Source organism: Saccostrea cucullata, unplaced genomic scaffold, assembly GCF_032062105.1.
Source record: "Saccostrea cucullata isolate Sc308-1 unplaced genomic scaffold, CSIRO_AGI_Scuc_v1 ctg2297, whole genome shotgun sequence".
Classification (NCBI taxonomy): Eukaryota; Metazoa; Mollusca; class Bivalvia; order Ostreida; family Ostreidae; genus Saccostrea; species Saccostrea cuccullata.
In genome coordinates this window covers 92,017-164,105 of record NW_026923228.1, presented here as the reverse complement: position 1 = coordinate 164,105, position 72,089 = coordinate 92,017, and the positions used below count along the sequence as shown (strand labels likewise).

Here is a 72,089-nt window from a genome sequence, read left to right as displayed (position 1 = left end):
TTTCAGGGATTATAGATCATGATATTCCCCTTCCAGGACGCGACCTTTCGTTCGTCGTCAGTACTTCCGGTCGTTACGACAAGCGAATTAAGAAAATAGTATTTTCTAACTTTTTTGTTTTTTAATATTTTTTATTGATTTTTGGAATGATAACAGAGACCCTTTGATTGATGCTTACTATATAAGTTGTTTGGATATTGGTTAATCAGAACTCTAGATATTAATATTTGAAAATCTGAAGCGGGACCAAGATGGCGGCTGTCTCTGTCAACTCCGCCATTTCGCGAGTAGGGGTTTATGGAGGCAGCTGAGCGTTTGATTAAATCATTCTGACATAAGGATACATGAAATGTACAAAAACTACTTGGACTTTCACGTAGAAGTACGCTGCAATTCAGTGTAAATCTTAAAATTTAATTTCCGTTTCACTGCTTTAGTGTAACTGGGCTAGATACGTGTGTACAATGTGTTAAATATACTTTCTTAATGTCGAAATAAAATAAAGGCGATAAGAAGTTGTTTTATTTAATATTTAATTTCATTGAAGCTATCACACCTATTTGATAGATCAGCCCAAAGGAAAGGCACGAATATTTACTCGTGGTGTTTGGCGCGAGATTATGAATAGTGGCCCGCCTTTTATGATTCTTAGACAGGTGTTACAGGTGTACTGTATACACAAATATATTTAGAGTATTATTCAAAATTTATTAGTTTTTCAAGAAACGTATCCACTGTGTTTCCCATGCACACTTGTGTCATATTAAACTAATACAAGAGACAGAAATAAGAAAACCCTTTTTAAATAAGATCGTCTAATGGAGTTTATATTAACATTCTTTTCTCAATAATCTGACTCAAGTTATTGAACATAAATGGTACCTGATACATTGACGTAGGGTGAATCATGTTTTTCGGCGAACCATTTCAACCTTTTTGTGAAAGTGTAACTAATCGGCAAAGTTCACTTTGGGGATAAACGAGAAATTAAAAAAAAGTTTAAAATTATTAATAGTCACTTCACACCTATTTAATAGATCAGTCCAAAGAAAAGGCGCGAAGATTTAGTCGTGGCGTTTGGTGCCTTCTATAATTTTTAGACAGGTGAACTGTTGCAAAAGTATAGACAAGTACATTTAGAGCAGAACTCCCAATAGCGAAAGAAATAAAGCGCCACGACTTACTCGTGACGTTATGCGGGAAATTGTGAATGGCCTGCACATGGGCGTCGGGAGCAAATTGAAAGGGGGGGGGCTAATCGAAAGTGATTCGTAGTTCTTAGACAGGTGAAGAAGTATATACATGTACATTTAGAGCTGTGGACTCAACAGCGTAATTTAAGCGCGTTTGGAATAAAGAGGAAAAAAAGCGCGTTGAATTTTCACGCTGGCGACATGGGTTCAATCCTTTTTGTGACCAATTTTTTTTATCACTTTTTCAGCTCGATTTTAGGTTTTTTTCTTAAATCGGACGGAAGACCTCTCGTTGCTTGCAACGAGATCGTTTCTAGTTATTATTATTATTCTTTTTATTATTTTTTTTCCAAAATTTTGTGCACGCGATTTCTCGAAGACTACTGGATGGAATTACATGAAATTTTCAGAAACGATGTGTCGTAACATGAACTTGATCTATCTGAGCGATTTTTTGAAAATTCTTATCTGGTGCCAAGTTACGGGACATTTCCTGATTTTAAAATGACATTTTGTCTTCGGTTAATCTCAAGAACGGTAAAAGATATCAATGTGAAACTTTCAGGGATTATAGATCGTGATAGATACTAACCAGGACGCGACCTTTCGTTCGTCGTCAATACTTCCTGTCGTTAGGAGATGCGAATTGAAAAAAGCGTATTTTCTAACTTTTTTGTTTTCCAATATTTTTTATTTATTTTTGGAATATTAATAGAGACCATTCTATTGATGCTTACTATATAAGTTGTTTGATTATTGGTTAATCTGAACTCTAGATATTAATATTTGAAAATCTGAATCGGGTCCAAGATGGCGGCTGCCTCTGTCAACTCCGCCATTTCGCGAGTAGGGGTTTATGGAGGCAGCTGAGCGTTTGATTAAACGATTCTGACATAAGGATATATGAAATGTAAAAAACTACTTGGACTCTCACGTAGTAGTGAAATGGTTGGAGGAGTTACGTCCCGTTACTTGTTTATATTATAATAGCTAATCAATAAAAATATTGTAATTAATTGGTCAATTGACAAAAGAATTATACAAGTATTATTGATAAATGATGTTCTGTTAGAAAATAATAATAGTGTTGCCAAAAGAAAGACAGTCTGTTGTATTTTATCAATATGATATCTGATAACTTATGATCATTGATTAATTTGAGGTACAAGGGGGCAGTGCAGCCAACTGGCTTGTGTCTTCACTTTGGTACAGAAACCAATTGGTGTAACGATCAAATCGGATTGTGCAAAGTTGCTGTAGTTAGTGACTAGCTAAAATACAGTTGTGTGACGTTAGCTATAGGTTTCTCATTAGGACAGAGAAGCTTTTACAAAGTTAAATCATATTATGTAAGTATATTGTAGCCACTTGGCTAGAGTTATAATATGGCAACTTGGTAAGCAGTAAGACACCAGGCAGGTGTTAAAGGCTAAATCAAGAGGCACCAGGCAGGTGGCTGTTGACTTATATAGTCAGTTATATAGTGAGGCAATTGTCATATGGCACCAGGCAGATGCCGGTATTAACTGAAGATATATAATTGTACAAAGCACTTAGGTCATTTGATTTAAAGACACCAGGCAGGTGTCATATTATTATCTGTATATATTGCATTCAATCGTTTCCCCAGTAAAACTCGGTAATCTGAGCACGGACCTACTGACCGCTCAGGTCCGACACGTTACAGCAGAACGTTGCAATTGAGTGTCAATCTTAAAACTTAATTTCCGTTTCATTGCTTTAGTGTAACTGGGCTAGATACGATATGTAATGTGTATAATGTGTTACATATACTTTCTTAACGTCGAAATAAAAAAAAAAGGCGCTAAGAATGTTTTATTTTTAAAATTTAATTGAAGCTATCATACCTATTTAATAGATCAATCCAAGGAAAAGGCGCGAACATTTACTCGTGGCGTTTGGCACGAAATTATGAATGTTTTTTTTTTTATAATTCTTAGACAGGTGAACTGTTGCAAAAGTATACACAAGTATATTTAGAGCAGTACTCCCAATAGCTTAATGGTTAGCGCGTTGGGGATAACAAAATATCTTTAAAAAAAGCGCATTCACTTTGGCGCAGGTGTATAATGATGGACCTCCTCCTTGTGACCAAAATTTTGAATCTCTTTTCAGCTCGATTTTACGTGGGTTTCTTTTCCTAAAGTGGACGGAAGACCTCTCGTTGCTCGCAACGAGATCGTATTTAGTTATTATTATTTTTTTTTTTTACAAATTGTGCTCATTGTTGCATAGGGTAAGATAATATATATATTCATTTGGTCAAATTTTCGTGGTTTTAGGGAAAAAATCTGGTTCGAGGGGAATTTGATTCAATGGCTGAAGATGCATTGCATACTTAGTAGTAATATGTCTGAAAAATCAAATTTCGTGGTTTAGGGTGGACTTAAATTATGTTTACTTTCATCCCCCACGAAAATAAATGATTTCACAATCAGACAATTCATTAAATTCTCTCTCTCTCTCTCTGCATATGTAAAACAAAAAGCATTTTAAAGAACAAAAAAGAAGAGTTCATTGAAGAAAGATTTTTGTGTGAGATATTTTTTTATTTCCTTTCACATGATATTTATATCAGCATGAATTGGTATGAATAATAAAGAGTTAATTTTCAAAAAAAAAAACAAAAAAAAAACTAATTAATCTTAATCAATCAAAATACACAAAAGGGGCACTAATTAAAATTCTGAAGTCAATGCCAATGGCATATCTATAAAAAGCACGTGAATATTATTTCCTTGACAAAACAACATGATATTTATCATTTTTCTTTGCACATCAGGATGTTTTACTGTAAATGCAAAAATAATGAAGCTGGGTGATGTTGTTCAAGGTAAGAATTAGTCCATAATGGAATTTTAAGAAGTAATACATAAGTTTTTTTAGTCTTTACACCTTTCTGTGAAAAAAATGCATTTAGTCTAAGAATAATTAGCGTTCTAACATGCCGTGTATGGTCTGTGTAACAATTAACAATTCTAATATAATTTGTTGGTTTAGAATTTTAGTCAATTATTTTATATTTCTAAATTGCAAGAACTTAACCTAAAATTAAATATTTTAGCTAAAAAAAATTTTTGTTTCAAACTTCCGTACACATTTGAAAACTTTAATTTTTCAGTATTTTAATTTAAATATTCAATGTTTAAATTTCTGAAAATGATCTTCTTTAGAACTCTTTTTTTAAATCACTTATTTTTTAAGCCATCTTATGTTCATAGGCTTAACAATGTAAAATCATGTACTTTTTTGTCTTTTAACCTTTTAACGTTTGCTTCAAATAGGTAAATTTCACCTTTGAAATAATCAAATTTTAGAATAACATTTCGTACATTTTGAGCTTTAGAAATCTTCTTGAAATATCCCAAATTAAAACTACCAAACAATCCTAAATTCAATTTCTCAAGCCTGATTTCCTTTTATAAAGACGGCCGATATAAATTGATATCTTATAAAGTTTAAATAACTGGAAAAGATTTTCATGGAAGGAAAGTAGCGCTAATCAATTCGTTCGAAGCCAATGTGATATTCTCATCTTTTATTTTAAAGGCACAAGGACTATTTTTAAAATTAAAATTTCCCTAAAATGTTTCAATGAAGTTTGCCTCAAAGAAATTTCACATATGGCCCCCAAAACCCGTGTAGCTGCGAAATGGTCTACAAAACGGGTGCACTGACGAGTCCTGGATTTTGTAAGCTACATACTTTGAGGACAAAGTTTTGTAATTCCCCTCTTAAATCTATCTATGGAGTGTTCCATGAGATGATCTTCATCATGTACAGTTCCAACTTTAAAACAAAAAAGAAGGCGAATAAGCGCGAAAAGTGTTATTTGCGAAACGAAGCCCTCTGAATCGTTTGAATATCGATGGTTGAAAATCTAGCAGAATATATAAACAATGCTCCATACTTTTTCCCTTTTTCTTAATTTGAAGAGTAGAAAGAAAACAAAGATACAATCACTAGTTGAAACAACGCAGATGTGTAAAAAACACTCAGATATTCCTACTTGACTACATCAGAGATAAAGGTTACGTTTTATTAGGCAAGATGACGTAATCTTGGGACACAAGTTTTCTTAATATTGGTATTTGATCATATTTGCAAGTTTCTTTTCATGTTTCGTAGTTTGATAACATCTCTAAATATTACTTGAGCACTTCTTGGCCTCAGATACTCTATTTTCTTTATTCAATATTTAATAATAGTTAACATGAAAGCGGACTGATAGTACATTAATTATGGGCATTAAGGACGTGCGCTTTTTGCTAGAACTCTTTCAAGAGCGTTAGCACCTACGTTTGTGCATATTTCTGGAATACGCGTTCTCGGGTTCACGGTCGGGCATTCTGGAAAAAAAAATTTCACGGTCTATGTAAACAAGTTTAGCTTTTAAAAAAAGCTTAGAGAGTCAGCCAGTGGATTTTTCTTCTCTATGATAATGTTTTAAAGAATCATAGAGAACTGAAAAAAATGCCTTCAACAAATTATTAATCAGTAGCAGAGATGGGCACTAAAATTAAAAATTTTTAAAAAAATTTTTTCTGCATAGGAACAGAAGCGTTTGTGCATGCAGATTCTTGCATTTTTTGTCTCAAAATCAAAAGAACGGAAAGTATGTATAAACATTTAAGTTCCAAGTTCCAATTCACGTAACATAATTCAAAGAATTTATAAACCTACAATCCCATTACATGTATCAGATCTATAAGATTTTAGGGGGAGGGGGATATATTGACATTATGCCATTTTTAACAAAACGGAGCCCAATAAGCTACACTATCATCCTTGTTTGAGTTTATCATGCCGCCGGTTGAATCACTCTTGGCTTGGTGTTTAGTCCCTGCGATATACTTAAACAGCCAAACTGAACCTTCGTTTGAGAATACAAATAAAGGATTGTTGAAATACATAGTACTTTTTCTAGTACATTTTAGAATTAAAAAAAAACATTTATTGTTCATTCAAACAGGTAACATGTAAGCTTTGGCGGTATATCAAAAGCTTTTTTTAGTTTATTAAAGCTGAACACTCTTCATAAATAGGCATAGGTCGCCATATTTCTCGTTGTCCAACGCTCTCCCCACAACCCATATAAGGAGAAGATCGCTTATCAGTTCAATGTATTTTGCTGTAGAGATCCGACGAGTGTAGACGTACATCTTACACAGCCGTGTAACTCGGTCGAGATGAAATTATCAAATTTAACGTATTTTTTCCACTAAAGGACAATAGTATCATGAAAAATACAGGTCAATACATTATATACAAGTAGAAAATGCACATAAAAACAAGGAAAGAACGCTATAAATCTAAGATCACGCAAGGAGTACTATACGTCGGACACGAGTTTCGAATGTGCAACCGAGTGTAACGAAATCGGACGGTTTATATACCCGTCTGACAGTGGGCGCACTTGTTTCAGACAGCCGGGCGATGACCCGGTTCACTTTTATCACATGGCATATTGACCCGGTTAGTGTCGCTGAAACGAGTGAAAAATAAGCCGGATTGGCTGGTATTGGTGCTGTTGCTGTAAAAAAAATTATCAAAATTATCTGAACGCACGAGAACAACGATTTAGTGGATATATTTCGTTTTAATATATACTAGTTCCATTCAATGTACAATTTGTGAATTTGGAGCATAGAGGGTCTCGTTACCCACAGAACTGAAAAGCAGCTATAAAATTTATTGAAAAAAAAATTGTCGTGCAAATGTAAACAAATATGTTGTAAAAGTCTCTTATTATCCCAGTAGAGTTTGTTTATTGACACCGAGACTACGACAAATGATAAAAAATGAATGTTTCACCATCAAGAACATTTCTACCTCCGTGTTCCGCCATATTGCTTTACATTTGGCCGCTCGAAATTTTTCGGGCGATCCGGGCTACTTTCTGACCGCCCGGCGGCTTATATATATTTGAAACAAGTGACTTGCCCGGTTCCGGAATAATAACCGGCTTGACCCGGCTTATGAAACAAGTGCGCCTAGTGCCTATTTATGAAACGTGTTCAGCTTTAACCATCGTCATTTGACTTACTAGTAACTAGCTGAAATTTGGCTTGAATTTTTTTCATATAAAGTAGAATTGAAGGAAAGCAAACATTACTAAGACATACAAATTCATTTATCAGACCTGTTATAATGTAATAAAACTATTAATTCATAAATATGATTGCCACAATCTAGATTATCAGGTCGTAGTTTATGAAAAACAAGCCAATTTACGGATAAAAAAAAACATGCGCAGATGGGGGGGGGGGGGGGGGTCCAGGACAGGGCCATAGGGAGTATGGTTTATGCCATTTAATTGCAAAAACTCAAAAGCTTCTTGAGATATTGACTGGAGATCAAAGTTTTACACAGAGTCACACAGGATTATGCATTCATGACATTTACGTTTGAACCTCAAAATACACAGGGGTATTCCTTACGCCATAATGATATATGGTCATAGGGAGTTGTGGTATAAAATTTCATTGCAAAAGCTCAATGGCTTATAGAGATATCGCGCGAAAACAAGTGTTTAAACAGACAGAATTTCTGAATTAATTACCTTGACCTTTGACCTCAAAATCAAGCTCGGGTCTTCTAATGGCCATATAAGGTGTAAACAGTTGTGTAAAATTTCACTGCAAAAGCTCAAACACTTAACGCATTATTGCGGGGAAGTGAAAGTGTTACAGATAGACAGAACTATCGATGGACGGACAGACAGACTGAAATTGATATTCTCTAGTTTAAGCGGGGAGGGGGGGGGGGGGCAACAAACGAGCAAGCTTAGCCAGTTGTGTTTTCTTTCCGAAGTATCTGTTGTATGACTTAACAAGTCTGTCCGCTATTTTAGCATCGGGATCGAAATGATTTGTAGTGAAAACGAAAGTAAAAGCAGTAAAAACTGAAAAGCTTAAAATATGTAATAAAGCAAAGTTTGTGCTGTAGATTTAAATACACAAGTATAAAATACCTTCAATATATTTTATAAAAGAGCTTTAATTTACGCGTCAAACACTAAATTCATCCAACAGTAGCAAATGTATGCTTCGCTGCGTAGAACACATGATCAGGTGCGAACCAGTTAAATTGCTGCGAACCAGTAAACTGTTTGAAACCTTCTATACAAAAATAAGCATCGGGAAATTCCTTTTTGAGTTAAATTTACAGATTACTTTGGTGTTTAATAGGGATTTGTTGGTTTATAATCTATATTGATTTTACTGAAATAAAATTAGCAGGAGTGATTTACTGCAGAACCATTCCCAGAATTCCAGGTCACGCAAGCGCATTGGAAGTTCTTCGTACCATAACTAGTCAGCCCGCGGGCTGACTAAAAATACTGTAGATAGACTGTACGATAACGATTTCGTTGTGTAATTGAATAAAACTGGCCTTCTTTGTTTGATTCTGAAGTCTGTTTATTTAATGTGTACCTTGAAATCACCAATTTTCGTGGAAGTTGAATTTGCGTTGTTTTCGAGGTATGGGGAGACCCATGAATTCAAGACCGCCACGAACTGTAAAATTTTATATGCAGTATTACTCAACACCACCATCAAATTCCCACATATCAATATATTTTTCTCAAACCTCGAAAATTTGCACCGACGAAAATATGTGATTTTTCAGTAACTTACACTTTAAAGTTAATAACACACAACAAAAACTTGGGTCATGAAATGCCAAGATTCTAGACATCTAGCTTGCCAGTAATACAAGCTTGTCAACCTCATAAAAAATCTTTTATTTTCTCCTTTTCAAAGTTTGTTGACAAGACACGATAAGCGATTGATACAATGCAGTTCCACACTAACATAATTTTAATTCTATAAAATATACTTCACAAAAAATTATAACTCTATTTTTCAGACTCCAGCCTCGTTAAACATTAAACAAAACTGCAAAATAAACCAGTCTTTCACAAACCTTCCTTTCTGTTTAAAAATTGCTTCGGTGCTAGCTCGCCTATCTAAGCTAAACTTGAATTAGCTATTCCAGCTTTGTTTGACTGTTGACTCTTTCTACAGAGACATATTTCATTGTAGAAAATACTGAACCCACTTCTGTTGAACGTTCAAATATAAACTGTATGGACAACGGGCCACTTGTGTTTCGAGGCGGCGATCCAACGTCTTTTTTCGGTTCATTATGTCTCCCTCCACCAGGAAAAGTAAAACAATGTGCCATTTTCGGTAAGTCCAAATAAAATTTCAAACGAACAAAAAAAAAATCGAATAGATAGAAGTAGAAAAATATAAACCTGATTCCATCTTAGACACAACTTTTCATATACTGAAAATAGAAATATGCATATTTCCCGATATTCAGTTTAAAACTTATAATACGACTTATTTTGCATTTTCAATATTATTTTATTCTTCTTCAAGACGCTGGTGCATTTGAAGCGTTTGTTTGCCCACAGAAAAGCTATTTCAATGGGATCAACTCTGACGCGGGACAGAGAAGGGTTATTTGCTGTTCTGGTTCGTACATGTAGCTTCTAAAAGCTTCCTTTAATTGGTGAAGATAATTGCATCTTTTAAGAGGAGGTTAAATATCATAGCATTCTTGTTTTATCTACAGCGTATCTTTTTTTTAATTTATGCATTTCATGCAGCTTTATATGCAATCTGTATTTCAAATTTTAAAAGAAATTAAATGCTTTTTTCTCTATTTATATAGTGTTTGGAATTTCCTACACTGACAATGAATGTAAAATATGGTTCCGAACGACAGAAAACTTTGTATCACCATTTGGTCCAGGATATTTAGTTACAGGAAGAATGCCAGTTTCAGACGGGTTGGTATAGCATCTATTCCGGTTAATGATAACCCAAGTGATAATCATTATTATTATTGATATTAAGATTATGAAGAATTTTAAAGTTTGAATACATGTACATGAAGTATAATTTTTTTCGTTTTCAGAATGGGAGGTATTCGTGGTTTCGTCATAAGGGAATGCCCATACAGAAAAAGTCATATGTTCAACTATCCAGAAAATATCTACTATGTTTCAAAATAAAGATGTCTAGATTTTTTTTCCGTTTGCATTATACTGGAACTAAGTTCCGATTCTCAGGTTCGATCTTTAGTTGTACAATGTTAGTAGACGTTTAGCAGGTCGAGACCACTAGATTTTCTGACATCAGCATAAATTTGAATGTAAAATAGCTATCTGTTTACTTTACCTACTGCTGAATGAGCCGCTATGCATTGTAGGTTACTACACATACCCCGCTTTGTTGAAAATAAGGGCATCTTGAAATGTCCCGTTGGAAACTTATTTTCAATTCTTTTTTTTGAGATTTGAGAAAGAAATATTTAAAATAATGTATAATCTTTCATTTCTGTGCTCACATTTACAAAATTTGCTTTATGAAGCCTTAAATCAACTTATTACATCAGCCTAAACCATTGTTCAAAGAGGCGTTGGTGCTTTCGTCTGATCGTGTCGATAAAACATTGATTTTTTTTTCACGTGATTAACGTGTACTTAGTTTTAGCAAGTAATTTATAGGTCCTTGGTTTTAGACAGCAGAAAAAGGTGTGCAGTTTTTATTTAGCCCCTCATTATTATCAGAAAGTGTTTTATGTACATGCAAACGTCAAAGCGTTTGTACGGTATTCGAAGCAACTATTAATCATCTAAAACAACTCCAATATTAAATGTGAGCATGGAGCTATGTCTTTAGAATATAATTTCAATTTCGGTCTTATAAAGTGATAAAGGAGCTCTACAGTTTTTCCAGTGACGAGTTAAATATTGTGCAGTAAACCGACGAAAACCACGTGTCGCCATTGAATCGTAAACACGTAGTAGACTGTCATGCTTGGGACTCATTCACTTGATTGGAGAACGTGTGTGACGAAGACATCGTCACGTGTTGAAAATTGCCTTCCATATAAGGTAGTTGTCTCGACCTGTTTAGCAAACTCAGTGATCACGAATAGTATCTTTGCCCATGGGCGTTAAAACGTGTATTAAAAATTGCAGTTCGAGAATGAAGCTAAGACTTAACTTTTGCATTTTGTTTACTAAAAAGGATACCATAAGTACAAAAAAAAAAACAACAAAAAAAACAAAAAAACAAAAAAAAAAAAACAAATCCTGAATGAATATAATGAAAATATTCCTTTTTTTATAACCCCCGCTTTGAAAGTGATAGTGTATATAGTGATTCGGATGTCTGTCCGTCCGTCCGTCAATATCTGTCTGTACGATACGTCTATTCGTCTGTTACACTCTGGAATACCTATCTCTTATCTGCAACTCCTCTTATATCACTGAATGAAATCTATGTAACATAGTGTAGTGCTATTTTGCACCGCCGACTTTACCTTTTTATCTGACACATATTCTGGGTTTCCTATAGAAAAAAAGGATACTGCCCTTATATTCATATGTAAGGGTGGGGTATCATTTAATGAACTCAGTGCTCATAGTACCAAATTCAAATTAGCCAGAAAAATTTAATCCTTTAATAATCAATCTCTTTGTTTGATCTTGATCCAAGCATTTTGCCATATCTTTTTGTGGGGGTGCATGACAGATGGTCAGTTTCACAGCTTATATATTTTGTATAGATTAAGTTCCAAGTGATGAAAAATTGATTTCAAAAAATGAACAAAAAATTAACATATTTGCTATCGAGAGTTTTACATTAACTATGCAGAATCCATTAGGTTTTACCCTGTGCAAAAACTATTATATCGAAAAGAGACGAATTATTTTTTTCTTTTAAGATTCGCTTTGAATAATAATCAGAGTGATATTCATTAAGGGATTTTTTATCATTTATTCTTTTAAATTTAGTAATTTGTTTTAGCAATCTTTCAAATTATCATGACTTCCATTTAGATATTTATCGATTACATGTAAAAGAACATTGAATAGCCCATGTTTTTTATTCCTTATTGCTTTCCTTTCATCCTGGAAGAATATTTTTTTTACACATACTTTTCCTCCTTCCTTTGTTTGACTGCCATACATGTACGTATTCACCATTTTAGAAAGCGCTTGATTTGAATTATAAAACAAATACTATGTTAATCTCTCCATTTTAAACAATACCGGTCTTAAATATAAGATACAAGAAGGGATTGGATTTATTTAGTCAATTTGAGTTTTCAATTGTTTGTATGCTATAATTTCATTCAGTATTTTCTCAAACAGATTTATGTTACTCTTTCGATTGAGGAAGCTCTTTTATCTTTTTTCTGCATTAAGAGTAGTTGCGTGTTTAAGTCTTAAAGCAACCTGTTACTAATAATGCAGTGTATGAAATGCACAGTAAATCGATATACTTATAGAGTAGAAACATCATTTCTCTGAACTTTTTAGTTTTGAAATAAAACTGCCAATGCATTTTTGTTTATTTTAATTTTTTCAGAGTCGGATTCTTGTCTTTGTTAAAATGTCTTTTTTTAATAAAAAAAAACTACTAACAGGAATTCTCTCTTTTAATCTAGCAGTTAATCATAGCAATTTTTTTAGTTTGGAAATCTAATTGTCAAGGCACATGTGTTTTTATTGTGACAAGACCTTGCAGTGCGTATAAATATGTTTGATCTTAGACTTTAACCCATTTTTAAAGAACTTTAACCTTGGTCATACCTTTTGAACAGTAACAACTATAGCTTTCATATTTCACGGGTGTATTCCTTGTTACAAATCTTTCCTTTGGGGTATAAAGAACTTCGACATTTTGACCTTGACAATCGGAGTTTGAATTGTAGTTAATCAAAATTCTCACTATATTCAAAGTATATGTATATTTAATAGGAATTTCCACATTATGTATTAATATATGCACCCGTATTCCACATATTTCATAATACTAATTAAATACTGATTAATTACTCAGAGACATATTCAAATATATGATCTAGATGAGAACATGAACAAGCCCAGTATTTACTAGTAAACTACTATGTCTGACTCACTGCATGGCACAGAAAAACTCTTAATATATTTTTTAATTATTTGATTATATTGACATAATAAACAAACTTCATTTAGCTTATTATCTTAATCCAATTCATATTCAATATGTGTATATCTTAGTTGATTCGATACGCAAGAGCATGCTCTACGTATGAACAATTTCTAAAACGAGGTAAATTATTGACAAGCAAGTTGATGAAACAAAAATATCAGCAGTCTCGTTTAAAGTCATCATTTCGTAAATTCTATGGTCGATACAATGACCTTGTAAGCAAATACAATTTATCATTGAGTCAAATGCTGACTGACGTTTTTCATACCAATTGTTAGTCCATTATTTATACATTGAATTGATACCGGATTTTTCCGTTATTTCACGATTATGACAATGATCACACGGCGGGTGTGACCGGTCAGCAGGGATGCTCACTCCTCCATGGCACTTGATCCCACCTCTGATGTTTCGGAGGTACGTGTTTGCTCTGCTCCTATTTTGTATTGTTTTATAGACTTTGATATTGAATACTGTTCGTTATCTTCATATCTTTCCATAGTTAAAAACTATAATTTAATTACTGAAAAAAATGATATTCTGTCAAAGTGGAAAAAATATCATTTTTTTTATTCTTTCACAGAATGACCAAAAATCAGGAGTGCAGCTACATTCTCATTTAAGAATGACTTCAATGCACAGTTGGTTTCTTTTTCATTATAAATGATAAAATGACAAAATGACAAATCAAAAGTGATATATAAATTTCGTATCCAGGCGATGAATGTATATTGCTGCATAACTAAGGGAGGTTGACGATTGAAAAATTAAAGTCGTCACGTTTATCATAGACTCTGTGGTATCTTTTATCTCAAGTTCACCAGGATATACATATGGTATTGCTATCAGATCTAAATCTTGAGTTGAAGGTCACGAGTGTTTTCTCTTACTCTAAAACGCTTTCACTGCTTTAATGAAAAAGACGTAGTTTTGAATATTTTTTATCATAAAATCGTTGCTAGCAAGAAGTTTGTTTTGAACAAAATATGAACGTTAGTTGACAAAAGTTTCTTTCTAATTTCTAAATGAAGACTCTATAAAGATTTCATTCATGAAAAAAAATATTCTGGGGATTTTCTTAGCAATTCCTAAAATGTATGTACTTGCAAAATATTTACAAACGCCTTTGGTTAATAAGAAAGATAAATAATCGTTTTAAACCACCGTCCTTCCTTTCGGATCTTACATGATAATGACAACACTCTTCGTTGTATGCATATTGCTATGTGTGCTATAGAATCCCCAACAGACTCTGTCGATAAGTATTAGAGAAATAGCAAAGTTTGTAAAGGATATGGAAATAAGAGGTATAGCGAATGAATGAATATATACAGGACGCGAGAAAGATATTTAGCTCCTTTATACTAAACAAAGTTAATTTAAGGTGTGATACCTACTTTATATGTGTCTTTGATGAAAATGCAGTTTTATGATTATTTTCTTCAAATTAAAAGCAGAAACTATCACTTTCTATGCGCGTTTATCGAAAGATCAGGAAAACATTGGCAGTTATACCACTGTTACCTTTGAATTAATTTTATAACATTCCGGAAATACCTACAACGCTTCCACTGGAAGTTTTTGGCAACACAAATTGTATACAGTGGACACTCTGCTGATGACAACACTATCAATTTATTCTGACCAAAAAGGAAGACAATTAAAGAATGAACATGGCATAAGACGCATCAATCAAGGCTAATAATACCCCTGGACACCTTCCCTCTAGTGCTATGAATGATTTTATGTAGTTGAAAGTTACTACAATTTCTTTATGACCTTAGGCTTTTGAAAGGAAAAAAAGATATTTGTCCTCTGGCAAAACAGAAATCAAAACTATATCTTAATAACACGTATTATATCCCCATCTCTTTTTGACACAATTCTTCATAATCGATAAAGCACATCTACATTTTAAAGTCCTACTTTGGTTAAAATGACAGGGTAAAAATTTCTCAAGTTTCATTTTAATGATAGTAAGTATGCGTATATATATATATATATACAGTAATTGAAGACATGTTGTTTTGGGGCTTTTGATAAAAAAAAGATAGATAGAATGTAAGTATTTTATAAATAATATGATTATTCCATATATTGCATGTGTATACTAAATCAATTTAGAAATTACTTAGTAAAATTATATCCTTCATATAGATGCGTTTCCTTTCTATTTTGTATTTTAAACAGGGTTTTCGCACTGAAGGAGGTAGTTCTTATGATTGCGATTATACTAAGAGCAAAGGATTTGCAAAAGAAAACACACAAGATTTCATTAGTAAATACACCAAGTACAATGCAGTATGCAAAAGAATGGGGTATAAAAACAAAGATTGCAATAGAGAAGAAAAAGGTAGTCATGATTAAATTACAGTTTCAGAGTAATATCTTTTACATTAAGTCTTTATTGTTGTGCAAAAATGTATTTTCTTAATATAAGAGAATTTATTATGATTTCTGCTTTCGTTCGAAACAGGGATAATTGCTTTTCACGCTAGAATATCGACACCCCAGCAGAACCTTGGCAATTATGCCATTAATGATAGTTGTCTTCGGAAAAGTAACCTTAAATTCTGGAAACGCCTATGACCCTTCGACAAGTAAATTTAAGGCGCCTGGGGATGGTATTTACTCCTTCACATGGACAATTCTGACAAAATTAGCATCAGTGTTTAACACGGAGATCGTTCTCCATGGAAATTTAATTGGTTACAATCACGCTGATGGCAAATCAGGCAGCTCTATCCATGGAAGTGCATCATCAACAGCTTTAATAAAAATGAAGAAAAATGACAAAGTCTGGATAAGAACAAATGGTGGAAATGGAAAGTATACTTACTCCGACTGGTCTTCTTTTTCTGGACATAAATTGTAATGATTAGTTACATTAAAACGATGGCTAAATGATTAATAACCTACTTTGTGCTGGTAATTTGAAACATTTTGATTAAATCATTATTGATTTATGTTGGTTATGTTTTCTTACTAATATGTTCCTGATTGAGTTGCTTTAAAGAAAGAAATAATGAATTTTAATCCAAAGTTTTGGGCATGACCGGTCTTAAGGGGATGCTTTACTTCAATTTTGTATCTTATTTGATGGACTTTTGAGCTAAAACGTTGTTCGTTACCTCTATATACTCAGTAATTCATCAAACTCCGAATTACACTGAGCCCTACCCCATTCCGGAATCGCAGACATTGACAATATCAACAATATCAGATGAAATGCACTGGCAAACTGTTTATTACCATAGATTCTTTCGATAATTTATCTATACAGCCATTTACTTTAAAGGACACTTGCCTTTATCTGAATCTCCGTAAAAAAACGTCAAACCGTTTCTCATCGAGTGGAAATGTTGAATCACCCCCATGAAACGGTATGTATTTATCTCTGGTAGAAAACAAAAGAGGAGTTTATTCAAAACTTTCATTTCAGTGTTAAAATTATTGCTGTTGATAAATAAAATTTGTTTATATATTTTCTATAAAAACACCACGATATTTTTCCGATGCTTCTATTTAGAAAGCAGATTTTTTGGTTATCAAAAACTCTGCTCGGAATCAGCATAAACTGGTTCATGGGGTGATTCAATTTTTTTGTAAGACATACTTGTATGATCAAGAGATATTGCTTAAGTCGTTTTTCGAATTTATTTAAACTCCTAAACAACAACAACAACAACAAAAAAAAAAATCGGCAGGGTCGATTGTTGGTGACCTAAGCGCCTTACTTGTCGCTCTCCAACTGCCAAGTATTCTCACATGACAATTAGTAAAGATATAAAGGAATATCATATATAAAAAACAGGTTTAATGAAAGAGAGAAAAACAAATAGATAATTATAAATTAATGGCTTAATCAAATAAACAAAATGTCGCTTTAATTGTTTAGATGAAATTCACTCAATGGCATTGCAGGGGCGGAGGAGTTATGTCCTTGCGGGTACATTTCACACGGTGATAGTTGCCGCTGCCTTCAAATGAACACCTATTCGTGTTCCAAGATTGTGTACAAATTTGGGACCTGGCACTTTTCACCTCTGCATAAGACCTAAAACCTGGATTAACACAGTTGTTAAACCTCACAAACTACAACCAGCTGCCACTAGGACCGTGTAACACCATTTGTATATTTTGGAGATTCTCTATCTGTCCTGTGAAACATCGTAAGAGCTATTTGTATGTCCTTATCTTTGTTTCGAATTTTATGAGTCATTTGTTTATAAAAACGTCGAAAACACACTACATGTAAATCAACTTTTCAGTTGAAAATCGTTTTGAAAATCAGTTATATAAAATCATATTTAAATTTTATAACTTGCAATTTTTTTTTATATTTTATTACATTGTATTAGTTTAGTAAAAAAAGAGTTGTTATAAAACAGTAAATACGATTTATTTTACTGTGATGCAGGACCCCCTTAAAAACTTACGAATTTTCAACTTTATACATAACTATTCCCCACGATAAATTAAAGTCCTCGTTTTCTCCAAAATCTTATACGTGAAAAGAAGAAGCCTTCAACTCGATATTTAGATCTACCGACGACGTGTTGTAAATTAACAATGGTCATTTCCATTTTTATGTTGATACGATATATCCTGGTGAGTTTGAGATAAAAGATACCACATAGTCTGATGCATCTAATTCATATTTGGAGAGGTCAATTTAAGTTTTTGGAACTTGTGTCCAATCCCTTTGACATGTCAATAAAATATGTTCAAAACAATATTTTGATATTTTACTTGAAAAAAGACGTTTTTTGTTATCTAACAACCAAACTCTATGATAAACGTGATGAATTAAACTTTTCAATCGTCAATTTCCCTTACTAATATGCAGTAATATACCTTCACCACCTGCGTACGGGCCCGGGGTTTATATCTCGCAGTTGTTTCGGTAGGCAAGAGCATGCTCTACGTATAAACAATTTCTTGGAGGTAAATTATTGACAAAAAATTGATGAAACAAAAATATTAGCAGTCTTATTTAAAGTCATCATTTCGTTAGTTGAATGGTCGATGCAGTGACTTTGTCAGAAATACAACTTATCATTAAGTCAAATGCTGTCTGACATTATTCATATTAAATGTCAGTCCAATATATATACAGGACGTTAATTCCCGTTATTTTCTGGTCATGACAAAGAGCACACGGTATGTTTGACCGGTCGGTAGGGGATGCTAACTCTGCGATTGCACCTGATCCCATCTCTGATGTTTTTGAGGTCCGTGTTTGCTCTGCTCCTATTTTGCATTGTTTTATGGAATTTTGAGCTTGAATACTGATCGTTATCTTTATGTAATTCATTGTTTTAAAAGTGTTGCTTGTGAATTTGTTGCCCGAATAACAGTAAAAGATTCCGAATACCGTAAATATTTTAAGAGATATACATGTAGAAGGAGTTTTAAATATTTATTTGATAAAGTTGATGTGACACATCGGCAACGGAAGGTCACACTTCCATAGCACATGATCCCAACTCTGATTTTTGGTGGGCTGTATTTACTCTGCTCCAATTTTGCAATGTTTAAAAGCTTTTTGAGCTTGAATACTGTTCGTTATATCCATATATTTCATTGGTCTACTAGATCAAAGAAGTCGGTTCACTTTATGCATAAAATGGCCCTGTTGATATACCAATTAATTGATCAACACTTGATTTTCTATTTGAAGCATTAAAATAAAATAGAGACTTGGTGCTTTCATTTCCTATTTAAAAAATTCTTCTAAAAGTCCAGGTCTAGGAGAACTGGGTTTATGAAATTGCAATGTTTTTGAATTTTTAGGTAAACAAGTATAATAATTATTGAGTACTTTCAGTGAAGAAAAAAAATATCAGCGCACTCTCTGATCTAAACAATAAAACATGTCCATTAATCCTCAGAAACAGTTCTATCATTTACTAGTTGCATATTTTAGATCAGAGGTTGCGCTCTATATTAAATATCAAAAATTAGCTTTAAAAATTGGCCGTTTTTGTAGATTTTTTCAGAATATGAGGAAATGACGCATTTCGTGACGTCATAATGCATTGACTAGCCAGAAAATGACGTCATTTTTATACATACGCAGTCACCAAAGATCTAAGTGATATTTAATGCATTGTTAACTAAAACTATGCAGTTTCAGTTTTTCAGAAATTCACAGGGCCAAAAAAGGCAAAAGTGAACCTTGTTCTTTCCAAGTAAATCTAAAGTAATAGTTACTTTCCATTTAAACAGTTAATACAGGGTAAGGACACTCTACCTCTTTGTGTCTGTTCACATGTAAAAAAACATTCCACACTTCATATACTGATACAGAATGGAGAGAATTATTCAAGTGCATCAACACATTCTTACCTTGATTTTTCCTTTGGCATTGTATTCATTTTTGAATAATTAGTGATTACCTTAATTTAAAAGAAACTGTTAAAATGTCTTAATATTCCATCAAATCTTACGTGCTAGTATGCATTGATAAAAGCTGTTCAACTGCATCTACATCTTTTTAACATTAGCCCTTCATTTGATCTTGACCTTATTTATCTTTAATGGTATTAAGCTTCGTTTGAAAGATAGTTTTATCAAACTTTAAATGTTTATTGATATTGATGAACGTTGTTCAATGCTTCTACTTCTACATGCGTATCAATTCAAATATTTATGTGAGATATTTAATTACATCGTATTTTGTTGGTTTTTTTTTTTACGTTGACCTAATCTTTCATTTGATCTTTGCCTCATTTTTCTTAATTTTCTTTTTCTTGCTCAAGGAAATTATTCTCGATATGTTTCATGCAAACTTATGTACTAATACATTATAATTTGAGAATTTATATCAAATTTCTTAATTTTTGTTTTGTTCTTACCTTGACCTTACTATTTATTGGGATTAAATTCAGTTTTAAAGAAACTTTGCAAGGTATAGTCATCAAGCTCCCTACTCTAATACATATTTTAGTCTTGTATTACCAATGAATCATGGTCGGGGTATTCAAGTCCTATTGACTTTTCTATTTTTATATTTACATCCACTGAATACTTTCTCCTTTATTTCTAAAGAAAAATCATTGTCGTTTATCAGCCAGTAAACAACACTTAGCATGTCGCTTCCACAGATTTCCTAGTCAGTCGTTCTTCCATCAATGAAATGTTTGATGACAAACATGTACAGAAATAAAAAGAGGATATTCAATGATTTGTAGTTGAATATGGAATTTTTTTCACGAGTGGGACAGGATTTTTGATATTTTCACGAGTGCGAAAACTACAAAACATTGAATTTTCTGTTTATTACATTTTTTAAAAAAAATCTGTGATTTTTCCTTTGCTCTGTCTTTTTGTAATACAGTTATAGGCTACATGACGTCATATTTGAGCGGTTGAGATGTCATAGCTAAGTAAGGTGAAAACACTGTAAACATGGATTTGGCAACATATTTTTAGTAAATTTGACAGTTTTATTCGCTGTCAAAATGGTTTATTTATTTCCATCTATCTTATATTAGGTCAAGGAAGATTTTTTTTACAACAATCTTCGGTATGGGAAAAGAAATCGAGAGTTTTCCCGCACTTCTGATATTCGTCACACTGTGACAGGATATCTTTTTTATTCAATGAATAAATTACAGTATTTCACGGGTAAAAATGTAATAAACATAAACAATTTCTTTTGTATGAAAATTAACGTTGCATCTATTGTAAAATAAACATATAACCTAGTAGACTTGCCGCACCGACCGGAAGATAAGGGCACTCTGAGGCTTACATGTATTTTCATTTTAAGGCTGTACATGTATTTCCTTTCTCGTTACGGTATTGTCGACCCATCTCAGATCATTGACAATATTTGTCTAAAAAAGGACCCAAATATACACAATTATGAATTAAGGTTTTCGAGTTTGGGTAGTTACAGTATTTTTCTTTCTATTATCATTTGGTTTTCAAGAATTTTTCATTTGATTATAATTTTTTTCTTTCTGGCTGACCTATCAGCTAGAAAAATGATATTTCCATCAGATTTTCTGTTTTGAAATGTGTATATTTGTTTGTAATACGTCGTTAAAAGACATCGTTTAAAGATATGCTTCTCCGATTGCTACTCCAATGAAAGCAGAATGTTAAAATAGATGAAAATCTTTACATTACAATTTTAGCTAATTCAAAGTTCATATAGTTCACCTTGCATGTATTATCAATTGCATCATCATACGTCGTTAGTTTCGCACAGCTACAAAATGAGGCACTTATATATAATAATTCAAATAAGAAATGACTTGAGATAATTGTAAAATCGTAAAAAATATATATATTTTTTACTCCGGTAAAAGGTACTAAAACTGACATTATGGTTAAGATTAATAATACATATATGTAATATTCATTATCAAGAGTTGAATTTACAAGACACACTAAGAGATTTTTAAAACATTAGTTGGAACTCATTGAGAATTAACAGGAATGAAAGCTCCTCAAAGTTTTGCTATAATTCGTCATGAATTGCATTAGATCGTCCTTTTTCAATGACTTTCCTTAATAAATCTGTGGCATCGGGTTTAAGATTTTCTCCTTCTGTTACGGGAGTGTCCAGAATAACATATTTTTTGGTGACAGTATCAAATCTGGACCATTTTGGAAGGCCTTCTGAGTTTGGATCACTAGAATTAAAGGAAGATATGGATTAAAAATTATTTAAATATCCTTGAAACAATTTGGAATTGCCAATAAAATTGAAACATTAAAAAGAAATTTGAAAAACAAATAAGAATGTAGGCTAAGGCATAGACTTCTATTACAGTAAAAAGCATGCAAAACTTTCTTTTTCGGGAGCTTCGAAAAATTGGTACATATACATACCCATACTTGGCGAAATTAGTCCAATACTTAACGACGTCTTTAGACAGCTTCTCTACGGACGCTAAGTCTTGTTTTTTCAGTGTCTCCTCTGGGACATGATCTGAGGTCACGTTAAACATTAAATGCAGTTCTTCGCCATGTCCAGCTCCACTATACCATTCTGGTAATTCTGGGATGAACGGAAAAGGAGATGGTTTTGTGACTAAGTATTGGTATGTTTTAGCTTTATCATTGTTTTTTGCATGGATTTCTAGCATAATGTTGCTGGGTACGATGAACGATGCATCGCCATTGAAGTCGGTCACTCTCATACTCTGCTCATTAACACCCTCAGAAGTAGTGTAAAACTCGCATATTTCCTTCGTTAGTTCCGGAATATTACCTGTAGCTGTATTAACAAACGTTGGTGCTAACATTTCACATAAAACGCTTACTGGAACCCGTTCTGATACATTAAAATTGAAGTGATTTTGAGTCTCTTCGGATAACATTAGAGGCAGAGAATTTCCTTCTGCATCCAGAGTTCCTGATATGTAATCGATACTTCGGAAAAAGCGATAAATCTCGTCGTCCCAAGACTTTGGATAAGCCAAATTTTCTTTGATCAATTCACCATCAACTGTTGGAACCAAACTTCCAAATTCAAAACTTATATTAAAAGATTTTTCAAATTCCATCATAGGTACTGCTGCTGTCAAATTTTCTGCCGATACTCCTCGCAGACATTCCAGGGTTTCTGCTATACCGCCTTTGTCTTTACAATTCGTATTTTTAAGCAAAACGTCATTCGTTTCTTTTTCTTCCCTTCTCCTTGAAATACAAAAGAACGAAACTACCCCACTTTGGGAAATTGCTCTTTTAAAAAGTCCTTCGTTTGATGGAATCAATGTCTGAAGACTCACACTCATGCCTCCTGCTGATTCTCCAAATATAGTAACTGATTTTGGATTGCCTCCGAAGGCTGCAATATTATTCTGAACCCATTTTAAAGCCTCGATCTGATCCCACAGCCCATAATTTCCTGGTGCAAGAGGGTCATCTAATGTTAGAAATCCAAGGAGACCTAATCTATAATTAATGGTAACGACGATTACATCTCCTCCTAGCACTAGCTTCTGAGGTTTATACTGACTTGCTCCACCAATCATAAACCCTCCGCCATGAATCCATACCATAACAGACAGATTTCTATCCTCGGAAATTTTTCCTGGTACATATATATTGAGATATAAGCAATCCTCATCATTTTCTAATGAATCCAAACCTGGTAATGGGAAGATTACTTGCGTACACTGTGGAGCATTTACAGCACTAATTCCTTTGACTCCTTCCCATTCGCCAATTGGTTTGGTTTTCTGAAAACGTAGATCTCCTAATGGAGGCTGTGCAAATGGAATTTTTACAAATCTATACAACTGCCCCTCGTCTTGGATTTCTTCGTATCCTCTGACCCAGCCAGAAGGGGTCTTGACCTCGACAACATTAATCACATCCGATCCAAACGCAAATATAATCAAGCATGTACCGACACAGAGTAATGTGAGATGATTCATTTTTTTGTAGAACGTCTGAAATAAAATATGGTTTCATGAGATCATTGCTTTGCAATTTAATTCTGTATTCTTGTAAGAAAGGGTTTATACGTCATTAGCAGACGTAGTTAGCCCAGTCAGGGAATTATTTCTATGCTCACTCCTCCATGGCACCTGATCCCACCTCTGATGTTTCGGAGGTCCGTGTTTGCTCTTATTTTATATTGTTTATGGACTTTGAGATTGAATACTGTTCGTTATCTCCATATCATTCTTCTACAATTCAATATGGATTTCGGAGTTTCTTGATTTGTTTAAAGGTATTGTGAGTGTTCTTGAAAACTTGGTCTAAATAAGACGTGTGCTGTATATTATCATTATATACCTCCGCTTGAAAAGCAGGGGGAGTGGTATATAGTGATGGGAGTGTCGATATCCATTTCCCTGTAATACCAATCATTCTTTGTTACATACGATTACAGTGCTATTGTGCACCTCCCTTTATTTCGAGTTTCCTGTAGCAAAAGAGAGGCACTGCCCTGTTTTCTTTGTATAATATTGTGGGGTATCCATCCTTTATCTGCAACTTTTCCTATATCACTGGATTATATTTATTGATACATTCTCAGATTATTCATTACATAATGCTATTGTGCTCATCCTATTTTAATTTTTGATCTGACACACATTTCGGGTCTCTCAAAGCAAAACATGGGCACTGCCATATACATGTATTTTTCTATAATATTGAGGGGGTAATGGGGTATCCATCTCTTATCTGCAACTTCTCCACTGAATAAAACTTAATGAGACTTTTACAGATTCTTTTTTACATAGTGCTATATTGAACACCTCCTATTTTACTTTTTGATCTGACACTTACATGCATTTCTGGTCTCTGCTACCAAAACATGGACTTTGTCATAATAATCAAATGGAAGGCCGGGTATTATCATTTTGTGAGCTCAGTGCTAAGTTTAGAATAAAATAAATATGAGTCATAGTGTTTTATATCCCACTGAATCAAAGTGTAATTGTTTTTAATTGATTTTCTTTACTGAAAATCATGACATGCAGTTAGAGTGACCTGCCCTTAGATCTAAGAAACTGCAGCAAATTACTTTTCTGTTATCAATCCAAACACTTAATTCCTTGTTCCAAGATAAAATAATATATGTCTTAATATATAAAATTTTTTAAAGAAGTCCTTAAATATAATACAATTCAACATTCTTGTATAAATATGGGAGTGGGCATGCAAGCATCAACTCTGTGAATTGGAACAATAAATACCCCACCCACCCAAAAAAATATCGTGTCTTCATTATTATATGTTTACAAGCTTATAAGTTATGTCTTTTCCTACTGTAGATTAAAGTACGATATTGGGACATCATTTGCAAATACACTTGAAATGCAAAATCGAATATTACTGAAAAAATAAATCATAAAATTAAAAGTGATATAGAGATGAATTGAATGCATTGGAAAGAAGTTCGTATCTGGGTTTCAGTCTTGACGTGTAGTTAAGCTCCTTACATGTACCCCCCTAACCAAACTTAGCAAATATTGATTGAGCGTATTTCTCAATCATGTCAATACAGAACAAAAATTCTATGTAGGTTTACACTAGTCCACATACCCGGATATTTGATTTCGCCTGGACATTTTATATTAAAACAGCATTTGGCTGTTATTAAATTTTAAAATTCGAAAAATTAACTGTACTACATAGGAAATAAATTCGTATATATTTATATAGGTATGGGCCAGGGGGGATACATGCACAGAGGCACAGACAACGGTTGGACCTCATAGAATATCGAAATAGCGTTCAAAAAGTATCAAATAAGTTTAGTAGATGCAGATTTAAATTAATCTATATAGCTAATTGATTCTAGAGACACTGACCTGCTCCACTGATGATAATGCTGTTACGTCGTGCACCCCTAAGTCTGCTCGAGAAAATAGCTGAGTATGTCGTCTGTGTGATACTAACTCGTATCAATGCACTAGATTTTCACCTGATCGTATATATGAGAGTGACAATTTAAAGGGTTTGACCGACCTAGCTTGTTTGCTTTAAACCCGACTACAGAAAGCCGGACATATTTTATTTGGTCATTCATTCTCAACTCAGACGATATTTGATAGATCTTAAAATATAACAAAAAGAAATCTTAATAATATCAAAAATATAATCAATAGAGAGCAAATAGGACGGTGAGAGATGCCATAATTAAATCCTGTCCATCTCTTTTACATGATTATGACTTTGCAAAAAAAGGGGGGGGGATGTGGGAAGTGAACTAGTTTGACTAGACTTAATTTTTAATTACAATTTTCTATTGATAAATGTGATACCAATTATTGATTAATTTATTGAATAATTCATAATTAATCAATCTTTTTTTGTTAAAAAAATCATTATTGATTAATCAATACTTTTTGTTCTTGTTTTTGAAGTGAAATACGCAAAGTACTAATACAAGTATATGGTGCAGATCTAGACGTTTGTTAAACTTTATCTGTCTATCATGTTATAAATTTTAAATTTACGACGAAATTATAAGTGTAAAATTTACAACATGATTATTAGTTATCATAAACTGTCTTGACACACTCGCGGTATATGCTGATCAGAACATTGTATACATACAGTAGAAAAGCATACTATAAACTCCTCTGTCATCTTAGAGAGAGGCACAAACGATTTAAAGAATGTTTTAATCTCAATTCTCATTACATCATTTTATTGTTTGAGAAATGTACATGTACCATAGTAATTAAGACTTGAGATGAATCTGATATAAATCAAATAATTTTGATTGAGAGCTTGGGAAATCCCTCCCCCCCCCCCCCCCCTCTGCATCCCATGATGCCACGAAAGTGTTTTATAAATTTACAGTGTAAACACAATATCTACACTCTGATTGTCCCATCCTCTATACTATAAGGGATAAGCCAATCAGACAGTAAACTGATGAATCCAGAATAAATAACGTTTATGTCTGATGACCCAGCACCTCATGTGTTCCAAAATATTGCATTCGTTTAAAAAAACTTCGAAAATCTCTCACTAACTGAGAAGATTTCACATTGCTTCTGAGACCGAGATGTCTACATCTAGCTATGAATTAATTAGAACTGAATAACAGTACAATTGAACAGGTAGTTTTCTCTTACCTAGTTTGCATGACAGCCGCGATATATGCATCATCTTATATGCAGTATCAAGTATGGAACGCCATAATTGTCTTAAGGTATTGTACATCATATGACAAGGTGTGACAAAAGGTTGATTCAATATATTAGTAAAATAAAGGGATGGTTCGATAAATATACAATTGTTCCTATTTTTTAGGTCTGATGATTTACATGTAGCCAGCTAAGGGGGAAATACTCAACGAGTTCGAAGCGCAAGGTGAATATTATAATTCGATGGCTAAATCATTATTTTGACTGAAAAAAAACAACAATGATTGTTTTATTATATGATTTTATGATTGAATTCAATTAAAAAAATGTTATTTGAGTGCATTTAATGTACGGGTATTAAAATAGAAATATAAACATAATATTCAGTAATATATAAAAATTGCATGTAATTGAGTGTAACATTGAAAATTTTCACCCCAAGAAAACCATTGTCAACCGAGGCGCAGCCGAGGTTGACAATGGTTTTCGAGGGTTGAAAATTTTCAATGTTACACTCAACTACATGCAATATTTATTATATTATACTGAATGTTTTATACAAATACATATAAAGTGAACCGTGCGCGCATAAATTCTGCGCAGTCGCTATTTTTTTTTAATACCATCCGTCGTCAAGCAATGTTGACTGTTGCTATGCAGGAGGGCGTGGCTTCATTATTGAGCGGGTAATAGTGTATTTTAGCAAATATTTCTCGACGAATCAGATTCAAGTAATTTACATGAAAGTATAATATTATAAAATATTTATATTTTAGCAATTCTTTTAATACTTTATAATTACATGTCTATTACCCTGATGAGAAAGAGTACAAGATTTAAGATGTCTACATATATACAAGAGGTAATCAAATAGTTCAAGGACTGGTGTGTGGCACACGCACTTTGAAAAAAAAAATTTAAAGTGCGTCGATATGGTTGGTAATTAATGCACTTTGAAAAGAATTTTTTTTCAAAGTGACTTAACTTTGTCCCAAATTTTACACACGTTTAAAAACAATTCAAAGTGCGTAATTTTTCAAGGTGCGTTGTAAAAAATAAGAAGAAGCAAAAAATCAATGAATTTTTACACCGTTCAATAAGAATTATCTTTTCTATCTATAGATTAAACTACAATTACACGATATAAATATTTTAAAATATATTTTCAACTCTTTTGTGTTTGTTTTTAAGCAATGCTATCTTAGTTTAAAGTATATTTTGTTCATTGAATTTGGATTAAACAGCAAGCATAAATGCCTATGATCGTTCTATCGTTCTATGCATAGGTAAAGGTACAATTCAAGTACATATAGACAATAGAAATAATGTATGGAGAGTAGATTATCAATTGGTACATATGTAGAATGAATTCAGAGAGAGAGAGAGAGAGAGAGAGAGAGAGAGAGAGAGAGAGATAAGAGAGAGAGTAAAAGAAATGAATAGAAAAAAATAATAATAATATAAAATATATTAGAAAAACATATGTGTTTGAACAATTGTTGTTGACCCAGAGTAGGAAACATTCCCTACAAAGTAGCTTACCTAAAATAAAATCTCATTTTCCATATAATATTATAATTAACTAAAATTTTAATTAAAACATCTTAGAGTTTCTTATGAAGGTATGAACATGACTAAAAAATAAAAAAAATATATATTATCCAGACTTAGTGAATCAACACCATATAATATATTTTCTATATTAATTGGTATGTAATTTTCATTCATGTATTTAATCAGCATAAGTCGTTGTGAGGCATAATGTTGACAATACAAGTAAAAATGCAATAAGTTCTCGTTTTGATATCCAAAATTTGTACATATTGGTGTTTCTTTTAGGTGGTCTTTTAGCCGCGACTGTCTCTAAGCTGGTTTAACGGAGAAAACATGATATAAGCATTTATCAACTAATAATTATGAAAACTTATCCGTGTGGTGTTTTTATTTATGTACTATTTTTTTATTTCAGCTCCTGTTAAGTTTTATACAATATTAAATTTTTTTTTTCTTGAATAAGCATTCATTCATTATTTAATGATACATGATAGGTTTTATTTATATGCACGGTTCATTGTCCTGACCCGTTTCCTTCCGGGAGGATGTCCAGTCCGTACATGACCGTAATACCTTCAACCAGAGCAGGACATATGAACATGTATCAATAAAACTTAGATTTAATCCTCCTAAAGTTTATCACAACGAGACACCAGGATGGGTAATAATCACACAAAGGTAAACGAAAAGCCATTTTTTAAGTATAAGCAATGGTTACCGGTGATAAAAAAACAAACTATACACTTTTTTAATAATGATTTTTTTTTAATAAAGATTTCCTTGAACACTAGTGCAATTTATATTGTAGCTTTTATATTAGTTTACATGTATATAAATATTTTTTTCGTATATTCAATGCAAGTACCAGTATATAAATGTTTCTAGATCTAATATTTTGTCTTTAATTACATGTTGCAAGGCCTCCAATACTTTGAATGCAAAATCATTAATCTAGACTGTATTACATGTACTTTAAACCATGCAACATGCGAGAAATATCCGCGAGTTTCGCGAGGTACTTTTACTCGTGAGTATTTATCGACGCGAACAAGTTATTTTGCTTTGTAATTATAGAGAATGTTTCCTCTGTCACGGAAATTAATCGTCGACGATTGGTTTTAAACTGACGAATCGCGAATAAAAGATGACGCGAATAATAGTTGGTTTACAGTATTATATACGAACTGTAAATTACAATTTTGCCTTTCAAGACAATCACTAGAATTAAAACAGATTTCTGAAACGTTAAATATTTAAAAAAAAAACACATACATTTATCTTTTATTAAAAATGATAATTGGTAAGATTTCATAAAAATTATTATGAGTCTTTAAAAATGTAAAAAGCATACCGATCGAAAAACAAAGTTGTCTGATGACTTAAGCTTATTCCTTCGGGTCATTTTGCTTCGTAACAATCGTAACAAGTACAAAGAGAATACAAAGTATTTACATCAATTTGTTCACTTTTAAAAAAAACTAATTTATAATCATTATTATCCAGAAAACAAAGGAAAGGGGGTCCATTCCATCCTCTATCCCTCTTAAGGCAACAGTTACTCAGGAAGACGCACCTGCTACATGTAAGGTGTTAAAAGAAGATATTAAGGCATGCATTAAAAATGGCAATACGCCCTTGTTAATAGCCGATGAAAGCGAGGATAGCTGGCAGACTTTTCAGGAGCTACAAGACCAAAATATTTTTCTTATGGACTGTCATTTTCTAAAGGAGGAAACGGTAATGCAAAAACAAAAGAATTTGCAGCTAATTAAAGTTAAGATTTATTTATGATTTTGTAGTTTTGTTTTGTTTGATTATTTTATTTTATTTTTGGGGTGGATGAGGATGGGTAGGATATGATTTTACATGAGCATGTGGTTTTTAAACTTACTGAATTAAGTTAATTCCGTTAGATTAATAACAAAGAAATAGCATTTAAAATTAAATAATTTCTGAAAAATATTACTGTAAGACATTGATGTTTAATCATGTAAGCTCATTTTATAGATAATTTTCAGATGAAGATGAACATTAGAATATCTACTCAACCAAAGGTTTTGTCAGAAAATGAAAACGTAAGTATTTTATCAAGCTTATCATTGTTTAATATTTATTATCCCACAGATTAGATACTATTTTAACAATCATGTCTTATTCAAGTTTAATAAAATTCACAAAACAGCCTTAATGATGTACTCGACTTTTTCCTTTTTGAATTATTTAATTATTCTTTTCCTTGTTTTTGTTTATTCAGCAAAGTATCAATAAGCTATACAAACGTTTGCAAGGTGGAATCGGAAAGAAAACAAAACTACAGAGGAAAGAATTCGAAAACTGGGGCCAAACGGTAACTGCGAGTGTGTTTTATTGTGAACCTACATCAAAACGGGAAATTCAGAAGGTAATTCTTGCTGCGGCGAAGAACGGGGTTGGTGTGCGTGGTGTAGGTGGTAGTCACACGTGGGCTCCTGTCATCTGTGACGATAATCAGATTTTGATGAATTTTACCAAGTTACAGAGTGATTACAGACATGGACACAAGATTAGAATAGCAAACGTAAGAATGCATTCTGACATACTAGTAGTTAAAACTGAAGAAAATATTCGTTTGTCTTCTATGGCAAAAAATGATTATGTTATCATAAGAGTATTTTCAAATATTAAAGGAAATTTGAAAAAAATTCAACGAATATCTATACCAATAGATAAAAGAGCTTTTAGAATACAAATTACTGCAGTCCAACAATAATAAATCTTCATGCATTTCACAGAAGTCACGCAACGAAGTAGATGTTATGTCAGGAGTAAAAACATCAGAGCTTAAGGAATTTCAGCTGAAACATAAACTTAACCTTCCACTAACTGTAATGGCGGATCATTTTGATGTGGTGGGGACAATTTCTGTTGGAGCACACGTAAGTCTCTCTCTCTCTCTCTCTCTCTCTTTCGTTGATAATATCCCTATTGAACTTTCATTTTCAATGCAGGGTGCTGGAATAAATGGGAAAAGCATCAGCGATTACATAGTAAAGATGCGCGTTTTTGACAGCAGAGGCCAACTAAGGACTTACACTCTTAAGAACAAGAGCATGTTTAACGCAGTAAGCGTCAGCTTCGGTTGCTTTGGTATTATTTACGACGTCACTTTTAAGGTATGCTATAAAGAAATAAATGTCCTGCCTAAAATACTATTCAATAAAATCAAATAACAGGAAATGCTTCACAGATGAATCATGTTCATCAAATAACATAAAATGCTTTACATTCTACACTGTATATGCAATCTAACAGTATATCGTAGCATTTTAATTTTACAGATGGAAAAAGAAATAGTTGTGAAGACACAAAATATGTATTGCAGTTTACGGGATGTATTCTACAATGCTGAAAAGATCAAGTCTTTAGCGGAAGAAAACTGGTCCACCCAGATTTTCTGGTTCCCCTACAACTCAGTCAGTTTACTTGACTACGAGCCTAAGAATGACGACTTATGGATACGGTTAATAAATAAAGCGCCATCTAACGTCGACTGTAAGGATTTTGGATTTTATCTTTGGCAAAGTTCAAAAGACAAGATTTCGCAAAAATCATTGGCTGCTGTGTCGCCATTACTTGCTGAAAATACAGAATTAACGCCATATTTATCCTGGGCTGCTTTCAAGTCATTAAAATACGTCCTCTACCCAAGTGGCCAAGTGTACCAAGAGCTTCCACATGCCATACACTATAGGTCAGTGTAGTAGACACACACAAACATTAAGAAACTACCCAATTCTTTTCTCTTTATGACTTAAAAAAAACGAAATCAAGGGTCAAAGTAAGCTTTCTGACTTAATGCGTTTTTCGCCTGTCAACTAACGTCTGATTACCTTTTTAAGAAATACTTTTTTTAACAAACTTGCAACAACTTATCTATAATCAAAAGATTAAAAGGGTCAATCTTTAATTAAAGTAGACTATCGGGGATTTTTAAAGGTAAGCTTTTTAAAAAGAAAAGAAAATATGAACTTGATCAATTGTATAACTTGACTCCAAGCAAGAATCTTAGCCAACATTGTAACTCTAACCCTAACTTAAGAATACACATATTCAGATAAGTCGAATTGACTTGAAATCACAAGACAAATTCTTTACAAAAACGATAAAAATAAGTGTAAATTGAAGTATGATCGAATCGAAAACATATGGGGGTTTGTTTGATTCAGAATGGGAGAAAAAAGGGATCCAGAATGATACATTTGAAATTTTTCTTTTAATTGGAATATTTAGAAAAAAGTATTGTTGATGGAAAATCTTCTTGATAGAATAAGTTTGATTAGTTGTGATCCATGTGACTAATGTCACCAAAGGATCAGGTGTCAAGTATTCATCTTCATATATTTTTCTTAATGTGTACGTATTATACAGGTTATTTTAATAGAAAATTATTACTTTTTTTATTTTGCATATCCAATGCGGTTTATTATATAAAAGATTAGCTGAAAATCAAATTTACTATTTCTACATAATTATGTAAATGTAGCTATGAGAAACAAATGATATATGTACATGTATATATTAGATACATATATAATTTGATAGTCACGAACTGTTATAGGAAATTAATATAAAGAAAGAAAATTACTATTTAATTAACTAGCTAAATTTTATGTATAACTTATTTAACTTCGGTTTAAAACTATTTGTTTACACTCAATTTTTGTTCTAGAACACACATTGCTGACGCCCCTGTACATGATATGGAGTTTATCTTTGACCACAAAGGCGATTATAACAAGGTCCTAGAAATCATTCAAGTTGTGGTGGAGAAAACAGACCATTATGAAGAAAAAGAGGAATATCCATTGAACTTATGTCTTGAAATGCGTTTTATGGCATACAGGTAATTCTTTGCTTTATATTATTATCATTGAAATAAAATAAAGCTGTCTCATTGTATTTCATGGATATACGAATAATGTTTTTTGATGAATGTTTCAGTGATATGTACCTTGGATGTGGAAATGTAGGCAATCCCGCCAATGGCGGTTCTGGCCATGTGTTCTGTATCGAAATAATTAGCGTTACTGGTACAAAAGGATGGGAGAAGTTCAGTATAGATGTAGGGAGAGAGTGGATGGCCCTGGGAGGCGTTCCTCACCTAGCAAAACAGTGGGACTATCTACCTGGTATCCACAGGCACATCCAGGAGGTATACCTCTATAGAAAAAATATTACTGTCAATAGTGTCCGCAAAATATGTCCCCTTTTGTTTTTCAGCAACGTATTCAAGATAAATGAATATTATGTATTTTTTTGTAATAATCAACGGTTTTATTCCCATAGTGTCCCCTGACATATTCTTGAAATATGATTAAAAGTGAAAATCAAATAAATATAAGATTAGCTCGGTATTAAACACTTATAATTAAAATTCGTGTAGATAAAATTGAATGTAATGAGCAATACATGTTTTATTAAAGAAAAAATCTACAATGTACCTTATTTGCTGCAACACACACAAAAAGGATTGTTACATTATGTGATCTATCCTGGTATTTGTGTCAATATTTCGTTAGAATGAAAATTCTATCTTTTAGTTACCATGGCAACATCATTCATCAAAATAAAAAAAAACAGAAAAAAGACAATTATGTATAATACCGTATATTTAGCTGAAATATCCACTAAACATTTTTATGAAAAAATAAAAATAGCAAAAAAATTTTTTTTTTAGCTTTTCATTGAAAGAATTACCTTTGGTTATGATTTAAATTGATATATCTTTACTTTATCATTTTATATATATTTCTAATTTTATAAATTACATTTTAGAAAATGTGCCTGGAGTTAAAGACTTTTAAAGAACAACTAGAAACATCAAAAGCGGATCCCCGCGGCATGTTTCTCAACAAAGGCTTAAAGCAGTTATTGAATCTGTGAAAATATGTACACATAAATGACTGATCAATTGTGTGCTACGTATGTAAAATATTTTGAATGAGAACAACAATTATGACTAATTTATTTGTAATTTCGAAAACATTTCACAATACAAAAGTAACACTTTAGATTTTGTATGTACGTACATTTATATAATTATAATGAAATCATCAATACCAGAAGTAACGGAGAGAGTAAGGGGAATGGGAGACGTGGCCTCTAGTACATTTGCCAAAATTATGAATGTTCTAGGAATATCATCGAATATTTAATGACTCGCCTATCGCTTGCATTGGACTTACCAAGTTTTTACTGATGGTCTCGAGAACATTTTCCGTATACCGGTAATTCTCGATTCAAGTAAAGAAACTGAAATATTTATTTCATATTGTCTTTTGGACTCAAAAGTTTTACCCTAGGTGAATATTGTGATTCAAATTAGATTTATTTTTTAAGAGGAATATTTACATGCATACTCATAAATACAATTGGATAGATTCAGGCGATTTATTGACAAGAAAGTTGATGACACAAGGATATCAACATTCATGTCTTAGAATAAAAAAGAAGATTCAAACTTTGATGGTCAAAGCCCGACCCTTTTAGAGAAGAAACTGTATTTTGTTTTTAAAGATTACCAACACGCGACAATCAACACAAGACAACGGACAAAACGAACAAAACAGATAATTAGGGTTTACAATACAAGTATGACAAGTATGACTCGGGTGGCCTAAAAATAAAAAAGACAGAGTACAAAATATTTATTTTTCGTGTTTACGTTAACGTTGTTTGTGATCTAGATGGTAAGAACAATAGAATAAAAAGAAAAAATCTGCACATTTTGAGAGCTGCCTTGAAGATATCAGGACTTAGAAGATTGTGAGCTCGAGTTGCATGTAAGTATTTTAAAAAAGATAAAGAAGATGGGGGTTTTGCAAATATATAATCTAGTTTCTTAGCTCTGCAAAACGACTGCTTTCGCGAAACATCAAGTAAAAAGCAAAATAAATAAATAAATAAAAAAAAAAAAAAAAACATAATTTTTTTTAAATAAATGACGAAGAAAAGCAAAACATAGATAACGATATTAAAAATGAGAGTCAACAAATACTGAGTACTACACATTTCAGGCAAATTGTAAACTCTCTGAACCTATGACATCACAATTATAACGTGATGTATATGGGAAATAAGGAGAGAAGGACTGGAAAAATTCCGCACACCAGAGTGACTGTCCTTTATGGTTAACAGTCAAATGGTGATCACATGATGTCCAACAGCTTTTCTGATTTGTTAAACACAAACAAGTAAAGGGAAGATCGTGAAAGTTGTTATTTAAGGAGGCTCATTACACCACTTTTTGATGACGTACTACACAAAAAAATACACCTCCATTATGTAGACCGGTTCGCTCAGGGGACGAGTAATATAGTTACCTCTAAAATATGACCCTGACCTTTAAAACGCTTTAAAAATAGATGATACAATACATGCGGTGCTGTAAACAGTGAAAAATAAAGTAACGGATTCATTATGCATAAACCAAGAAGAATTGCTTTTAGGCAGAAACAAAAGAAAGCAACAGTCAAATCTTCGGCAAACAAGTAATATCAATTTCATAGCAATGCATGCAGTGAACTACCAATCACTGACATGTATGTATGGAGGAAATTCGAGTTAAAATCTACAACCTTGTTGGAATTAAAATTTTATTTAAGTGCGCTATTTACTGTGTTGGTGTTAATTTATATAATCGTTTTATTGATTTAAATGTATACTCTGGTAATTTAAAGCTATTTTCTGAATTTTAGATGTAATATCAAACGTTCCCTAGTGTTTTGAGTCTTGGCTAATTAGGAAAGATAACTCTTAAAAGTGGACTTTCTATACCAAATATTTTTTAAATTAGATTTTTCATTTCCTTTAAACTTTATTCATTCAATTTGACACATGTAATTCATTCAAATACATTCATTGTCTCTTCAGAACACATTTTTTAAATGTTTTATGCATAGATTAAAGAGATAATGACATTAATTGTTTTCAATCAGAAAATTATTTTTTCTAATAAAATTATTATTAGGTATTATGAGGTATTTTCACTGTATGTACTTGTCTTAAGAAGATGCCCATCATTTGACACTGAAAGTTCTGAAATTCTGTGAATAATAAACCTGAAATAAAACATTTCACTTAAATTAAACAAAAACAAAAAAATTCTATAAAAAATATTTATGATATCAATACCCCCATCTGGATATTTGACATCTACATTATAAGTGGTGCTGTATTGAAATCTAAAATAAACTGTGGATGTAATGAGCCACCTTAAATGGGATAAGATGCAATGTAAAACTAGATAATTAAAATACACTGTTATCCACTAAAATAGCAATATATAATCATGTAAAACAAAGGTCTTTTCTCTTGGTTTTCGTATGTGAGGCAGCGTGTGTGTTTAGGGTGAGTGAGTGTAAAGAAGGCAAACGGAGACAATAAGCCAAGTGTAAGTAAAACGACGATATTGACTGTAATACATAAACGAAATTTAGTAAAACAGGAATTATTCAAAAATGGGTGTCAGAAAGGGGATTGGATATAATGAGAAAAAATGATATGATTTACGTCAGTTCTTTATGTGTTTGGGTATGTCTAAATCTTGTTAATATTTATTTTCTGGGAGAAACTAGTATACAAGCGCTTAGGAAATAATATTTACAAAATTTGCAAGACCTTAGAAAGATATTACGTGCCCGTATTTTTTTTTAACGAGTTGGACGGCGACTTTTGTACCTTATTCCTAATTTTTGTAACTGTGTCAATACTATATTAAGCAATCATAGCAATCATATTTTATTGATCTCAGTAACAGATGTATCAGAAAGAATCTAGGCTGGACCTAAACCGATATTATCACTTTTCAAGCAAGTATCACTGGACCGATTTTCACTTATTTTGTTCGCTCAGTTAAAAAAAATTGCAAGGTCAAAATTGCGTCGCATACATTGTAACTTTAGCGAAGAGCAAATATTTCTTATATAATAATAAATGTACATCTTTTTAACAAATGATACGTTCATTAATAGGACATTAACGCGACAACCTACACGCAAGTAAGCTAATGTTTCTCAAATTGATCATGGAAGTATATATATATAAAGAAAATTTGACTGAAATATGGCTGTCTCATTTTAAACAGTGACCGAATATTGGCAATCATGCAAATGTAAGTTTTAACAAATTGTATTTTCTTTACTTTCATTAGATTCACATACTGTAACTTCATATGTTCTCTGAAAATATAAGCTGTAGGATTTTGGGTTCTTGCTTATCTCAATATTATAAAATAGAAATATATTGAGGATATTCAATGTTTTGTGATTGAATATGGAATTTATTTCACGAATGGGAAAGGATTTTTGATATTTTCACGAGTGCGAAGCACGAGTGAAAATATCAAAAAATCCTGTCTCACGAGTGAAATAAATTCCATATTCAACTACAAAACATTGAATTTTCTGTTTATTACATTTTTAAAATAAAATTCTTTGATTTTTCCTTTGCCTAGAGTCTTTTTGCAATACAGCCATAGGCTCCGTGACGTCATAGTTGAGCGGTTGAGACGTCATAGCAATGTGAGGTGAAAACACTGTAAACTTGGATTTAGCAGCATATTTTTAGTAATTTTAACAGTTTTATTCGCTGTCAGAATGGTTTATTTATTTTCATATATCTTAGATTAGGTCAAGGAAGATTTTTTTACAGCAATCTTCGCTATGGGAAGGGAAATCGAGAGTTTTCTCGCACTTCTGATATTCGTCACACTGTGACGGGATATCATTTTGATATCCTTTCACACTGTGACAGGATATCGTTTTTATTCAATGAATAAATTACAGTATTTCACGGGTAAAAATGTAATAAACACATGTCTTTTTTATAATTTAATATGCTTTAAAAATTAAACATAAAGTGTAGGAAATATTTTAAAACAACAAGAAGGAAAAAATACATAATATATAAAAGTAATTTATTGTTATTCTCAATTTTTTAAAAGCTCTTTAAGTTTTATAATGTAACCTTGGATGCCCATTTCGTCTAGTTTGTAATCCCCTTAAAATGTGTTTTTCATTTATTTTTTTAAAATCCAAATTAAATATATCATTAAAAATATATTATTCCTTTTTTCAGAGTTGCTTAAAAGTAATATTATTTTTTTCATTTGTTCCATTGACTTCTCAAAAGGAGATTTAGTTAGTTTTGATTAAAATATAACCTACAGGTTTCAAAATGCATTCCTAACTCAATTTTGATAAGATGATTTTATTTTTTATTGGGCAAAACTGTGCACGGATAATGGAATTTTAAAACTAATGCTTTCAAAGTTTCTTATATTTCTCTACGAGTTGAGTGCGTTTTACTCTCAATAATTTAGTTCTATTTAAAAGTCTAAAAGATTCTTATATTTAATTTTTTTTCACATGAACCTGATTCCATAGTTGTAAAGACATAAACTTGGTTCAATGATCCGTTGATCATGCTTGAATCGCGGGTGTGGACAGTCGGCAGATATTTGCTCCTCCATGGCACCTGATCCCATGTCTTTTGTGTTTGGAGGTCCAGCTAGCTCTGCTACAATTTTGTATTGTTTTAATGGACTTTTAGCTTGAATACTGTTCGTTATCTCCATATTTCAATTTTAATAGCATTTGGGTGGGAAAGTGTGGCTAATTATTTCTTATTTATTTGAATAGACTTTTCAGTCTCAAGACGACACTCCTAGTTATAGGAGCTTTGGCAGTCTTTCATGTTAATGGAGCACCAAATGAAAAGGATAGCATCTCATCTCAGTTGTTTGGGCGTGCGAAAAGGAGCCTTTATGAAGGTATGATACAAGTACTTATTTTACCCCCCGCTTGAAAAGCGGGAGGGTATATAGTAATCGGTATGTCCGTCCGTCTGTTTGTCTGTCCGCCTGTTACGCTTTTGGGTATTCATCTCTTATCCGCAACTCCTCTCATACCACTGAATGAAATTTGATGAAATTTCATAGAATCTTTATTACATATTGCCATTGTGCACCTCCTATTTTATTTTTTGATCCGATACATTTATTGGTTTTCCATAGCAAAACATGGATACTGCCATTATATTCATATGGAAGGCGGGGGTATCATTTGGTGAGCTCATTGCTTACAGTACCTCTAGTTTCTCCTGTTACGGGAAACCAATCTGAAAATATCAATATTTTATTCCTTCATATAATTTTAAACATTCAAAGACAGAAATTTCATGCTAGTTCGTATTTTAAAGCTATTAACTGAATTTCTCATAAAAAGTCTCTAAATCTATTAACAGAATAAATAAAATCTGTAGCATTGTACATTCAGAGATTCACAAATAATTAGACCTTGTTTAATAGGAATGGTAGCCTTTCAAGCAAAGTTAACGAAAAACCAAAAGAGCCTTCCAGAAAATGCCATTGTTATATTCGAAACAACAACTCTAAATGCAGGATACGCCTATAGCCCTCTCACAGGAATATTCACTGCACCAGAAGACGGTATATACGTTTTCTCGTGGAATATTCTGGCCCATGCTGGAGGTGTTTTTCACACAGAGATCGTTTACAATGGTAAGGCTGTCGCTCACAACCATGCTGATGGTAGGAGTGGAAGTTCCCACTATGCATCCGGGTCCTCGACTGCGGTTATTGGGATGAGGAGGAAGGATCAAGTTTGGATTAAGGCCATGGCAGGTCATGGGGAATCTGCTGCTGGTGACTGGTCTTCCTTCTCCGGCTTCAAATTATAAACAGTCATTGTAAAATGGAAGATAATTTGGAAAATAAATCTCAATATTATGTCCATTGCTTTTACTTTTATTGTACTAAGAAACAGAAAAAAGAAATATATAACAGCTAATTATAAAGGCCGCATGCTTCCTGAGCATTGTGTAAGTAAGGCAAAATATTAAGATGTGTCATATCTGTTTCGTCTTAATATTTTGCCTTAAAAAAAGCTTAGAGTAAACTAAGAGCTTCCTGTAATTAGTAAACTTTAACTGGATTTATGAGACCGACAACTGTTTGTTATCTTAACTTTTTTATCATCTAAAATCAAGACGTGTCTGTGGAACACTGATGTCCTCGTATGGCAGCTTTTGGCAAAAGTTAAAGTTTCTTAAATGCAAATCAAAGGACACGTTCAAGAAATCAAAATGTTGTTTTACCCAACAAAAGGAATTGTATCAATTAATATACATAATTATGAAATATGAAAGCCCAAGCACAAAACATTCAAAATATTAAGGTTCATGTAAGACCAATGTAATTTTATTTCTTTTTAAATATGGGTCAAATTCCAAGGACAATGTCTAAGGGCCGAACTTAAGGTACCGAAGGGAAGGCCATGTTATAAGAAATACACGTATTTAATATTCAAGTCCTAGCACCAACTGATCAATAGTTATCACAAAGGTTAAAGTTTTTCAAAATAAAACAAACTCCAAGACGAAAAGATAATAAATTTTGGTATCCAAGGGAAGGTCTTTTGACAAGTATGACATCTCTTTAATATGAGGGCCCTTTAACTACTAACTTAACCGCTTAAAATTCATGGCCAAAGTTAAAGTTTTTTTTTTCTAAATGTGAAATTCAACTAAAAGCCAGATTATTCCACACCAACGAGACAACGTTTAATAATTACAAAGGATCATTCTCTATAAGGCCGTTTTGCGGCCTACAATGACTTCAAATTTTCAGATAGTATTTTTTCCCTTAAAAATTGCATGAATCACTAGGCCTATGTTCCAGTTCACTGATAAATATTGGTTAGATAATGATACATTAGTATTTCTAATGATATAGGGTGACAAAGTAAGGTACTATCGGCCTGTATTAGCATTAGAGTAATTGGAAAACTCAAGAGGGTGACTGTGTTAGATAACTCCTACGCATGTTATAACCACCTTTAACCAACACCAAAATTTGCATGTAAATTTCTAATACACATAAAAAGTTACTTCCAAATTATGAATTTGGTTAAAGGTGGTTATGACATCCAAATAAAAACTTTTCACTTCATTTTTACGATATTTGCAGAAAAAGTTAACGACTCACAATTATGGATATCAGCTTATGTAAATTATTTCTTTTAATGAACTTTTGGTTAGAGTACAATTTTCGGTTTATTTACTAAGATTTATATCAGCCATGCATATATACGAAAAATAAATGTGAAATTTCTACTTTAAAAATCTAAAATCAAAGGACTGAGAAGACTGGATGTGATGAAATTACAAATGGAGACGTTTCTTTGAAATGTCTGATAAAAATTAAGAAATAAAAACTTTTTACAGACTCTAAGGTGTGAATATGAGTTACACGTATCTTTTATATTTATAATGATAGTTTAGTTTATCTTTGTATGCTACTTCTTTGAATTCCGTTATGAGTATTGCATATGTTCTTTGTATTTCCTTATGAGTACTGTATATATGTTCTAGAAATGATAAAATCTATCTTTGTTGAAGCGGTAAAATGCATTTCCTATTAGTGTTATAGACTTTTTTCTATATATGGGTACAAACATAATTCTTATATGGACACTTCAATACGAGTAACATGTGATCCATATTTTGTTAACTGCATGGGTCTTTCTTGAGAGGACTCAATCTATTCATCACACTTCTTTGATAGCATCGATATAAGTTACGAGAATAGTAGTCCTGTATTAGAAAATAAATTGGTAAGGAGGAGAGGGATTCCTATACATAATATGTGGTTTTATAATTAAATGTTGCTTTACCCCATTTAAGGATTTTTCAACCAGATAAAGAGATCGTCCACTTAAGGTCAAGTATTTATGCGTAGTTGCATTACTGACCAACGCCCAGTGCGGGACGGAACCTTTTTTTTTTTTAGAAAAAAGATGATATCCTAATGACCCATGACATTTACTTGAAATGCTAAAGAATTAGGTAGGAAACTGTCACTATCCCTGTTAAACAAGCTTTTTGACGCTGCACTGGGAAAGAGATTGAATTTAACCTACAGGTTTCTAGAGTGCGAAAGGAGCATCAAACCCTTAGGGTCCATTTTGTACCTGGGATGTTGTAGAACTCTTTTAAGTCTGTATACTAGTAAATACGAAAACCTCTGATATGCATAGTTGAAGGAACTGTTAAAATTCTACTCCATTTTTATGTTGTGCCGTTAGAAACGGTGGGGGGGGGGGGGGGGGGAGGGTTCTCAACTTTTATACATGTATCAACATAAAGTTTAGATGACATTTTTAATTAAAGATATCGTGCAACACGAGTACTTAAATAAAAGCAAAGCCGTTTTACGACGATATTTCATTTCACTTAGAGATATATATTTTAATGCAACCGCTCTGAGTTACAAGTATATGTATTGACTTTTTACATGTATATGGATAGTCAACATGTATTTGAATTGATGTTTTTATGCTGTTAATTCTTTATTTGTTTGAAATTGTTTAATTTCTTTACTTAATTACTACTTCAGTTGTATTTAATCACAATAAAAATACAATCATTGCTTTCAACATTTGATACATAACTTTTACAGTTCAATTGAAACTTAGAAACCTCATTTCTTAGATGGTTATTTTATGCGTAAAATACGTAACACATCTATAGAAATGATATACAATTACAATATTATTATATATTATATAATACTATTAATAAAATGCTAATCAAACTTTTTTCAGCATCATAAAGTGTGAATTTCGTAAAGATTTACGTTCAAAATATGCAAAATGTGGATGCATCGAAATTCTTGTCATAAAAAATATCTTGAACCTTAAATTTATAAAATCTTCCAGTTTATTACTTAGGTATGATGTATTTCCGACATAAATAAACAATTTTTGATCATTTACATTCAGAATCATAGATAGAAACTTGATTTGAATAGACCCACCCTCAATTTTTCTTTAACTGACGGCCATTTCTTATTTCTAAATCACGTGACTTAGATGATCGATGTTGAAAAACAAATTTCAAAATCATGAACTACAATAATTATAGTTATATAAAATCACATTTTAAAGTGATTTTATCGTAGGCCGGAAAATGGCCTTATAGAGAATCAACCTTTTGTAATTAGATGATAATCTTCTGAAAATTTATACCCGTCTTTCGTCAGGTCCCCTCACACTTTTATTCAAAATTATTATATGAAAGACCGATTGTGTGCTAGGTACTATAATTATGATTTTTTTGCTATTTCGTAGTACAAAAGAAACATTACAACTTTTTATGGATATTTATTTATAATGGAAAGCAGAAGTAATAGGGAGAGAACTGGAGACATAGGGGCGTGGCCTTTAGTACATTTGCCAACATTATGTAGAAGGGATACTTTCCAGTATTTTCTGACATACATCCATTGTGGCCCAATCCTATCCCCGGGGTCAAAAGTTTTACAGATTTGAATCTACACTTCATGGGGGGGGGGGGGGTCCTGGATGCTTCCATATCTATATGACCAATCATGGCATTGTTGGTCTTGAGAAACGGATTTTTTTTTACGTTTTCCTTACATATTCCTATGTAAAATATTAATCGTCCATTGTAGCCCCACCCTACCCCCCGGGGTCATGATTTGAATTAACGTGAATATACATTATCTGAGGATGCTTCCATATCAGTATGATTAATCATGGCTTTGTTGTTCTTGAGAAAAAATTTATAAGATTTTCCTATATTTTTCTTAGTAAAACTTTGATCGTCCAAAGTGGCCTCACCATACACCCAGGGGTCATTGTTTGATCAAACTTGAATCTACACTACCCGAGGATGCTTCCATATGAATAAAACCGATCATGACTTTGTTTTTTCAAAATTTTTTCTATATATTACAAAGTAAAACTTTGATCCTCCATTGTGGCCCCACCTTACCCCGGGGGTCCTGATTTGAACAAACTTGAATCTAAACAACCTAAGGATGCTTCCACATTAGTTCAATATTTCCCGACCCAGTGTTACCAAATTTTCACTATCTCTTAATTATCTTCCCTTGAATGATTGTGTGGCCCTTCATTTGAACAAAATGGAATCTCCTTTATTCATGGATGCTTTGTGGCAAGTTTTGTTGACATTGGCACAGTGGTTCTGGAGAAGTCAAAAATTGGAGAAAGTTTACAGACGGACGGACAGACAAATAGTGATCAGAATAGCTCTCTTGAGCTTTCAGCTGAGATGAGCCAATAATGACAAAGTACAAGATATCTATTCTGGTTGTTTGTGAGCTTGATGGTGACGACAATACAATAACACAGAAAAGATTTGTGCATTACGAGAACTTTGCTTGACATTATCAGTATACGAAAGAATTGCCTAGTATGAGTATCGAAAAACAATTAGATGATTTTTTTTCATTTATAAAATCTACGTTTCTTAATTTTACCAAACTTCTTTTTACGTATTATATTACGAGGACGAAGAAAAGAAATTTATTGAAATAAATAACTAAATGAAGCAAAACATATGTAGTAAACAGCACTTGAAATAAGGATCAGCAAATATTAAGTATTACCTATTGTAGACAAACTATAAAATTTTACCACACGAATCATCAGGACAATGGGAATTGTAAAATGATGTACATGTAAATAGGAAATAAGGGGAATGACATGACAAGAATAAAACTTCAAAATCTGAAAATTTTGACAAGACGCAGCATACAGATATTTCACGTTGACTTCCTCAATAATACAAGATACAGACAACAGTAATATATACTGCTGCTTACATTCAAAAATGGTTGGTAAGACAAAATATCAACCAGTGGGAAGCTAGGGATAAATGGGGTTTTTTAAAAATTCAGCACTCCAGTGTGGTCTTTTTTTAAATCATTTTTTATCACATGAGGTCCACTAGCTCTGCTGATTGGATGAGCACGAAAAATTGGAAGATTTTAAAATATTTACCTAAACAGTGCAGATGCTATGTAAAATGATCATGTTAATTAATAGTCTCTTTTCTCTGTTTATGTGTGTAGTGTGCGTGTGTGCATAGCAGAAAAAGGACTCGCTTAGCCTCATATAAGTAAAACGACTTTATTTACTTCAATATATGAATAAAAGAAATGTTAGATAATATAGTAAAAAACAGCAATAATTTAAACAAAATTGGTGTCAAAGGGAATGGAAAAGAAAGAGTAAATATAATAAGAATAAATTCACTAGTTTTATATTTTACTATGTTTATATATGTATAAACCTTGTTAATATTTATTTTTAGACCATGTTTTCCAACAATGTATTGTTTCAGCCTACTCCGGATATATTGAAATTCATGATCAGGGGACCATGCAAATTATTTCAATATATCTGTAATTCAATATAAGCGAAATAGTGAAGCCGCCATTTTCACAAGTTCAATCCCGATCTTAAACAAGGAAGAACAAACCCGAACAAATTAATTTGTCATCGTTTATCTATAACAGTGAATAGATTACATAGAATATGAGTCCTTGAAGGTTTATTTATTTTTTTTTTATTTCTGTTTCATTGAAAAGACAATCTTTATCCCTCATTATTATTCCCCGATCGCATTTATTTACGTTTTGGAGAAAATTCACCGGACTTACACGGTTGAGTACTGATGAACGCTGCTTGTATTTCATCGTAAAGTATAAGTCACATTATCCAACGATGGGGTATACGATGAGAAACCGATGCGTTTTTTGATGAAAATGGCGTGGTTGCCGGCCGGGCACCACTAGTGATCGGACGGTGACTGAGTCTTTTTTGCGAATCGGTGGGGTCATCGGTAGGAAATAATTCGTAGTTAAAATTCAGCGATGTCTCCAACGATGCCTCACATCGCTCCTCATCGGCAACCCATCATTAACACATCTTTCAAGGATCGGCCGATGTATGGCCGAGCAATCGTCCAATATCCGTTGAATCTGAGGTCATCGGGGAGTTTAGCGGTGTTCAACAGATAATGACCGATCATCGGTCGATGTTCGACCGAACATTGGCCCGTATTCGACCGATGTACGAACGATGTTTACCAATGTATGAGCGATGAAATATACATCGGCCGATTATCCTGGAACATTGTTTTATGATTAGCAATGCATCGCTGGGCCTTTGTAAGTCCGGCCGGCAACCACGCCATTTTTCTCATAAAACGCATTGGTTGCCCATCGTATGCACATCGCTGGATAATGTGACTGATACTTTAAGGACTACTAGGCCGATGTGGACCGATGTTGGGGCATCGTTAACACCACGGATTACCACCGATTACCACCGGTCTACGGTTACCGGCCGGGAAATGTGACCTAGGCATAAGTGTACTCGAGTTAATACCTTAGTTATTTCGAATTTAGGGATATCAGTAGCCATAAACAGTACGTATTTAATTTCAAAGTTATGTTCCTTTTCCTAGATCTGTGGGGGTTACTATATTACGTTTAGTTGTTTAGTCTCGATATGTCCGTATTATATACGTGGACGCAAAGAATTTAACAGTGAAGAATTTTATTTCGTAAGAGCACGCAGTATAAAAACACATTAGGTGAAAACTTCATTATTCACACCTTTGTATATCAACTGATCAATCAGGCATAATTACTGTCACCAACCGTAACGACAGCCGCCAGGGAGTACTTCAATTTAACCGTTATGAAAACAATTAACTCATTATTACCTGTGGGGACCGATCAGTGGCTTCAATATAAGCGAAATTTCAATATATCCGATTTCAATATAACCGTTATTTTAATGCAAAGAATATGAGAGGCAAAAACGGGGGATTTATTTCTATTTCAAAATAAGCGGAATTTCAAATTAAGCGAGTTCAATATAAGTGGAGCAAGCTGTATTTTACTTGAATTATAATCTAACAACCAAGCTCTATGCTAAACTGGATGACCTTAACTTTCAGTCTCGTTTAAATACATCATTTCGTAAGTTTTATGGTCGATACAATGACATTATCAGCAAATACAATTTATCATTCAGTGAAATGCTGACTGACGTTTTTCATTTGTAATTGTTAGTCCATTATTTATACATTGAATTGACGACAGATTTTTCAGTTATTTTCCGATCATGACAAGAAGCACATGGCGGGTGTAGCCGGTCGGATAGGATGTTCACTACTCCCTGGCACCTGATCCCACCTCTACATTTTTTTTAGGTCCGTGTTTGCTCTGCTCCTGTTTTGTATTGTTTTATGGACTTTTGGACTTTTGGGTTTGAATACTTATCATTATCTCATATATATTTCATATATATGTAATCATATATCATCATAAGTTTTATAGTGCAGCAACTACACTTTTCATCAAAAACATTTAAATGAAACATCTGGTTTAATGTCAGCAATCTGTAAACTCTTCGTTCCTTGTTATATAGCTATCTTGTTGGCAAAGTAACCTGTCATTGCGACAATTTTTGTTGACATATCCAAACAGATTTTTATGTTAATTTTCATTCTGATTTTGACTACGATATGCGCAAATGATTTAAGGCTACATATGGAGGTTTCTATGCAAAATGTCTAATTAAATTCCATAATTGCTCTACCTACTGCTCAGAAAATTTTAAGACTTGTTATAAATACATTCTTTGTACCTAAAACATGCAATAGCCGGTACACATTATGACGTCATATTATGACGTCATCGACCTCTTCTACACAAGTTTATAAGAAACATCAACAAAATCGCTTTGCGCAAGGGCATACATGTACCTTACTTTGTTTTACAGAAGCATGGTATAAGAAGACGCAGGATATTCCAAGGAATTAAGATATTGCTGCACAAATGTCGGCACTGCAATTGTTTAGTTACTGTTAGTGCAGTTTTAATTCTAAACGGGGTAAAAATTCACAGTCCAGTGTAAGTTTCCTAAATTTTTTATCGATTGAGAAAGTGCATAGGACTTGTGCAGCAATTTTACTAATTTTAATAATATTCTCCTTAATATTAAACATTGTTTATTTTTAATTAGATAGGATATGCCCTTGCGCAGACATGATTTTGTTGATGTGATTTATTACCTTGAATGGGAGAAAACATAATATGACGTCATCATGTGCACTTGCATTAACAAACATTGGGTACTAAGTATGTATAAGAAAATCAATTTGAACTTTCTCTGTACATAAAATATACAACTTATGAATTTTTATTAGCTCATTTGCATAGAAATATCCATATTTAGCCTAAACTCACTTGCGTGCTCCATATATCTGAATCATACATAAGATTAATGATGGATGTGACCAATCAATAGGGAAATGCTTACTCTTCCTAGGTGCCTGATCTTGTCTTTGGAATTTCAAGGAGATACAAATTTCTATTGTTTGTATCTTGTTGAGATGGATCCAAGTTCGCCATCTTCCTCTTTATCTCAATGATTTTCATTAATATTATGATTTAAAAGTTTAAAAATGGTTGCAAAATTTGGTACTTTACTGACATAAATTTATGACATTGAAAAAGAGAGATGTAAATATTATGTTCCTTAGCGCTTACATCCTAGAATGAAACATATTTAGATAATAACTAGTATTCAAGATCAAAAGTCAATAAAACAAAATAGAGAGCAGAGAAAACACGGATCTCAAAAACATCAGAGCTGGGATCAGATGCCCTGGAGGAGTGAACATCCCCTGCTGACCGGTAACATCCGCCTTGTGTTCTTTGTTGTGATCGGAAAATAACAGAAAAATCAGTCGTCAATTCGGTGTATAAATAATTGACTAACAACAAGCATTTGACTCAATAATACATTGCATTAGCTGACGACAATGTCATTGTATCCACCATAGAACATACGGAATTATGACTTTAAACGATACTGCTGATATTCTTGTTTCATCAACTTGCTTGTCAATGATTTACCTCGTATAAGAAACTGTTCATACGTAGATCATGCTCTTGCATATCGAATCATCTGAGATTTATATACACTTAGTATGCAGGTGATAAAGGTTTATTGCTGCATAAGTAAGGAAGTTGACGATAGAAAAGTAAAAGTCATCACGTTTATCATAGAGCTTGGTGTTAGACTAGCAATAACGTCTTTTCAAGTAAGCTATTCGTATATGAAACGGATGTGTCAGACTCTGTTGTATCTTTTATATCAAGCTCATCAGGATATATCGTATGAACATAAGAATGGAAATTACAATTGTTAATTGACAATACGTCTTCGATATACGAGGGTTGTTCGATATGTATTGTGTATTGTACGATATCTCAAAAGCATTCGATTCAAATAGTCAAATGGACATTACATCCTTTCAAAGAATTCTCCGTGATTTGAAATACACAATTTTAATCTCTGAATCCATTTCTGAAATGCGTCACGGTACGCTGATTTAGGTATACCTCTGAGGCACTGACTGACGGCTGAGCCAAGGGCCTGTCGGGACTTGTATCGACGACCAGATAAGAACTTTTTAAGTTTTGGAAAAAGGAAAAAGTCGCATGGTGCTAGATCCGGAGAGTATGGTGGGTGTGGCAAGACGTTAACCTTCTCAGACTTCAAAAATTCCTTCACAAGCTCAGATGTACATGTATGTGATGGAGCATTATCATGAAGAAGGCGAACATGCCTAATCCCGACACAGGACGTCATTTCTGATAATATTTCTTGAGCTTTTTCAGTACAACATCTCGGTAATACCGACCTGTAACACTTTTGCCCTTCGAATTTGTACGGCTAAACCATCACAAGAGAAGAATATGCAATAAAGGACCTTCTTTGTGCTCATTGTCCTTTTGGCAACTACAGGCCTTCTACCGTGTTTGGTTAGCCATAATTTGTTTCCAACTTTTCTTACTGGTTCGAAATAGTAAACCCATGTTTCGTCACCAGTAACTATGTTTGCAAATTGAAGTTTGGAAACATTTTTAGCAGTCGCTTAGCGGTTTGTATTCGTACTTTTTTTGGTCATCTGTCAATATATGGGGTATCCATCTGGCAGAAATCTCTCGTACTTTCAAAATACGCTTCAAAATGAAATGCACCCGCGATAGCGATATGCCAACAGCTTTGGCAATATCACGAATCGTGTACCTGCCATCACTTTCAATTATTTCCTTGACTTTTGAGACATTTGTCTTGCTTGCTACAGTCACAGGTCGACCCGATTTTGATGCATCTTTGACGGACTCTGTGCCAGTCAGAAATTTCTGTCTCCACCTACGAACTGTCTCATAAGATACCTTATCAGACCCATAAACTTCCCCCAATTCAGTAAAAATCTGCTTTACGGAATTACCGAGTTTTGTGCGAACTTTTATATAAGCTCTAATTTCTTCAGTATTCTCAACCCTTTTCTTAACCATTTTTACAACACTGGTCAACGACTGGCTCTATTGAAATGACGATTATTTTATAACCATGTGTAGATGAAGGCTCATGTTTATACTGTTGGCAAGGTATTGAATAGAGTTATCCAGGCGTATAAATATCGACGAAATCGTGCAAGGCGTTATCGCGCTGTGGTACAATACACAATACATATCGAACAACCCTCGTACATGTATCTAAATGTCGAGTTGAAGGCCACAACAAATACTTTCTTCTTTTCACGCATAAGATTTTGTACGAATTCTGCTTCATATGAATACAAAAATATGTCTGCTAATAACGGGTACAATTGGTACCCATGGGAATTCCAATAGAGTGTTGGAAGACCCGGTCTCCAAAATCCACATAGATATCGTCAATCAGATACTTACTCATCTTTTTTTAATTTCAACCTTAGAGTATTTGTGTGTACAATCAGAATCATGTTTTTAACATATTAAATTTGTAAATGATCAATGAGAAGGTAAGTAAATTTACGAGTTTCATTTTATTAAAAAAAAAATAGTTGTAAATGATATCAGAAAGCCTGGACTTTAATTTATCTTGGGTAATGATTGTGTATAAATTTGAGGAGTGAGATTTTTTAAGCTGTTGATTCTGGTAAAATCTCGGTATTTCAAATTTTCTAAAGTTCCTTGAAATTTTTCAGTATCCACATCTGATTTACGCAACTTCTCGTATATATATTGTTTCACAGTACTCTTGAAGTTCCTCCTTGACTACTGTTAATATCTTAGTAAGGAGTAAAGAAAGTGGCTTGGTTAAGCATTTACTATAGCCCGCTACGTGTCTTTGTTTGTATGGATTTTTATAATGTTTGGGATAAAAAATTTATCTACAAGAGAACTGGAATGAAAGATTTAAGGGTGACTAGTAGGAATGTTAAGGAAAGTTTGTCCACAATCAACAATAACAGTGATATTGGACAATTTCAGGCAAAGTTGACCATATACTTTATTCGTATATTTATTGGTCTGGGTTAAAGTTAAAAAGCTAGGCTTTCCAGATCTTAAAATGATAAGTTTGGCTTTTTCTAACTAGTTGGACGATACTGCGTTTTTAAATTTTTGCACTAGAAACTAGTTTTATAACTTTGTCTGAACTATATATTAAGCAATCATATTTCATTGATCTCAGTAGCAGATGTGCCAGAAGTTTTCAGTCATATTGTAAAAAAAAAAATGAAAAGGCAATTATTTATCGTCCAGATACAGAGAAGTGGAGAAAATTGTTTTATGATAATAAATGTAAATATTTTCAAAAACTAAGTGATACGCCGGTAAATAGGACAATAACATGACCACCTACACGCAGCATAAACGACCACAGAAGTGTATCTACATATAAAAATGACTGAAATATGATTGTTTCACAAAAGGTATTGGCAATCATAGAAATGTAAGTTTCAACAAATCGTTTTTTTTTACTCTGTTAAGATTTCTGATATTTTCCTATTTTCTTTGAAAATTGAAGCTTTAAGAAGTTGGGTTGGGTTTTTTTTTATCTCAATTACATTAAATATAGTTATAGAAATGCCCGTTTCATAATGTCATATGCTAAACAAGTAGTAAAACAAAAGAGGAGGAAAAACAATACACACTTTAGAAACATTCAGAAAAACAAAATTACTTTAATAGTAAAATTTTTTCAACATGTTCAAGAAGGATTTCAGCTCTACAAATAAATTGAAGAACTTAAAACAAAAGATCCATGGGCCACAACGCTCACCTGAGCACATCGGCTAGGAAAAAGCACATATTAGATAAGAACTGAAAGCTTACTGAGGTAGGGGTGGAGGTGGGGGCTTCAATTTTAATACTATTTGAGAATGCCTTCATATCAATACAGCATATGACTTTGCTCTTCTTGATAAAAAGATTTTTTAAAACATTTTGTTTCTATTCATTACTTCGTAATAATTTGAATTTGATTCCCTATTGTTTCCCTCCCTACCCCAAAGGGCCATGATTTGAACAAATTTAAATCTTCAATACATGAGGATGCTTACATGTCAATATGACTAAACATAGCTTTTCTGTTCTTCGGATATTCCCTTTATTTTTCCATGTAAAACTTTGATCTACCATTGTGGCCCCACCCTACTTTTCGGGGTTATGATTTGAACAAATTTAATTCTACACTACCTGAGAAAGCTTCCATAAAAATACTAGTATCACTAATCATGGATTTGGTATTCTTGAGAAGATTTTTTAATATCTTATAATGTAAAACTTGGATCCCCCATTGTGGCCCCACCCTATCCCTGGGGGTTATTTGAACAAACTAAAATTTACACTACCTGAGGATGATTCCATATAAATATCACTAATTATGGCTTTGATGATTTTAAAAGATGTCACTATATATTCCTACGTAAAACTATGATCGGCCATTTTGGCCCCACCCTACTCCCGGGGCTCATGATTTGAACAAATTTTAATCTACGCTACCTGAGAATGATTCCACATCAGTTTCATCTTTCCTGGCCCAGTGGTTCTTGAGGAGAAGATTTTTAAAGATTTTCCTATATTCTCCTATGTAAAACTTTGATCGGCCATTTTGGCCCCACCCTACCCCAGGGCTCATGATTTGAACAAATTTTAATCTACGCTACCTGAGGATGATTCCACATGAGTTTCGTCTTTCCTGGCCCAGTGGTTCTTGAGAAGAAGATTTTTTAAAATGTCATTATATTTTCTCTAATTCATAATTATCTCCCCTTGGAAAAAGGCGTGGCCCTTCATTTGAATAAACTTGAATCCTCTTTACTCAAGAATACTTTGTAGCAAGTTTGGTTGAAATTGGCCCAGTGATTCTTGAGAAGAAGATGAAAATGTGAAAAGTTTACGACAACGGCGACAGGCAACGGACAAATTTTGATCAGAAAAGCTCACCTGATCCTTCGGCTCAAGTGAGCTAGAAATCATAGAAAAGCATTCTGGAGTTATAATCATTATTAAATCATTGTCTTTTTTCATCATAGTGTTAAATTATCGATCTTTGTCAGAGGGTTTCAATAAAGTTGATCGATGACGTCAAAACAAAAATTAAGAGATTTTGATTTTATAGACGTGTGTTTGTCTTTACTGAAGACGACAAGACGCGTCTGTATTTAATAAAAGCCAGTATTTCCTCTGATATTCTTGACAACATCAATGAATGCAAATATAATTAATAAGCAACTATTATTCAGTGAATTTGGCATTATGAATAGCAAAAGCTCTGTTGGCATATTTTCGATGATGCGCGAGCGCGCATCATGGAATATGCAAGCAGAACAATTGCTGTTCATAATGTCATGTTCACTGAAAAACGTTGTTTGTTTTTTAAATGTTGTATTTTTAAGTTGCGGAAGTTACATATATGGACCCCTAAATCAAATCAAAATATTTTTTTATTGTTTACCCAAAATGTTTAATCTGCAAATTAAGAGACTAATTCAATAATTAATAAACACTTTACAGTCTTACAGATTTCAGTCTTAATCTGGTTCATGATCCTGGGGCTGGTCGTCTTGTTTTTAATACCCTTGAAATGTGTTTTTCATTTATTTTTAATATCCAAATTTAGTGAATATGTCAGTCATATAAATAATTCCCATAATCCAAAGTTGCTCAACAATAAAATGTATATTTATATATATATATATCTTCAGAAAACATTGTAAACCCAATTCTTAAAGTTTATTATTATTATTTTTTTTTGCTAGGCATAACTGTGCATGGATTAAATAAATGACAAAACGTTAACTTTCTTGAAATTTTTTTTATGGAAATTAATATTTGTATTTGAGTGCATTTAACATCTGTTTAACTCTCAATAGTTTAGTTTTATTTAAAAGGGAAAGCCTAGTCTTATATTTCAGGTTTTATTTACATTTTCGACAAAACTGTTCCAATTTTACTTGTATCTGATTCTATGTAAGCAAAAACATAAACTTAGTTCACTGATCGTCTGATTGTTTTAAAAGTCCATTTTTTCTCTCTTCCCTATTTGTATTGTTTAAATGGACTTTGAGATACTGTTCATTATCTCTTTCTTTCACTATTTTGATAGCATATCTGTAGGAATGCATGACCAATCTTTTTTACGTCTTTGAATAGGCCATTTTGCCTCAAAACGACACTCCTAGGTGTAGCAGCACTGGCTGTTATCCCTGCAAATAGTGAAAAATATGATATTAAAAAGGAAAGAGCATCAACTCAGTTATTTGGTCGTGCAAAAAGGAGCCTTTATGAAGGTATGATATATGTACTTAATTCTTCTGTTACAGGAAATCCATATGAAAATATCAATATTTATTTTTTTCTTTAACTCCTTAATTTACAAAATAAAGCATAGAACATAACTTCAAGTAAAGAAGTTCATATTTTAGGCTGTGAAACTGCTATTATCAGACCCTCATTGTATAAACAGTGCAAATAAATTTAATAGCATTGTACATACAGATGTTCACAAATGAAAAAAAAATACATTAACATACAGAGGAATGGTAGCCTTTCAAGCAAAGTTAACAAAAGACCAAAGGAGCCTTCCAGAAAATGCTGTTGTTATATTCGAAGCAGCAAGTCTGAACGCAGGGCATGCCTATAACCCTCTCACAGGAATATTCACGGCACCATAAGACGGGATATACTTTTTCTCATGGAATATTCTGGCACATGCTGGAAGCTTTTTTCACACAGAGATCGTTCTCAATGGTAAGGCTGTCGCTCACAACCATGCTGATGGCAGGAGTGGCAGTTCTCACTTTGCATCCGGGTCCTCGACTGCGGTGATTGGGGTGAGAAGGAACGACCATGTTTGGATTAAGGCCATGGGAGGTCAAGGGGAATCTGCTGCTGGTGATTGGTCTTCATTTTCCGGCTTCAAATTGTAAATGTTCAATGAATGATTATTGAAATTGGGGAAAATAAATCTATAAGATTATTATGATCTTTTTCTTTTTTGTTACATCTAATTAGACAGACGAAGAACTATATATTTTCATGGCAATGGATTTAATCACAAGGAAAGGAGACACTTCTAGTGTAGAATTAGGAGGAGGAAGATCCAAATGAAATATTGTATATCACCTTACAGGATATTGCCTGCAGTATTAGTATTATTTTGAATATTTTCAAATTATGTATCATCTAAGTGTGGGGAACTATATTGCAAATATAATTCACTTAGAGTACAGCCTTTTTTGCCTCAAATTTAAAGCCCCCACCCCTTTCAGTTAATTTTGCAAAGGTTCGGAGTTAAAATTTTCTATAGTAATGCTGCCATCACTTTTATATATTAAGACTTTTCATATGTGTGCATGTTTGGTGATGTTTATTTGTGTGTTTGTATGAAATGAAGATTTTGTAGATAATGTCTTCCAACAATCTGTCGGAATTCCCATAGGTACATGTACCAAATAAGCCCTGTTATTAGAAGACCTAAATTTGCATTCACGTAAAGAATTTCTTAAAACCATCTACTTGAGAAGAAGAAAACACTAACTGTGGCCTTAAACTCGACAATGAGATACATTATTTTTCTTTATTATACCTCTACTGATTTTTCACTATATAAAAGTAAATCGATATATTTTGCTGATTTCCTGAAAATCACCGTAAATAAGCCGATTCCCTGCAAAACAGACTGATTCCCTGAAAAAAAGTACGTTTTTTTTATGAACTGATACACACCTATTCGGAACGCTTGACATTTTCTTTCAACTTACGACAAACTTAAAAATGTTCCGAATAAACTCATGAATATTCATTAGTGAATCGAAATGCATCGCGAGTCAACTGGTCCCATAACAATCAAAAAGAACCAGTTTACTGGAAGCGAACGACAACAGAAATGGCGTGCTCAAATTTGCGTAATGTTACTTTCGATTTTACTAAGTTAAAACTCGGACAATGAACTGATTTATTGATAAAATGGAATTTCTTTCATGACTGTATTCTGTTTTGTCGAATTTTTTATCTATTTCTGTTGGAATTAAACATTGTTGCTGAATACAGTATTGAATATAATTTTTTTCAAATATCTTGTTTGTATCGGTATAATAAAACAGTTAAAGTATATCATTTCGGGAGTCAGCAAGATTCCAGTTCCCCTCGAGCAACCCTATTTCCCTCGGCGCAAGCGCCTCGGTAAATAGACTTGCTCTTGGGGAACTGGAATCTTGCTGACTCCCTCAACGATATACTTTAACTGTATACTATAATTTTAAGCTCTCTGATTGGCTGAAACCTGTTCACATGAACAAGTATATAACAAAATAAAGACATGTGTTACTTTTTATAGTCTCTGAAAAGCATTTCGACTTGATGCTTTAAAAACCATAAAAAATCTTCTGAAAGGAAATCCATAGTGCCGATTTTTAAAAAGCTAATACAGTATATGACTTAATGTTCCCCCAAAAATTTTTGGTAGGACATAATGATGCCCTGAATAAAGATTTACTTTATATTAAAAAACATTAGTAAGATTGTTTTTTCATTAATCGATTCAAAAGATAATAAAACAAATGTACTTGTTTTAATTAGTAAAATTCCTAAATTATTCTGTCAGTAGAAAATAACTTAATTTGATCTTTTAGCATAAGTGTAAAAGAATCCAAAGAGAAACTTATGGCTTGTTTCCATTATTTTCAAATTATTTTGTTTTGTCGACCTCTGTAAAAAGTAATATATAAGAAATGTAGCCCTTTCATTCGGTCAATCCATAAATATACCGACTTCACAGGAAAACATATCGACCTGGCATTTCGTGCACGGTATATATGCTTTTCTGTGAAGTTGATATATCTATGGATAGACCTCATGAAAGGGCTATATTTATATTATTTTGACAACGTGCATTTATTATCAATTAACGAGGCCAAATCTAGTTGGAAATTACGAAAACAGAATGATAAAAAAAATTTTAATTCTTGGAAATAAATTTGTATGTATTATGCTAAGAAAAATTAGAATGAAATTTTGTTACCTTGCCTTTATTGTAGTCAAATGGGGGCACTTTCAAGATATGGACCATTTTTCGTGCTTTTATACACAATTACATACTAAAACTCCACAATAAACAAAGGAATTGACAAGTTAAAAAAATAAATGATGAAATATTTTGTTTTTCACATATATCATACAATTTGCATCCCTCTTCTAAAAAATGAAAAGAAAATCGGAGGTAGCCTTTATTGCAGTGAAAAGGGGGAATATCAAAACACAAAAATAGGACTTATTTTTATCCATCTAGATATCTTATAAGTCGCAATGGGTTTACATAACATCAACAAAAAATTGTAATACTGTATAAGTTTCTATAACTTAATTAATTCTTACATTATGAAATAAATTTCTCTCTATTCTCAATAAAAATAGTGAGTATAAACACTTCAACAAGTTTGAGGAGAAAGACTAAAATCGTTTACCTCTGGTTGTAGTGTTTTTTCTAACTCACAAATTGATACAAAGCAAGATAAAATTAACATATCTGTACCAAGAAATTGATACCCCAAAATAATTATGTTCTAAACATGTTTATTAATAAAAAAAATATTTTCTAAAAACATATAGATAATAGAAATGCCAGAATGAGCCAGCTTTCAACAAGCAAAGTGTATAAAGCTAAAGGTATGCAAGATCATCGAGACATTTTAGCACAATTTGACGTCATTTTAATTGTGATATTATTATCTTCAATTGTGACGGCAGTCAAGGGTATTGTGACGTGTCTCAGTCGACGCTGCTTTAAAACGTCTGCGCAGATCAAGTAGATCATGCCTCGTTAACAGTAGTTACATGTATGTTCATTAATCTTGATATATATCCCGGTGAGATTGACTTGAAAGATATCAGATAGTCTGACGCATCTCTACCATATTTACATATTTTACCAGAAAAAGACATTAATTATAACCAAACTACAAAATTTGATACTAAACGTAATGACTACACCTTTGCATTTGTCATTTTCCGTACTTATATAGCAATATATTCTAACATATGCATGTCTCTCTGTAGAGCATGTTCAACATTTGAACAAATTCTAAAATTGGCAAGTTATTGACACATAATTTGATAAAACAAGGATATTAACAGTCTCATTTGAAGTTATCATTTTGCAAGTGTTTTGGACAACACAAGGACCTTGTCACTGTGTTGTGTTTCGGACAAATGCGTTTTGTCGACCCTCAAATCAAACTGTTTGCCTTTGGTCTAACGACGTCATGCAGACAGTTAGGTTCTTGATCCAACAAGACGCATGTTGCCCCTCACTCAGTCACTAAATGTATTTTTTAAAAAATGAAGCATGGTTTGTTGCACCTCTATCTTTAAATACACGCAAAAGCAAGGTTTTTCTTATCAATTATATGAAATCTGCCTCATTTTTGTGTAATTTTTTGAGACAGATAATAGTTAACATATTATCTATTTTATGGATTTTATTACCTATTACCGGTATTACATAATTAATTAGAATTATTTTCTTTACTATATAACTCAAGTCACAATCTTAGAAAAGTGGAAAGTCCCTAAATTTTTGTTGTTTATTTAAATGGAGAACAGAGGTGGTTTCTTGAATGCTTTGATAGTACAATTGCTGTAAGTTGGGTTCATGACTGTGCACAGAAATGTAAGAGTAAGAGGCATCCTAAAATATGTCAATGATATTGCTTATCTATTTAACAGTTTACAGCCTATAATTTAAATAACACTTGCTGTCAAATTCTGTGATAAACAGATAACTTCATTGTTTAAATAATACGTTATTTTCCACCCAGCTGTGACAAAAATAAAAAGTGAATCAATATGAATGAAGAGTAGTACGATTTTACATGTACGTTTTTACATAAACAATTTACAAAGTATAATGTTCGGAATCCGAAGGAAAGTATTTAATTCGAGAAAGCGATTATAGAAATTGTGCATAATCTACAATAGTAAGGAAAAGCAGTCATAGTTCGAGATAGCTTTAGGAAAAATAATCTGCAGAAACACTTTATCAGTTGAGTAATTTAGCTTCCAGTGACAAATTTTAAGTTAGAAAAACACAAATTGGGTTAATTTTCACTTTATTCCATATCCTGAAGGGTCTACGTGAAGGATCTGTTTTCAAAATAAAACCTTCCACGTCGAAGTTTACACTATCAAAATCTAGAACATTGTAAAACTATAAAATTTAATAAATTTATATTTACTTCTAAGAATTTACTGTGATCTGTAGAAAGATTTGTTTCTAAATTCCAGTACTGGTTCATGTATTTAAAGACGGTAATTAAAGTAAAAATTGTTTGAATCTACTATAAACAAGGAAAGTAGTTTCTTCCGGTTAGTTTTCAGTAAATATTTCATCTCGTATTTTTCCTACGACTTCTTTCCAATCAGTTGTATGTTTGATTATTTTTTGTCTTTATATATGGTTGTATTTTTTTTAGCCTTTATTTATATATTCATATAATTATGTTAATGTTCTCACAATTACGTACGAATAGACACCAATGTTAAGTTGAACAACCCTTCAAGAAGAATGAACAATTGTATAAAAGAGACCTTTCTGTCTATAAATATATAACTAAATGCATGCACAAAACTTTGTCGTCTTTCTCAGGTTACTTTTAAATGACTGTGTTTACGATTATATAAAGACAGTTTCTAAAATTATATGTATATCTCAGCGCTCAAAAAATTAACTTCATTGGTCTCTAAAATGTAAGTAAATTTTGATTTCTTTTCTGGAATTTTTTTTTTACTGTTTTAGCAGTAAACCATTTTTTTTCAGTTTGAGATACTTTATTGGCAATTTTTATGCCTAGTATGTCAAAAAATTATAGCAAATTAAGAATAAAAATAAATGTTCATTTTATACATTTTTTTCATTTTTCAGGGCTTTTATGCTAAAGGCTGTGTTCATTGTTCTAGCAATGCTGAAGGAAGTTCATGTAAATGCAAAAGAAGGGACACGTGATTTCATCGATAAATACAACAAGTATAACACAGTCTGTAAGAAAATGGGATATCGAAAAGAATGTTCCAAAGGAAAACAGAAAGGTACTAAATTACTGTTATGGCTACGCCTTCATCTCTTAATAAAAGATTATGTGTTGAAAATATACATGTAATATAAATACCGCATCTACAGAACTGTATTTGGGGCTAGCATTGAACATTTTTACTTTTACCCCCCAAAAAACATTGCCAACAGAGACGAAACGAAGGTTGACAATTGTTTTCGAGGGATTAAACTTTTGAATTTTACTCTCAACTGCATAAAGTATTAATGATATTATACCGAGTGTTTCATACAAATACAAAAATGGTAAACAATGCGCGCATATATCCCGCGCAGAGATCATTTTTTGAAAACTACCAGTCCTCATGCAAGTAATGTTAACTGTTGCTATGTTCTTTCACGCTGGAGGGCCCGGTTTCATCCTTCAGAGGGTAACATTGATTTAAACAATATTTTTCAAAGCCGCGTGGCGCAGTGTTTAGAGCGTCTGCTCTAGAGACGCGAAGTAAGGAGTCAATCCTTACGTCGCGGGTTCGAATCCCACTGTAGGACGTGGAGACCGGTCCTTCGGATGAGACCGTATAAAACGAGGTCCCGTTTCGCAGTAGCACGAAAAAGATCCCTCCCTGCTCAAATGCCCTGAGTTCCGAGTATAGGACAAAATTTGCAGTTCTCTATCGGCAAATAGTGGTGTCTCCATATTAGTGAAAAATTCTCGAGAGGGACGTTAAATAATATACAATCAATCAATCAATCAATCGCGACAAATAAGATTCAACTAAATTACATATAATATTACAAGTATAATAAATAAAAGATATATCAATAAATATATGTTGAAATCGAATATCGAATACAAATCGATAAGATGTATGACTTTTCTTAAATTTAATGAATTATAATCGAAATTTGTCCTGATATAAACTTGCATCATTTCAATACTATCCTACAGTGTCCATGTGTATCTTTTACTGTGTGTGCTGCGTTCATCTTCATTTTTTTTTTTTCACTTTATTTTGATTTGAAGCAGAAAAGGTGGCTTTTCACGCACGGTTATCAACTGATCAAACGGACCTCCAAGAAAATGCAGTTGTTTTATTTAAGACGGTAACTCTTAACTCTGGAAATGCCTATGACGCTACCACTGGTAAATTCACAGCACCTGAACATGGTATCTACTCATTCTCCTGGACAATTGTTACAAACCTGGGAAACAGTTTTCAACAAATATTGTTCTGAACGGTTACACTGTTGGGTACAATAACGCCTATGGCAAGAAAAGTAGTTCTAATTATGCGTCTGGAACAGGGTCAGCTGTTATTAGGATGAGAAAGAACGATAAAGTGTGGATAAAAACACATGACAAAACTGGTGGATTTGCATATCGAGATTGGTCCTCATTCTCTGGTTTTGCATTGTAAAATAATAAAATTGATAGACAAGAAAAAATAAATGTTAAGTTATTTATATGTACATATATTATTCTATTTCATGTAGTGTATTTTATCTATACAGTTCTATCGATTCTAAGTGATCATTTATGTCTTTTCCTATATATTATATAATATTCAATTCAATCTTTATACATTTTTGTGTAATTCTGAGATTTTAATGAGATATCAACCACTCTGAAAAAATTTCAACATTGAGCATGTTGAGAGGAAACCTGGTTAAACATATAATTAACTAAATCAAGTGAAATCTGATTTTGAAAATATAAGGTGAATGACATATATTGACAATGAAACTTTTAATTAAGAAAATATTAGTTCCATTTTAACGGTTTGATTGACAACTAAAGCAAGTTAACCTTATTTGAAGGATAAACTGTAAATATTCAGCGATAAAAGGGGTAGATACAATTGCATAAGCCCGTAATATCAAAACAATTATCCATATTTTGACGACATATAAAATTTCATATATTGTAAATTCTTGGGTTTTTAATACATTTACAAAAAACTTATTATTCTACCTTTACCTTATCTCGTAAATAAAGTTTATTCAACTGAAATTAATTATGTGAAAAATTGTGCAAACCAATATTAGAAGTAAATATTAATCTACAACAAATTTTACTGTAATCTGAAATGAGAGGTTTTCTCTTGTATTTTGGCTTATTAAGAAGCATATAAAGTTACTGGCATATACGTGAAAATCTTGACAAGTCGTTTTCCTTACTGTATGATTTTAAGCAAATCACATCCTAAAGCAACTTTAACTGTTACCGTTTTTTCCAAAATCATTAGATCTGTCTTCTGAAGAATCTTCTAAAGTTAAAATAAACTTATTTATATCTTTTAAAAATATTTATTCATTAATAAAGATCATATTCAATCAAATTACACAAATTATCTTATTAATATTAAAGAAAATGATTATTTTTCTTCCTTTTAATTGTTTTAAAAATTTTTCTTTATTATTTTTTTTTCATTATATTTAATTCTAGTTATTTAATAATGAATTTATAATATAAAGCCAATAATTCAAAAAAAAAAAAAAAAAAAAAGATAGAATATAAGGTCTCTATTATAGATATAGCTGAAGACTCCTTTTCGGATTACATGTGTTCTATTTCAAAATGTTCTGCAAAAAACTATAAAATCTGTGACATTTTGATAAGTAACCCTCTTTTCACCAGTAATCTTACTGCACATAGCTCATATACTAAAACTTGAGAAAATCTAAACTGCAAATCTTTTAATGTTGTCTTAGAAATAGAATGTACTCTTTGTAGACTTGCTTATCAAAGGATCACTTAATAAAAGAATATCAGGACATAGATTTCAAATAAATAATGTGGGCCAGCAACTTTTAAAAAAGCTTTTTAATTTACCTGATCATTCTATTCTGTCAATGAAAGTTAGAATTCTAGAAAAGATTTACCACCATACCGATAATCCTTTACTGAGCACACCTTTCTGTAAACAACGAGAAAAATTTTGAATTAGAAAACTTGAGACAACCTTTCCTTATGGATGTAATGCATTGTCGATTGTGTTGGGAATCCTTCCAGTTCTTAAGGTAACAATGTACATGTAATGAAGCTTTTTAACCATACACAGAGATGCAAGCATAGTCATGGGCATCGGTCTTACAATAAACCTTTAAATGTGCATGGACACAGATTTGAAGTTAATACTTTCTGTATAATATCACGACTTATGCATTTTAATAGCATTTCACACAAAAATATATTAAAAATTTTATTTCATCTTATAGTTATTGAAGCTTCAAAGTTTTGGATGGGTTTAACTGACACATAATTACACTCTCACAAATTTTACTTTTATTCATAATACTTAGTAAAATTGGCAATCTTGTTGTGTATTAATGAAAAATATCAAGACTTTAATCCAGAAAAATAATTATATTCAGAGTAGAAATGTTAGAAATCAAAACCCCTTCACAAGCATTCTCCGCGCTAAGTGTTGTGTACAGAGTTCAGCAAATTGATCACACCCATGAGAAGTGCAGAATATATGTAAACAGGGCACGAGCTCTGTTATTGTTGATGTTTACGATTCACCGGGTGCGTTCAATTGTTAAAGTCTGCTCACCACAACTACACGGACTGGCAATATACCGTGTGTATGTTTTGCTTTCGAACATTTCTACTCTGAATTTTCTGGATAATTGTTTTTATATTTTTCATATATACACAACAAGATTGCCACTTTTTCTAATTATTAAGATTTGTGAAAGTGCAAAGATGTGTCAATCAAACCCGTCTGAAAATTAAAGTTTCAATAATTTTAAGATGAACCTTCATCGCCTGCATACGGATTTTAAATATTTCAGTTGATTACATACGCAAAAGAATGCTCTTCGTATGAACAATTTCTAAAACGAGGTTAATTATTGACAAACAAGTTAATGAAACAAGAATATCAGCAGTCGCGTTTAAAGTCATCATTTCGTAAGTTCTATGGTCGGTACAATGACCTTTATCACAATTAAATAATACAATTTATCATTTAGTCAAATGCTGAATGACGTTTTTCCGTACTAATTATTAGTCCATTATCTACATAATGTATTGACGACGGATTTCTCAGTTGTTTACTGATCATAATAAGGAGCAAACGGGGGGGTAGGTGGGGGGGATGGTCGGCAGGGGATGCTCACTCCTCCATATCACCTGACCAAAGCGTTACAGACGGACGGACGGAAATACCGATTACTATATACCCTCCCACTTTTCAAGAGGGGGTGTAAAGATACGGTATTGCGTAGCTTACGCTAGTTGCCTCAAAGATACTATTTGCTATATAGTGAAAAAGGTACTATATGCTATCTAGAAAAAAAATAATTTTATTTTCCAATCGTGTTAGGGTGGATTAAAATTATTTTTTTCTTTTATTATTTTGAATCGATCCAGCGAATAATTCCTGTCACCAAACTGAATTTAATTAACCATACCTATACCATATTTCAAAAACTTCTTTAAACTTTTAAGATATGTCGGAGGATCAAGCCATTAAGATAAAATTATATTACTTCTCTTTTGACTTTACTCCTTGAAATATAAACAGCAGTTACTGAGAAAACTCAACAGATACGTGCAACGACATTTCACTAAATTTCAGCAATTTTCTTCAAAAACCTATGACACCCCTACTAATGTTATTGTGATTTAAATTCAAGACACGTGGTTTAGGTTTACCTATTCAAAGGTTATAGGGTAGATCCGGTTTTATAAATAAAATTGGCAGTAAACAGGAAATTGTTATAGTCTGTTTCTTCTGAAACATGTCCTGTGAAAAATGTGTGTTTCCACACCTTTCTGAAAGACTTTCATGATTTTCAACAGAAATGGGTGGCTTAGGGGGGGGGGGGTTAAATAACAATTAATACATCTTATACTTAACTGCAAAAATTACAGCTCACTAGCGACCGATACGCTGGTAAAGAATGTGTAATTTCATCTACACTGACAAACCTTTGTTTGCCTTATATGGCTATTGCTATTAATGCGCACAGAGGATCTTACCACGAGCAACTGACCAATTGTTGATTGAATACGTTTACGCCAAATACATGTTTACATGTTACTTCGAACACGTGGTTCAGGTCAATCTATGATCATATCAATGGAGTGCAAAATAAAAAAAATGTTCTTATGAACAAAATGCAAACATTAGAAACTACTAAAAATATCACGGGCGTTTTTAATTTGTTGTTAACAAGAGAAAAATATGTTTAATAAAACGTATATAAGTAGTTCGTGTCAAGTTCAGAACACCAGCACTTCAAAGATAAGGAAAACGAGCAGCATCTCGTATGCATTTAAATGGACAAAACATTTTTTATATAAGTATACTCGTGATCACGTGTGTTGGCCAGGGAATCCACCTCTCAATTGTATTCACCGACAGTACAATAAAGGAATTTATCAAGCGTAAAATTTCTGTAGTATTCGTATAGTAACCCATAATGCGATTCTCATTCATGTGATTTGTCAGTTAAAGTCACATTGGTGCCCCATTTGCTAATCTGACGCCACAAAATATAGTCCCGGTTCCCATGCAAAATATTTGTACAAAAAGAAATTTTAATTCATGACAGCAGAAAATTGTATCATAGAGAATACTTAAAAATAATTTAAACTTGAATGAATTCAACAAGAAAGATCGATTGAAGTACATTTCTACAGAATGATATTATAGGGTGCTGAAAACTAAAACACAACATAACTTTTCTGTTTACTATGTCTCCACGTGCTAGTCACTTCCTAGCCACATTTCCGTGAATAATTTACCCTATCTCGCTGAAGTCTCGCTAGCTCACGCCAGAGCCACTGTCAGAGCTACTCTGAACTCATCGGGTTTTATAATGTGCAGAACACCGAAAAATAAATTAAAGTTTCCGAACACATTAGTAGGGGTGTATGAAATAAAGCCAAATTATAGATTTCTAAGATTATAAACAAAGAATTTTTAATGTTTTTTAGTTGAATGTGGAATTAATCTTAGGAGTGGGACATAAAAATCCATGTTCAACTCCAGTGTACACATGTAAAATATTTACCTTTATGTCTATTACATTTGCATTGATTTTCCCTTGCTAAAACATCATATTTGTAGCTCAGTGGTTGAGATGACATAGCTTAAGCTAGCGAAACCCTGTGAGATTGAAAATATTCTGGACGACATATTTATTTTTTTTGAAATTGACAGTTTTAGTTTGGTCTTCATGGTGTTTTCACAGAGTACGGAGTTGCTCCTTACTTCAGGGTTCATTCTGGTGTTTGATATGCATACCAGTCCTTCGGATAAGATCATATAATCCGAGGTCTCACGTCAAAGTAGGTGCTTGCATAAATAAAGATCCCTCATTGCTTGAAAGCGGTAAGTGTCGGGTACATGACTCACTTTCGGTAGGCGGCGTCTCAATATGAGAAAACAATTTCAAATGAATGTTAAACAAGCAAAGAAACAAAAATACAATGCTCTCTCTGCTGGAAAATTTCGACTTGTGGCACACTCTTGATTTTTCTTTTTTCTTTGCCAGGAAATAAAAAGCATCTCTTTTATTCCATGAATATTCCATGAATATTCCGTAAATATTTCAAATGAGTCCATAAAAATCGAGGATGGCGTTCGCACCTCTAATTCTTCACTGGTCTTGCGTTTAGAGAAAATGTATAATGTTGAAGCCTCCCCTTCGCATGCGGTGACGCTTCATATGACTGAAATTATTTTCAAAGGGAATAAAACAAACAAAAAGTCAACCAATCTTGAATAAGTTTATCTTTAAGACATCTAATCAATTCAATTTGCGAACATGTCAAAATCAAAGTTATAAACAAGCAAGATACATATTAGGCGTTTACAATGCGAAATATGTGACTTATCTCTCTTTCCTGAAGTCGTTCTCTAGACTTCCATGAATGTATTGTTGAGTCTTCAATTATTATATCTAAAATAAAACATAAGTGTAATAGACGTGGCTGTTTCACTACTTTCTGTTGTATGGTTGGAAATTTGTTCTAACACTTTACAAAGAATTCTTTAAACTCAAACTGTAGAAATAAACTCTAAAGTTGCCTCTTGAAACAACCAATTAACACATGACACGAAGCTCTACATGTAGAATACTTGTCCAAAATATTGACTTTTTCTGGGCGTTTTACACGATTTTCATATTTGACGCGCCAAGAAAACGTCAGAACGGTGCACTTATAAAAAGGGGAAATTTCACCATTCCCGACTAAACTCGACTTTCGATTCTTTGGAATCGAATTAAATTTCAAATTCACAAATTATAAGTAGCATAATGCTTCTGGTTCTCACCAATATTGCTTAAAAAGAAAAGAACACTCCATATTTTGAAACAGGTCTTTCAAGATATCAAAATGAATGAGATCAGAACAAACCTCGACAGTTTGATAAAAATATGTTCACCAAAAACTTAATGTACATGTAAGAAAGAAAAAAAGTGGTGATACTGGTAAGCACTCGAAGCATTGAACATGTAATTTGGTCCGTCTATTTTGAAATTATACCTGAGAACGCTGCCTCTGGTTTTATATATATATATATATATATATATATATATATATATATATATATATATATATATATATATATATATATATATATATATATATATATATATATATATATACGAGGTTGTTCCAAAAAATCGCAGACGGGAAAAATAATTTAGTTTCTTTTTCTAAATTAGGTTTCTTTTTTAGTTAAACAGAATATTTCATAATTCATGAATATCAGTTTTCATTACATTAGTTTATTTAATGAGTACATTTAATGAGTAAATAATATTAAAATAGCATATAAGTGTACATCGACGCACAAAAGAAAGCGTAATTAAGGTCTTTAGATCTTATAATGTCATGATCATTTTAAGTACCCCCCCCCTGTGTGCTTAACCGCCTCTTTTAAACATTGCATTGATTATTTTACACTTGCAAATCACCTTCGACTCGTGGAAACATTAAAATTCACCACTGTTCATAATTTATTCCTTTTTAGTCAGATTTAATGTGGTTCAAGTATAAGGGTTTCCAAAATTCCGAAGCAAAGCATAATTTATTAGGATTTAAATTTATTAAGGTATCCGACCGATAAAAGTATCATGTTAAATGAAATTAAACGCATAACACATATGAGTGGAATACTCGGTAAAGTTCAATATAAATTTTTTGTTTAAGTATTTAAAGACGGAAAGTGTCCTAACTGAGACTTTTTGAGTGGTCAGTAGAGGAATACTTAGTCCCCTATACATGATCTCACATCTGATGTTTTAGAGGTCCTTGGTTGCTCCTCTCCCCGTCTTTATTGTTTAAATGAATCTTGAGCTTAAATACTGTCTCTACATTATATTTATCTTTTCCTTTAAACGTAATCCCCCTTTCAATTGCTTGTAATCTATAAAGATCAAGCAGAAATGGGATTCTTGGTATGAAAAGGGTTTCAAAAAAGCATGAAAAACACAATTAAAATTTTCAAAAACATTCAATTATACTGTTGTTTGCATTTTTTTAAAATGTATTTATTAATATTTTCTACAAAATGATTTTTTTGTTCTTTTAGCAAGAGCGTAATATCACTTTTTTATTAGTTATAAATTCAATGTCATATTTTGTATTAAGCATTAACTTGATAAAGAAAATCATACTACTGTATTCTGTGCATTTTGAAAGCTGTGTGTGTACTCATACATTGTATAAAATAATCATGGTAACATATTTTTGTGTCATTTTTTAAGCTTTAAATCTGTTAAAGGTATTAAAATGAAACAAAAGGTTTGACAAACAGATACATTGTATTTTTGATAGACCAGACTTACCGTAACCCCGGAGTCGTGATTTGAACAATTTCAAATTTACATTATTCTTAATATACAGCTTCCTTATATGTTGCACTTGTTTTAGCCCAGCCTGAAGGTTCGTCGATACTCAGATAAGAGAGATACATGTAACTCTTAATAACCTAAATTATTATTCCTTTATAAATTTGCAAAGTTGAAGTTTCTTTGTTGTCCAACTTTTTTGCTTATAAAATACACTTCTTTTGAAACAAATTTTACATGGATGTTCTAACAGGACAGAGTAAACTATTTAATACAGAAATTGTATTGAATAATAAAATTGTTGGTTACAACAACTTTGACCTTTTGACCTTGACCTTGGATATAGACCTACTTTGAAAAAACCTTGAACCTTGCAATTGGTCATAACTTTTGAACAGTTGGTGCTGCGACTTTCATACTTCACAAATGCAATCCTTGTGACAAGACCTTTCATTGGATACCAACAACTTTGACCCTTTGACCATGACCTTGGAGTTTGACCTACTAATACTTTCAAAAGCTTTAATCTTCGCAATGACTTTTGAACGGTTGGTGCCATGGCTTTCATACTTCCCACATCAAATCCTTGTGACAAGACCTTTCTTTAGAAACCAACCTTGACAATTTGACCTTGACCCCGGAGTTTGACCTATCTTGAAAAAATGTTAACTTTGGCTATGACTTTTAAACAGTTGTTTAAGAACAAGGTATGGTTTCCATACAAATCTTGCCCTGTGATTTTCTAAAAAAAACTTGAATCTGGTGTAAAAGATGAAAACTCGTACTTTCTGAATCAATGGAATTCCATGCAGAAAAATCATACAAATCATTTTTCTCAAAGGTGTTTTAAATGCTAATTGTGACGTCATAAACATGAGCATTGTTAAAAAGTTGCAGAAGACACCAGTTTTCAATGGAATTTTCTTTCAGGTTATATTGTTCACAGGCATCGCCCACAAAGATTTTGAGATATGTGACTTTTTATTGACTTTTACACAACATATCAAAAAATTAAAGTGAGCCACTGCTATGACACTATTTTCTAAAGGAAAAAAACCCTTGATTACTTGGGCCATTTTGAGGTGTTTTCTGTTTAAAATAGAGAAATGTTTCACATTTATGACTTCATATTTGCAGAATGGTAATCTTTCATGCAATATTTCTTCCTGATTTATCACAGTCATATACTTCACAAATATTTAAGCCAGTTTCAAACCTTTTAGATGACATTACATTTTAGGGCACAATAAAGCTAAAACTATACCTACTTCTTCCGCTGTAACACATCATTTGGTTGGATAAATTATTTACTTTATATCTTATAACTTTATTTTCCTACGTCACAATGAGAATTCATCAAAAACATACAACTCCGCTTGACGTTACTTTTAAAATATGCCCTATTTGAAGCCATTTTTAGAAGGAAATTTGGTTCATTGTCTACTCTGAATTTAAATTATATGGAATGAAGTTTATTTTAATCTTTGTTATACGATATAACATAACTTGGGGCAGTTTACACTTTTTTATAAACCGCTTTCTAAAACATTTATTTTTTCCCCGCAATGTTTCTTTGTAGACTTGTTTTATGAAGTTTCGGAATTCATTATATTATTTTCATTTTCGTAGTGTGGAATATTGAAAATATTGTAATCTGACAAATGATTTTAGATGATATCAGAAAGGGGGCTATGAGTATAAGTAAGATTACCACTTTATAGAATTAAAACTCAGATGCTTTAATATACTATAATAGAAATAATGACCCTTAAAAGACAATGCTGTGACCTGCATTGTCATGCAACTCGGACCAGCACATGCATATGCTGATCGTGTAATCTATTTGATTTTTTTTATCTTCTGATCTACTGAAAACAGAAGGTTAAATGGTTTTTATATTGCCCCTCAATCGCTCAATGCGAGATTGTAACAAAATGTTAATACTAGTACTATATATGATCAATTCTGATAAAGTGCCAAGGTCTTCCTTTTCATGTCCGTCCCATCGCTGGTATTAAACTTCCACAGAATTCAAAATATTTTTTAAATAATGATAGAAGATGAAAATCGGGGTTTAATAAATTTTCTTATTTATTCTATTTAAAAATAAATGAATTAAGGTTCGAATTTTAACTACATGTACATTGTGCATATTTACGTCACCATTGATAAATGCCCAGCAGTAATAAATTTTTAGCGTGAAGAAGAACATGAGCATGATGGAGGATTATATATTTCAAATAATCCATATCATGGCCTTTAAGTTTCTTGTAATCAAACGTTTAGAAACAACAGTCGATGTATGTTTGTAAAAAAAAAAATATTTCTTCAATGTGAAATAGATTTATGGTGGAATACAAGGTTGGACTCATTCGTGGTTAAGAATATTACTTACATTAACTGTGTAAATTTCTTTGTTGGCATATTGACATTCAAGGGAAATTCAACAATATCAGAAGGGAATAAGATTTCAAGGAGTTATCATTCCTTGCTGAACAGCACACCCGCCGTGTGACATGATCGGGAAATAACTGTAAAAATATTCGACAATGTGTATATAATGGCCTAACAGTATGAAAAAAATCAATCGACATTTGACTCAATGATAAATTGTATTTGCTGTTAAGGTCA

The 72,089-nt window shown here is 32.6% G+C and overlaps 3 protein-coding genes and 1 pseudogene across 3 annotated transcripts; 3 read left to right on the top strand and 1 right to left on the bottom strand.

Moving 5' to 3' along the window:
• Nucleotides 1-3,963: 3,963 nt before the first annotated feature.
• On the top strand, nucleotides 3,964-10,259 carry LOC134263473 (uncharacterized). The gene is made up of 5 exons (XM_062745823.1): nucleotides 3,964-4,047; nucleotides 9,263-9,409; nucleotides 9,605-9,700; nucleotides 9,900-10,017; nucleotides 10,146-10,259. The coding sequence occupies exons 1-5, from the start codon at nucleotides 3,966-3,968 to the stop codon at nucleotides 10,240-10,242; spliced, it is 540 nt and encodes a 179-aa protein (XP_062601807.1). The 5' UTR covers nucleotides 3,964-3,965; the 3' UTR covers nucleotides 10,243-10,259.
• An 11,272-nt stretch (nucleotides 10,260-21,531) lies between these two features.
• Nucleotides 21,532-23,618, bottom strand: LOC134263472 (carboxylesterase 1C-like). The gene is made up of 2 exons (XM_062745821.1): nucleotides 22,064-23,618; nucleotides 21,532-21,864 (listed from the first exon to the last, which is right to left on the bottom strand). Exons 1-2 carry the CDS (start codon nucleotides 23,614-23,616, stop codon nucleotides 21,690-21,692), a joined length of 1,728 nt encoding a protein of 575 aa, XP_062601805.1. The 5' UTR covers nucleotides 23,617-23,618; the 3' UTR covers nucleotides 21,532-21,689.
• A 5,386-nt stretch (nucleotides 23,619-29,004) lies between these two features.
• Nucleotides 29,005-34,269, top strand: LOC134263474 (L-gulonolactone oxidase-like). Its single transcript, XM_062745824.1, has 9 exons — nucleotides 29,005-29,025; nucleotides 29,851-30,120; nucleotides 30,602-30,904; nucleotides 31,119-31,262; nucleotides 31,335-31,499; nucleotides 31,665-32,077; nucleotides 33,056-33,229; nucleotides 33,328-33,538; nucleotides 34,162-34,269. Exons 1-9 carry the CDS (start codon nucleotides 29,005-29,007, stop codon nucleotides 34,267-34,269), a joined length of 1,809 nt encoding a protein of 602 aa, XP_062601808.1.
• A 3,206-nt stretch (nucleotides 34,270-37,475) lies between these two features.
• LOC134263467 (complement C1q tumor necrosis factor-related protein 4-like) lies at nucleotides 37,476-61,930 on the top strand (annotated as a pseudogene).
• Nucleotides 61,931-72,089: the final 10,159 nt, after the last annotated feature.

Excerpts from the sequence above, each read along its gene's own strand:
- LOC134263473 (XM_062745823.1), top strand. The coding sequence starts at position 3,966 with ATGATATTTATCATTTTTCTTTGCACATCAGGATGTTTTACTGTAAAT. Across the intron at positions 4,048-9,262 it reads GCTGGGTGATGTTGTTCAAG|AAAATACTGAACCCACTTCT; the intron begins GTAAGAATTAGT and ends ATTTCATTGTAG. Across the intron at positions 9,701-9,899 it reads AAGGGTTATTTGCTGTTCTG|TGTTTGGAATTTCCTACACT; the intron begins GTTCGTACATGT and ends CTATTTATATAG.
- LOC134263472 (XM_062745821.1), bottom strand. The coding sequence starts at position 23,616 with ATGAATCATCTCACATTACTCTGTGTCGGTACATGCTTGATTATATTT. Across the intron at positions 21,865-22,063 it reads ACTAATTTCGCCAAGTATGG|TGATCCAAACTCAGAAGGCC; the intron begins GTATGTATATGT and ends CTTTAATTCTAG.
- LOC134263474 (XM_062745824.1), top strand. The coding sequence starts at position 29,005 with ATGGGTAATAATCACACAAAG. Across the intron at positions 30,905-31,118 it reads ACAAGATTAGAATAGCAAAC|AAGTCACGCAACGAAGTAGA; the intron begins GTAAGAATGCAT and ends TGCATTTCACAG. Across the intron at positions 32,078-33,055 it reads CCACATGCCATACACTATAG|AACACACATTGCTGACGCCC; the intron begins GTCAGTGTAGTA and ends TTTTTGTTCTAG.